Source organism: Populus euphratica, unplaced genomic scaffold, assembly GCF_000495115.2.
Source record: "Populus euphratica unplaced genomic scaffold, PopEup_1.0 scaffold5.1, whole genome shotgun sequence".
Classification (NCBI taxonomy): Eukaryota; Viridiplantae; Streptophyta; class Magnoliopsida; order Malpighiales; family Salicaceae; genus Populus; species Populus euphratica.
This window is the reverse complement of record NW_011499848.1, coordinates 3,733,735-3,799,479: the sequence shown is the minus strand read 5'-3', so window position 1 is coordinate 3,799,479 and position 65,745 is coordinate 3,733,735. Positions and strand designations below refer to the sequence as shown.

The window sequence follows — 65,745 nt, the reverse complement described above, 5'->3', positions numbered from 1 at the left end:
AAAGAGTGGCAACGTGTTTGTCAGTTTAGGCGTCTGGGAATTCGACACGTGGATACGATACTAGTTGCTGGCGTGGTACTTCTCACTCGTTAAAGATGCGGCCTTTATTTTCGTACTCTTGTCCTCTGGGGTTTGGTCTCTCTCGCGCTTGCAGAGGCTGTCAAGTAGAGGTTTTTTATGCCAGCTGTGCAAAGGATAAAAAAGAAACACGCAGACTGCAATTCCTTAAAGAAGATACAAGGAGTCATTTGATTTGCCTTTTTATTTTATTTTGACCCGATATTTTGCGCTTCGCAGTGTAATAAAATGTCGAGTCGATTTATCATAATTAATTATTTATTTTCTGTGGTATAAATATAATTAAAGTTTCCACTTAACAGATGCTGAGTATTTTTTTTAGATTAATGTGGGTGTCTGGACTAGCTTGCACATACCACGACTAATCTCATGGGTCCTAAAATTAACGATCATGTAAGTTTTCAGTAGCCAGATATGCTTGCTTCTTACCTACTCTCTTTTTCCTATTTTTTGAAAAATAAATAAATTCAATTAAAAAGATCGTGAGATTGGTGAAAGAACAAAATTGTAAATATATTAAAACTGTCGAGACGAAATGGTAATTTCCCGAACCATGAGGAATAATTAATAAAATCTGCTAAACTAATCTAGAATGCTCAGAGCATATGTTATCCTCGTTTTTGTACATTTGATTGCTTATCTTACACTCTTAACTTTCAAACATGCAGCCACGGTAAGAAAAGGAGAAGATCGATTTATTGCTAGATAATATATAATTTTAATTTGATCTATAATTTGAATAAAGCTTTTTTAATTTAGAAAAATAAATTAAGAATATATCTTGATATTGATTGAAGTTACACGATCCACTCGCCATTCCATGTTACTAACACAAATCAATGTGTCCATAATTTGAGCACTCAAGCTATAAATAAGTTTTCTGCTTTCATGATTTCTATCTCGTGGCTGAACACTCTTATCTTCGTGTTTGAAGGCCGGGGTAGTGGCCAAGTGGCAGCAATTGTTTTGTATATTACTGTTCGTGGCTTGAATTAAGCGAGAATTGTAAGAGAGGAATTTCTTATAGATCCAAAACATGTTTATAATCTTTTATTAAAATGATTTTTTTTTTTAACATCATAAACTGTATACAATGTCAAATTACAAGAGTTTATGCTTCAATTTATAAGTACAACAATAGGGATGAGATGAAAAATACTGTTAGAATTACAATACAATTAAAATAAAAAATTATAAATATGTTTGTGTTCAAAAAGTGCTTTTGAAATTTTCTATATTTTTTATTTTTTATTTTTAAATTATTTTTTATAATTTTATATTATTTTGATGGGGTGGTGTTAGAAATAATTTTTTTAAAAAAATCCTATTTTAATATATTTCTAAATAAAAAATAATTACTATACAATTCATACAATATGACAGAACAACCAATTTTATTTTGGTTAAGGCTAGTTTTATTTTTAAAGTGAAATACGTGTTACTTTTAAAAGATAATTGATTTGCTTTAAAATCAAATTAAGTTACGTTTTACTTTTAATAATACTTCCTGTTTTTTAAAGTGAAAATATAACGTTTAAAAAACACTGTCAATCAAATATTAAACATTACTTTTATTAATTGTATTTTTAATATATAAACACAACAGCACAATATTATCAAACAGCTGTTAAATTAGTACAACAGAATGGTCTAAACACGAGTACGAGAAGCCATATCATATAGATGCTCTAAAAAAATTAAGGTTTTTAATGATATTTTACTGTTTATATAAACAATGAAGTATTTTAATATATTTTTTAAATCAATTTTATAACAATTATGTGCTGTAACTCAATGGTTGAGATGCACGACATAAGTGTAATTTGCAAGTTTAAATGTTATTGGCAGCAGTATTTTTTTATGATTTTTATAAGTTTCTCTTTGCCTGGTCAATAAAGTTAAATAAAAAAAATTGATTTTTTTATTTTATTTTTCACATAATAAATTAACCTGAATTGAATTTCTTTTAGTCCTTCTATAATGAGGTCTTCTATTAGGAGGTTTAGAAGTGGTATTACTTCCCCGTCTTGTGATTGGTTCTTATTTGTATATTTTTTATATATATATTTTATCAAATTCCCATTTTATAATGGTGATGCAGTTTTTTATTTATGCGGAAGTTATAAATTTTTTAATTTTTAAAAAATTATAAAAACTTTTTTATAGTTTGATTTAAATCTTTTTTTTTCAATACTTTCATAAATTACATTTCATATTTTATATCATATAAAAAATTCAAATAAAATAAAGGTGTAAGCTGTTATTCAAAATATAAACTACATAATAAAAAATATAATTTATGAAAGTATAAAAAAATAAAATTCAGATAAAACTACGTAAAGATTCTCAATTTAAAAATTTAAGTTATTAAATAAAATTTTAAAATATAATTTATATTATTTTTTACTAAATTACACTATAATTTTAATTTATAATTATAATTATAATTATAATTATATTTGTTGTGATGTTAATGAATGGTTAGGAATATTACAGATATTTGAATCTTTGGATTTTTAGGAATGGTATTACTTCCCTAATTTGTACAAGTTTGTTTTTACTAATTACTGTTATTTCACATACAACATGATGTGGGATTATTTAGACTATAAAAGATTATATAGCAAGATTTTGTAAGTGATGGTTGGCAAATTGGGATTCATTTATATATTAAAAAAAAATCATTTGAATTCATTTCAATAATTCGTCTAGTTGCGCAATCCAAATCAGAATTTATTGTATGCTATCGCATCTATTTAAAGATTATTCTGGATCAATGACAGCTTGTTCGGCCTTAGCATTTTTCTCTGGGAAAAAAAAGAAGAAGTGGCGTTTTTTATTTGTCTGTTGACTATTAGAGATCGTGGGTATTGAGATGAAATTTTATTTTATTTTGATATCATATGCTCTTGGAAAACTAAATTGGTATGGGTATATGTTTGTTAATATGTGTGTGTTCGTCAAATACAGATATATATTGAATATGGAACCATCAGGTTAAGGTTACTTAAGTTAGATATAACTAGATAATTATCCTGCATTGCGCTGTTAATGAAATCAATTTTTTTAAACATGAAAAATGTTTAAGCATTGTTATTATTTTTCTAATATTTTTTTAATTATTAACTCAAAATATGATGAATTTCTTACAACATTGTTTTAAAAATAGTAATACATATGTATATTGAATGATTCTTTTATAAGATATTGAAATAATAATATATTGTATTAACCCAAATTATAAGGCCATTATAACTTTATAAAAAATAAATTAAAATATATCATAAAATTTAATTTTTAATTAACTCAAAGTTCAGAAATGAAAAAGAAAAAGAAAAAAAAATTACTCAAGTCAATTTATGTTAACATGTCAATCTCACAACCGAAATCATGATATTAAGATAATCCTATAAAAAATTTTTAAAAATAAAGTAATTTCAAACCAATATAATATTAAAAGATAAAATTTAAAAAAAAACAGTTCCAATAAACTCGAACTAACCTATTAAAATCTCGATGTAAATCATGAGATCATAATAAGTTCGCAAAAAAATTTATGAAACTTCATTTTTAATATATTTAATGTTAAATATTGACATCAAGAAAAAAAAATTAAACCCACGATACCAAGATAACTTAACATAAAGCAAATTAAAAAAAAATATGAAGTCTGATTTTCAAACAACTTAATATTGAATTAAAAAATTAAAAAAACTAAATAAAAAAAAAGAATATTGAGTTGTAGGAGGGTGAATTTTTTTTTAAAAAATAACATTCAATTAAAAAGGACCTTAAAAAATAAATTGAGTCAACATGTCAAACTCGTAATTAGGATCATGTGATAAAGATAACCGCGTAAAATGTACATAAAAAAACATAAAGCCTGGTTTAAAAAAATCAATTAAAAATAACAAGAAAATTGAACAAAAACAATTAGTGTTAACCCATCAAACCCACGACCTGGATAACAAGATCAAGATAATCCCATAAAAAAAACATGAAACCTAGTTTTTAAAAAATATAATATTGAATGATGAAATAAAAAATATTAAAAAATAAGAAAAAAATAACTAAGGCAGCTCAAGTGTTCTATTAAACTCGTGACATTTATCATAAAATCAATATAAATTCACAGAAAACAAATAAAAAAAACATGAAATCATATTCCAATAGACTTGATATTAAAAGTTGAAACCAAGAAAAACAAATCAAATCCATAAAATTAATATATAACCCAATAGAAAAAAAATCGAACATGAAGCTCAATCTTCAAAACAATTTATCAGTGAAAGATAAAATTAAAAAAAAAAACTAAAAAAAAAGCAAGTAAAAAAAAAGAAAACTATTTCAAAGAGCAGTATTTCGGTAGCATGTTTACCATAATTTTATCAAAAAATTATCTCAATTCAATAATTTAAATTGTTGAATTATATTTCAAAATATAATATACACTATTGGATTATATTTCAAAATATAATATACACTATTCTCTAAAAAATTTAATTTTTAAATATGCTATTAATAATTTACCAAGAACAACATTGTATGTTTGAAACAAAAATAATATGTGTTTTGTATTGTGATGCATGCTTTTTAAAAAAAAAAAAAAAAAATTAGCTTTACCTTAAAATTACATTATAACATGTTTTTTGTATTTTTTATGAATACATAAAATTATTAAAAAAATATTAATCTAATATTTTTTAAATAAAAAACATTTAAAATCAAACTAATGCATTCCACTCACTAATGAAATATTCCGCTTTAAAAACTATATTTTTCTATCTATATTTGGTATTGTGTGTTTCAATCGAGCGGGGTAAAATTTAAATTTTTTATTTTAACTTATTTTTTCATATTTAAAAATATTAATATTAAAAATTATTTTTAAAAAATAAAAAACTATTTTAATGTATTTTTAAAAACAGCCATGCCTCCACCATCAGCACGCGGAACTCAGCAGCTAAATTGCTTGGATGCACCAAGTCGTCCAGTGAACGAGGAATCCAATCGCAAAAATCGGCGAGGAAGGAGCATGACAAACGTGGCCAGACCAGGGAAGCCCGGTGCAATGGGGCTCGGTGTGGGGTCCACACTACCAAGTTGCAGGCTTTTCTTTTCTTAGTCAATTTAATTCCTTTGCGGGAAAAAAAGTAGAGTGAGGACCAAGGGATTGGTGTCGTTGTCGGAGCCACGTGTCTCGGTTACAAATATACACGTGTTGGAAAGGATGCTGGTCCCGTCTTTCGAGTGGATTCCCGATCATCGATCATCGATCAGATGAGAACGACCATACGAGGTCTCTTTCGGCCTTTTCGCTGACGTTAAAGTATAATACGGTCTTGAACTCTCTGAAAAAACGAGTCTACTCCCCTGAAACGCAAGCTAGCCAGAAGCTCCATCTAAATTCTCAGAAAAATAAAATATTAAACTAAATAATCGGAAAATGCTGCCTTGGACCATTGTAATTTGTTTCGTGTAAAATAATTTGTTATTTGAACATATTTTTATGTTTTTTCAAAAAACACACTGTTTTTTAATGTTTAATCATGTTAACAAAACCTGCTTAAAAATAATTGCCTGGTGCTTGTGTGAAAAAACAAGTGTTAAAGAATAAATAAAAACAGCTAATGGGGGTGGACCTTATGGTTTAATAATTTTAAATAATTTTATTTTAAAAAAATATAAAAAACCCCCTTTAAAATGCAATCCCACACTGTGCCTAAATAATCTGATGAGGTTGGCTTAGATGTTAAATTCAGTGTTCCCTTTTCTTCGTCAGCAGGGTTAAAATTCTGCACTGGTCTAGTTTTTACGCCAACAATTTATATTTAAACGTTAAAGTTCTTATTTTTAAAAAATTTAAAATAATAAAAATATGTTTTTTCTGCTTTTTTATTTTTTAAATGCAAATTGCACCACATCTCTAAACGGGTACTTATTTATGTTGAGTAGATAAATTTATTTTTGATGTATAAAATACGGTCTAAAAATTTATAAAAAAAAAAAACAAGGAGGCTAGTGATAGAGTTTGAATAAAAATTGGATAGCAAATTGTTTGTTCGTGCATCCATGATAGAATTTGAAATTATTTTCCAATAAGATTCTTTTTTTTTTCTATCAAACTAATTAGAAAGTGTAAAAGTGTCATGGGCGTAATTATTGCATTTAAAATATTTGTCAATTAAATCGCTTAATTTGGTTGGGACAGTCTACAAGGTGTTCTAATTAATGTACTTCTCTCCTCGAGTCCATGATTGGTTTCATTTGAGCATAAATCACTAGAGGATGATTTTATTGTTATCTTTTTATTTCATGTTTAGGTTATATTGTGCTGGTCAACTTTTATGCATTCAGGAGAAATTCATTTTCTCAGTGCAGTTATAAAATCATATTTATCATGTTATATCAAAGAAGTGCGTGCAAATCTTACCGCTCAAGGCAAGATGCGCACAAGTTAATTAGTCAATTTAATTATTTATTTATTTTTATATTTTAAAAATATTTTTTATTTTTTATTTAAATTAAAATTTTTATGGTATTTTTAAATCATTTTAATATACTGGTATCAAAAATAACTTTTAAAAAATAAAAAAATATTATTTTGATATATTTTTAAATAAAAAAACACTTTAAAAAAAACTACAACTACATTTCCAAACATGCGAACAAAGAAGTTATTTGTCCTAGAATTTCAAATAAGCTAGTGAAAAGGCTAGTTAGTGTATCTAAGGCACTGATAAAGTGAAATTTAAATATATTTATTACCTTTCATATTTTTATGAATTTTGCTATAAATAAAATAAAATACATGTTAAATTAGATTATGTGGTTATTTTCAATATGATGATATATCAAATAATTTAAGTAATCAAGGGCTTATATGTTAGATATTTAGTTAATTTTTCAATCCCAACTATTTTTATGGTATCTTTTCTTGCCTAAGATGGCTGACAATTGATATTTAATGTTTGGTAGATTAAAGTGACCAGTAATTAGTGCTTGTAATTTTTTTTGTATTTTTTTTTTTGTAGATTTAGAGACTTTATTTCCAATGCTTCAAGAGAAAAGATAATGATATTTTAGAAAAATAAATTATAAAAATATAATTACTACAAATATTTAGAATAAAGAGATTGTGAACCCACTTTCTTCGAAAGATTCATCATATTTTTATAGTCCACGAGTCTTGTTATTTTATGGAGAATAGGGACTAAAGTATTATTTTGTCATGATATTATCAAAGAAAGATAAATATTTTTCCCGAATAACTAACAAGGGATGAGTAATAAATCATTTTAAAGATTTTTATACATATAACGGTGTAGAGATATGAACATCTTTAACCTTGATAATTTATGTTAAGGGTCATGATAAAAAGCAACCGGGGTCATGTGGCACAATATGAAGCCTAAAATAATCATCATTTCTATGTTCATATGGGTTTGGTGAGATACTAAACTTAAAAATATTGGATCTGGTAGTGTGTTATATTCATATATATATGAGTTTAGCGCATAGTTGAATTTAGAGATATTAGGTGTGATAGCCTACAAGGTTTATATATATATGTGCTCAATACATAACTAAGTTTAGAAATATTAAGTTCAAAAACTTGCTAGTTTCACAAACACTTAGTCTCATAAATATTAAATATTAATTTTATTTTTGATCTTTTTAAAATGTTAATTTTAAATAAAATAAAATTAACATGTATAAAAATATGACGAGCAAATAAAATTAAATTAACATGTATAAAAATATGACGAGCCATCACAATCGATGAATACATTAAATGACTAATATAACTTCATCTAATCTTGCCTTATTTTATAACAAGTAAAATTACATGAAGTTAATCAATATAGTATTATGCAGATATAATTAGGTTTTAAAATGTCTTTTAGCTATAAATCAGCATGATGTAAAGTGATATTATCCCCACTCCATGCTCTTATGGAGCAATAGAATAAAACCTCGTTATATTTTTCTATATTTTTGAGTGAAATTAACAAATCTTTAGCCAGTGATATAATATCAATTAGATCTTTTTATTAAAATCCAAGTAATTTCCTTCTCGGAAAAAAAAATACAAGTGATTTGTTAAAGTCAATACAAGTCAACAAAAGTCTAAATGATATTCTCAATGTATCTTCTTCAAACAAAAACAATTCTGCATAGATAAGAAATTACCAGTTCTTAAAGGTGAGTGCTTACATAGATAATAATATAATTAGGTTTAAAAATTAATAATCCAAGTAGTAGTTTTACCAGTTCTTCAATCAAAATACGTAATTAGTTTTACCGATGCTAATATTTATCTTTTTTTCGAATGGTTTTAATTTTAACATCTATTTCATAAATAAATAAATAAATAAATAAAAAAGGAAGGGAAAAAGAAATTCTATACACGAATAATAGCTGTTTGACCAAAATAGGAAAACATCAAAGTGGTGTAGACCTGTCGTCGATGTGTTTTTTACTGTTAGGACATACGTGGTTTTAATGATAAGGCGAAAAAAAGACCGGCAACAAAAGAAGTGGGGCCAGGAGATCTTCGTAGGATGATTTGCCAGGACACGTCATTGATGCTGACGTGTAGTTTTTAAGATTCTCCGACACATCTGCACGTCACGTGTTGATCATGGTTAAGGTGAAAAGGACTAGCAGATGTTTTGAACGAGGGCAGAATCCTTGCGGGCCTTCGGAGGGTTGCTTGTTAATCTTTTGTTGTTGTTTTTTTTTTTTTTTTTTAAAAAATATTTTTAAAAAATATTAAATTATTAATATTTTTAATAATTTTATTACACTGATTTAAAAAATAAAAAATATAAAAAAATTACTTTAATATATTTACTAAGAAAAAAATTATTTTCAAAATTATTTTCACTACAATAAAAATAATCTCCTTTATCGAGAGTAACTATAATATTTTTTCATAGTTAATGTTTTGTTTAGAATTGAAATTAAATTTATATTTTTATTAAAATTTTAATTTTTTAAATTAATTTTCTTACTGTTTAATTTTTTTAATATAATGATATTGAAAATAAAAATTTTAAAAATTATTATTTTAATATATTTTTTAAAAAATATTTAAAAAATCAACCTTTATTATACTCTCAAAAATCTCTCAAAGTTAAAAAGAAATTTCCCTTAAGGTGTCCACAGAACAAGATTTTCATATTCCATTTATAGATTCTTCAATAAATTGGGCTATCTATCTATTTTTTTTTTTTAATCTTTAATAGCTTATAAACCATGGAATGTAACTATAATTGTTTTAAATAGTAAAGACAGCAGAAAATGACTAAATAAATTACGTGTGTATATATATGTATATAAACACGAAATATATATATATAAAGAAAAAAGGCCCCAGCGTATATATATGTATATAAACACGATATATATATATATATATATATATACCAAATCACCAATATTAATAAATTTGAGTGGAGGGACATGTGTTCGCATGCGCTTCCTCAGACGAAGGTAATCCTCACATCTGTTTGTGCATGTGAGGAGTCGGGCCATCCATTTATGAGGAAATAGTAAATACCCCCCCAGTAACTAAAATTAATTCGTTCCATTCAGCCAAATAAATCGCCAGATACCCGACTCTTGAATTTGATTGAACAATACCCTCAGAAGAGTCAAAAAATTCCATGATTACTGATTTAACAATGGAATCTTTTGACCAGGCCATTTAAGTAGAACATTATTATTGTTTTTTCGGGAATCCCCTGTTCATTGGCTCCACCCTTGTCCACTTGTGTCTTCAAATCCTTACAGTTGTTCTTTTTCCTCGCTCCCTTTTCTTCCATATCAGATTAGTTTGCCGATGAAACATACCGTCAAGACCCTTGGCAGCGATTGATTATATACAATAATGTCTTTCTTTTTAACAAATATTATATACGATAATCTTTGAAAAAAATGAGAGATAATAAATTAGGTTTATTTGGAAGAATAATACTAGATCAGAAGGGCATGTTAGAGGCTGTTTGACGAATTTCCAGAAATGCTATCAACCAGAGGGTCGATGTGGGGACAGGGACCAGATGACGTGGTTAATTCTCACCATTTATAGGAATCGTCATTTAATACTGGGAGCGACATTCTGGGTATAAACATATCGAGATTATTCTAGAGAGATCAACGACGTGTTTGACTGGACAAAAGAGCAAGGAACTGATGATAAATTAAAAAAGAAAAGGAAAAGTAATGGAAACGGCAGTATTCCAGAGAAAAATTCTTCATTTTAACTCGGGGAGACTGTCATTTGATAATCTTGACCTTGCCTTTCACAGTACTGAAAACCAACCGAGGATCGAGGGTTTAAACCCTTACTTTTCCTTCCCTGCCCCTCAAAACCCGTAAACAAACAAAGTGTCAAGTATGGCAGCTATTGGAAGACAGCTGCCTCTGACCAGTGGATTGAAAGCGCCTCGGGATAGACACCAGTACTTGTACGAACAAAGAGAAACTAGCAGGCTGCAGTTTCTCCGAGTACTACAGAAGGTAAAATAATACAGGAAGACGACGGAAACTCGATGGCACTAACAGAGATGGCATGAGCCTCCACACTTCTATTTCTACTTCACTGAGCTCGAAGCTCGAAGTAGTGGCATGCTTCCTTTCAGATAACATAGTGACATATTTTCCTCGGAGGCACAAAAGCTAAAAGGCATAGTGTAAAACCATATCATCAACACCAGAAAAATTCTTTGAAATAATTTCTTAAGAAATAATATCCCAAAGCATAAAAACCCCGCATTATATGTTTTCATGATACCTCGCAATTACTCAATTAACCTTTACCAAAATCTTAAGAGCATAAAACTAAAATGCCTTGATCTATTTGCTCTCATCTTTCCTACCTGGCTGTGAATCGGGAAAAAAAATTGCAATAAACAAAATTCTAGCGAAAGAGATTGTCTAGTTATTCCCAGCCCGAGCTTGACGGGGACCTCTAGCTTCCCCGTCCAGATAAACTTTCTTGTTAGCTTCTCCATGGCGTCCAGTGGTGCCCCAAGATTGACCAGAGACTCTACCCTGATTCTCAAAATCATTTCTGCCATAGCCATGGCCTCCATTCAAGTTTCCACGGCTCCTAAAATTGCCATTCCTAAAACCACCCTTTCTTGAAGGATACTTTTCACCACCATTTTTTGCTGCTAAAACATAATCAATAGTTATGCACTCCCCGACTGTTTGGACCAAACACGACAAATAATGGATTAATAATTCAACTTACCATTCTTTCTCTCAATATGCGCTGTTCGAGTGCCAATCATGACAGTAGAGACCTGAAAAAGCACACAATCTCAGACTCGTGCAGAACAACAATATTGTAACTTGAGTTAAAGTTTATATCTTGAAACAGGCAATCGAGCATGGAATAGCTGATAATGAGTGCCTACAATAAATCATAGAAAACGTGTTGCAACACCACCCCAAGATGGAGGGTTTCAAATTCAAAAAACCACTCGGGGGAGTCCTATAAATGTGGGCAGAGAAGAGAGAGAACTTTGCAGAATACAATAATGAACCAGACTTCAAACAAGTTGCCCATAAACACGTAGTGTTGGCAGATGAACATCACTTGAACAATTAGGTTTAATGACATTATTTGAATGTATCGACAAAAATTTTCCATCAACAGAGGAACGACAAAAGCATACAAGTGCTGAAAGTCAAAGGAATGAAGGTTTGTAGCCTATCCGAACACAGGCAAAGTTGTAGCGATGCAGGACAAGGGTAGAAATAAAAAGAAAAAGGTAAAATGAGGATAGGGACACATAGAATTCACTTGGCAACCCTTGAGACCGCAAGGGATGTTTCCTGAATCAAGATATCCACCTTAAAACAGAGATTCTCAACTTATATTCATCATTAAAAGGTGCCACATACAAGTGCTTTATCTAGCCCAGAAAAAGTTTAACTAAAATTGGAAATAAATGCTACTACCATAGAAGTTCCAAAGTGATAAAATCCTAATAATATAAATATTATAACAAGGGAACTAAATAACGATAAAATTATAGAATTAATGAAATTTAACTTGGAAATATTTCTTTTGAGTACACCACCATGCAATATTCAACTTTTAAGCAAACAACCAGGGAACAAAAAACCAATAACTTTCAGCCAAAAAAAAAGTAAAATAAACAACAATACCTCAAGGGCCTTCTCCACAGAATCAGCTGATTCAAATTCCACAAAACCAAAACAGTTCTTATCTTGCTGTATATAAATGAGCAACATAAACAAATAAATATAGTTTCAAAAAACAATTTTCAACACCAATTTTACAAGAATAAACACGAGACTAACCTTATAACTTCTGACTTGCACACCACTAGGTTTAATAGCCCCAAATCTTGTAAAAGTCTGCACAAGCTGGTCAACAGTAGCATCCAGAGGCAAATTTGCAACAAATATGGAGTAACCCTCAACTGAAACAGGAAAAATGAGAAAAGCGGATAGGTGGTGAAAGAAAAGCTACAAAGCTCACTCCAGGTAAAAACCCATATATACACTTTAAAAAGGATAAAAACCTGCAGCACTGTTGTTATTGATTTCCACAGAATTGTTGCTGGGAGGGCGATAACCTGTTTGTTGAGAAGAGACCACAGATGGTACAGCTGTATGTGACTGTTTCACAGGTTTCACGGGAGAAACCCTCTGTTGAAATGGTTGTGTTTTGAAATTCAATGCATTTGCCTGAAAAAAACCAATAAAAAAAAAACTCGATCATTTGAATAACGATTGTCCTGTAAACAAATGTAAATATACTCACCACTGATGCATAGGACTTCTTGGGGGCATCCTCCTCCTGGACACCAGAAGCAACTGCCTCAGAAACTGGGTGAGCATCATCCTGAGTGGTAACAACTTTCTCGACAACCACCTCTTTCTCACAAGTGGGAATCTCTCCATTGTCCAAAGGATGACCGGATTCTTTAGCTTGATCATCACCCTCCTCCAAAGTGGTAGACAAATCGGCAGAGACAGAGCGATTAGGAATGGAGGTTGGCTCTGTAATTACAATACTACTAGTAAATATTTATGCATTAAAGTAACAAAAGAAACAACGAAACCATACATGAACCCCTACCAGGACATGGGATAACAGGTGTAGCTGGAGCAATGTTGTCTTCATCACTAATTTTCTTATTCTCTGATTCTTCCATGTATCTAAAAATATCATTCAAAACATAATATCTCCTTCCATCATCTTGCGGGACCAAGAAAAATGCTTGTGTAAATTTTTGTCTGGTACTGTCCTTTCCAGCAAAGAAACCAGTAACCAACACCATTACCCCATTCTCATAAGATTCCTGAGAATCAATAGTCTGTATCTCGACTAAACAATTCTTATAGTCAAGAGAGAGGATCAATTTTTTAATCTCCTGCACCCAAAAAAGTCAAAGATAAACATTGGTGTAAGCAGGAAAACTTCAGCATCCAAGGTTCATGAACTCGAAACCAAAGTCCCAAATAAATCAAGATTTTAGTGATGAAGTGCATGACAATTCTAGTTCTAAATTTGTTTTTGGAGGAAAAAATAATGGCAGAAACTGGTAGAACCAACCTTTTCTCATAGCATCAGTACTGCATGAATTAATTTATATGCCATATTTGGATTGTATAGGATCGGGGATGAAAAGAGATTTCAATTCCTCTCTTCATGTAATGCCATTTGATTCACAAAGAAATGGGAGTACTTGTACTCTAAGCAAGTTAAATTTCAATTCATAGATAGTATCGAGCCCCCATGACAATGGAGTTTAAGACTACTGAAAAAAATTAAATGGGAATCTTATCGGGAATGGGAATCAAGATCGCATTCTCACACAGCACTCATTTCCAACCAAACAAAATATGAACTAAGGGATAAGCTAGTGGAATAAAATCAATGTGAAAAGACTAGCATTAGGGTGACTCAGTTTACAAGAATAATGCTGTTATTTCTTGCTGTGGAGTTATTTAACACAATAATAAACAATCTACACTCGTAAACAATAAACTTCTGTTACACAAAACTTACTTCTAAAGTTGAAATAGGAGACACTGATCCATCTGAGCCTGGCCTGCCAAGCAAGCTCGCATCATTGTAAAAGTTATGGAGCAGCTCAGGAGACTTGGACAAGGTGTTGTAGTAATGCTCTGCAAAAGCATTCCCCACCACTTTTGGATCAAGTTTGACGGTAGATTCATCCACCAGCGTTGCCATCTCTGTAGGAATAGAGATATGTTATTCACTGTAGGAATAAAGATAAATTATCCACTAATGAGGGTTTTATATTGAAGCCAGACTATATTTATATAAAGAGATAAATAAACAGAGAGTGATAAGTAAAGCAATTAACAAAAAGGAAACTGAACTTCAAAGAATATTAAGCATGATACTTGAAATCAGACATAAGGTCACCATTTAAAAAGAAAAAAGAAGATAGCACGAACATAGTGGCTTTGACTTCTTAATGGATGGAATTTGGATGAACATGTTTTATGCTAAAATCCATTTACTCAAAAGGTCCAGATAGAGAGGCCAAGAGAAGAATGACCCATTATAAAAGCTCAACAAACATCAAAACCTATTGAGATAGAATCTGGCAAAATATCAGGCTCAACTCTCTTGGGCTCAACCACACACGTTAGGCCTAAATATATGTGGGTCCGAAAAGATGTCAAACCCAACTTTCTTCAGCTCGGCAACACACTCAACCCAGGTGTCTCTGGACTAGAAGGATGCTAGACCCAACATTATTGGGTCTAGGATTGCTTTAGATCCAAGCATACGAAATGAGAATCTAGGGACATCATCTCCCTTTGCTAGATCCATTTTTCGTGGGCTCGACTACGTGTTAGACCCAAGCACACATGGGTCTCGCAAGATGACAAACTCAACTCTTATGGGCTCGACTACGTGTCAGGTCCAAGCTCACGTGGGTCTAGCAAGATGCCAAACCTAACTTCCTTGAGCTCAGCTACATGCTTCGCTCAGGTGCCTCTAGACCTAGAAGAACACTAGACTTGACATCCTTGGGTCTAGGATCGCTCTAGATCCAAAAATATGAAATGGAAATCTAGAGACATCATCTCTCTACTCACTAGCTATGTAAAAATCCTATAAGAGCTGGATACATGCCAATCAATATTAATATTGATTATAAAGGTTGATCCCATCGACATTAATGTTATGTACAAAATGGCTTAAGATCACCTTCTACAGGCACGTCGAATTTCCATCAACATTAGAGCCGTTTATGAAGACACTTACATCAACATTAATATTAATGAAAAAGACTTCATCCCAACTTAAATGTGAAAAGAAAAAAGGTTGCCGACCCCTCAAACAAAAAGAAGAAAGTTCAATACATGATCAAAAAATAAATATTCGCTGAACAACCCATGTAAAGGGTTCAAAATCTTCATTCTCTTACCATATATTCTTAGCATTTATCATACATGATCAAAAAATAAATATTCTTGTTCTTAGAAATTAATGCTCATTTATTACAACTCCTCACTATAAAATCATTGACTTAATCATCGGAGGGTCCCTAAAACCCAAAAAAAATAAAAAACTGTTTTGCAGAATCCAGACCTCTGTGCTAACACTCTGGGCCCTCGGTTCTAGTGAATAGAAAATTGGCATGAACGTGTGATCCTCCATAATCTAAAACGCTCAAAAACCCAGGTTTCCTAACATGCTGGATTCTAAAGCATGAGCATGAGCATCATCAACTAGCAAATAACAGATAATCTAAAAAAACAGATGAGGCTGCATAAGAGTATCAAACCCCATAACTAATGGTGAACCAATTTCATTATCTTGATATCTAACCGTAAACCATATGCTTTAAGAGTATAGGGGTTGAAAGCAGAAAAACCAGTTTATTAAAAAATTGGGTCGAAAACAAGACAGAAGAAACATGATAACAGCAACAGTAGCGTATGCGGTAACACCAATAAAAAAACACGCAATGTTTCTGCATCTTCCAATAAAAACCAATACTAACTTCTTCACAAACAAAGCTAAGATTTTACTACTTACGTTAGGCAAAAACAAAAACGTTATCAGTGACCGAAAAAACACAAAAGAATCAAACTTTACAGCTAAATCCAATCCGGCAACCAGAAAAACAGAAAAAACTAAAAATAACATACAAAAAAATAAAAACAGTGGATCACCTCAAACTCTAACCACTCGCATAAAAAAATCCCAGATCTAAATTAAAATAAAACAAAACTCAGATCTAAAACCAATTTAACAATGCACTCCCTTAATTTAACAATCCTTCGGATTCAATCAATCAATCAATCAATAGCAGATACTCCATGAACCAAAAAAACATCACAACAATCAAACAAAAGCAAGATTAAGTAATGTCGAACCTCGTTAAGTAGCAATAAACTCGCTCGCTCGCTCGCCGTCGAAAGGGATATTGAATGAATTTACTACTACACTAACCGTGCCCTTGCGGCGCTAAATACTTATTATTACCAGTACAGGGAGAAGGACAAAAAAGACGCAATGGCGCGATTGCTAGTGAAGGAAGGTGCGGCCGAAGATTTTTATACCACAACGAATAAGAGAAAATTTTGATTAATAAAGAAAAGTGCAGAACCGTACTTAGATTTCTCCCTCGACTTGTAATTCTCAATTTCTCTTCCTTCTCTTTTCTCCTGCGAACGAACTTGTGTGTGTGTGTGTGCGCGCGCGCGCGTGCGTGTTAACTATCAGCAATGACGGTGTACTGTCACTCTTGTGTCTTGCAAGTATTTTTGAAGCGGGTCGATAAAAGAGGGTGTCACGTGAGGCTGTTTTGTGGGGTACGGGGTGTTTTAATGCGCTGGATAGCGTAATTTGCCGGTGATGATTTTATTCGGCGGATATTCTAAGAGTGAGATTGCGTGGAAGTTCGGAGTGTGGTTTACACTTGCGGTTAGAGATTGATTGTTATTTTTTATTTTATTTTTTTCCCGGGAAGTGAATAAATAAGTAAAAAAACAATCTAGATTGCGGTGAAAAGCTGACATCCAGCATTTCCCTAGCCGTAACTGAGCACCCGTTTGCCAGAACAGAGGGAGGTTAAAATTTAATTTTTATTGTTATTTTGATGTACTAAAATTAACAATAAAATTTTAAAAAATAAAAAATATTATTTTTTATATATTTCAAAAAAAAAAATTAAAAAAAAAAGCCAGCTAACTTTCAAACCACCCGAAGCTGTCACCAACCGTTGTGCTGTCAGTTATGTCTGCGATGGAACTCTGAATACCTATTGAAACTCGCCACGTCACACCAGAAGGGAATGCATAGACCACTGTGCTACTTGGTGATTCATTCTAGGATGACGGCGACATGTCTTTTTTGAGAAAGACGGCCACATCAAATATTACGAAGGTGTTTTGTACGATGTAGTTATTGTCTTTTAAAATATATGTTTTACTTATAAATATATTAAAAAATATATTTTTAGTATCATTATATTAAAAAAATTAAAATTTAAAGAAATACAGTCACAGTTCTTAGATGACAGTGATTATATTTGTACGTGCACTTAAAATTTCCGCTCGGAAAAATAACATACACTTGCAATTCAAAACTATTGATTATTTAATTTAGCATTCTGCCTGTGTAATTGTCTCTGTGTTCGTAAAACTGACTTGATTGGACCAAATAATTAACCGTTGTTCAATTTGCTTCTTTAAATGGGCGCATTGTAAATAATATATCTTTACATATAATGAAAAATGGAATTTATATACCAGACGAAGGATGAAATTCAAGTTATTTCTTTTATTTTTAGATTTTTTTAAAAATATTATTTTCATATATTTTTAAATAAAAAATACTGGTTAACGAGGAGTTTTGGATGACTTCTATGGTACTAGTAATAAAGTTGACAGGGTTTATGGTGCTTTCGGAACATTGAAGCGCCTCGGTTTTTAAAAATAAAATTCTACGCTCTGGAAGAGTTGATAAAGTTGATAGTGTTTTGTTGTTGATTGTGTTGATAAAGTTTATGGTGATTCATTTTTTTTAAAAAAAAAACAAAATATTTTTTATTTTTAAAGAAAATTCAACCTAAATTTTTTTTTGCTTGAATTCATTCATTGACACCATGTTAATTTTAAATTATTTTTTTATATAATTATCACGATCTTAGATAATATGTTGGTGTTTGGTCTTCAAAAACATCTATTTTTTTAATTATATAATTGTATAAAAAAATATTTTAAAAAATATTTAAACCAAATAAAATTCATGATTTAAATCATAAATTTCATGATTTAAATCATGAAATTCAAATCAATTCTTAATATTAAAAACATCAAAGTCAAACCACATTTTAATTAATTGTCTAAGTTATCTTGGGACTCATTAAGTCAATCGGTTCGTGTAAAGTCAACTTCTATTCATGTTAGTTTTAATCACAGGCGAATTAGGGAGCCGGGTTGAGAGATTTTAAGATTGACCATCTAAGTCTGTGTTTAATAACGGTGCTATATGTTTTTTTTCTTTTTAATTTTGATTTTAACTTTTTTACGCAAGTTTTATTATACAAAATTTAATTGATTTTGAACTGGTTTTTATGGTTCATTTTAATCTATGTTTCATGAAATTATTCCAGTTTCATATGTCATTGAGATAGGTGAAAATAAATTAATGAGTTGGTGTTTAATCAGTAGTTAATTTTGCAAGCATCTCATGTAAAAAACAATTTAAAAAACAAAGTTATTAAATCTAATGAAATTTATAATCTGATAAGTAAGTTTGACATATTAAACCATAAAAATTAGATCGATATAATATATATCACCTTCTCGGTATTGAAAAGAATATCACAATAATTTTTTTTATAAGTCAACTAATAATTTTTAGCAATCGTCAGGGTTATCTTTTTACTTGTTAGGTTAACAAAGTCAAGTAAAGTTAACTTCATATATATTAATTTGAAATCCATGATAAGCAAGTAGACAATGATTTTTAAAGTTAACTATTGGGTCAAATTTAATAATAATACAATATAGTTTTTTTAAAAAACAAAAAAAAATATCTTTTTTTTTTAATTTAATCATTTTTTTTTTCTGATTTTATTATTCAATTTTTAGTTGATCTTGAATTAATTTTTATAATCTATTTTGATTTACTTTTCATGATTCATTGCTGTTTCAAATAAATATTTCAATTTTTTTGCCATTATTCACTTTTGCAAGCACATGCTTTTGTTATTATATGAGCATGTAGAAAATAGTTAATAAAATTTATGATCTAGGTTGCAAGTTTAGCTTTAAAGTCCATGTTAATCTACCATGTTGTATTTTTAATATTAAAAAAAATATCATATTGATTTTTTTAAAATCAAAAAATATTTTTTTAATAATTATTTATATATATTTTTGCTATGTATAATTTAATTTAAAACCTCTGATATATAAGAAGTTAAGTTGGATTTTTTTAAGGTCCTCTCTTTAAATTAAATTTAATAATAATAACAAATCAAATTCAATAATAATACTAAACAATTTTCCATGGCCCTGACATTCTTTTTTAAAACAAATTCCAACATGGAAGATAACATGAGCTAGAAAACTAACCTATTACCATAACAAAAAAACACACATGTATAAAAAAAATCATTACATGTTTTACAAATGTTTGTAATTTCAATGGAGCCAAAATAAGTAAAAATAAAAAATAAAAATAATTTTCCCGTTAAATATTTTTTTTAAAAGTTAACCACAATCCTAAAAAAATCGAAATAAAAATATCAAAATCGGAAGGATATTATCATCCGAGATTGATACGAAAAATGAAAAATAAATAAATATGAGAGCTCCCAGCGAGGATCGAACTCGCGTCCTTTCGCTTACGAAGCGAACGCACTACCACTATGCTATGGAAGCCTTCGGTGCTCAAAAACCGAACTTTTAAACTCGATCGCACTTAAAAAATTTACAAGAAAACTACGATATCTTAAAACCCTCCAAAACTCTATGTCTTCCGAAGAACACCACTTCAGGCCACAGCAAGAGCAAAGCAGCGAAAGAGAGAGATGTGTGGAATCGCCCTGATTGTCTCTGGGATTCGCATCGATGTATCATCATCCACCCTTCTCCAATCTCTTAATCCCGAGCCAGTAAGTAAAGTTCTCATAAATCTGTTTAATCCACAATACACACAATTAATTTTATCTATTTAATTTACCTTTTTTTTTTGGTGCACCAGTTGGTTACAGTTTCCGTAGATGATCTTAAAGCAGCTCTGCGGAGGCGAGGACCTGACAGCTTAGGAAGCAAGAAGATTATACTTCAGTATAATAAAAATTTGAGCTCTGTTGAGGACCGAGGATTGGTGTCTGTAGTAACCGACGACGCTGAAATAGAAAACGACCAGTCGTTTTTGCAGAATTGCTCCAACGGAAAAGCTGGTAATTATAATCATCTAGGGTATTCTGTTGGCGAACTGCAATTTATCGGTGCCACATTGCAGCTGAGGGGACTGAATCCTATAATTCAGCCATTTGTTGACTGCTACGGGAATGTACTAATTTATAACGGTAAACTTTCTGACTTGTATACTATATTTTTTCTCGATTTCTGTTATGTACGTTTTGTCTCGTAATGGTTTTAACCTCGTGTCTAATTTAGTGTTGTAATTTTGAAGGTGAAATATTTGGAGGAATTCATGTGGAGAGTGATAGAAATGATGGTGAAGTTCTAATGCAAACTCTAGGAAATTGCTGCTCTTGTGGTTCCAGTGGGCACACAGGCCCTTGCTCTGCTGCTGGACATGGGTGTAGTTCTGTTCCGAATGTTTTTTCAACTATCAAGGGGCCGTGGGCTATTATCTATTGGCAGGTAATTATGGGTATAGGCTTGGCTTTGTTTTGATCGAGATTAAAGGAGGTACTGGTATTTCTTAGATTTTTTTTTTTGTTAATATTGTTTGAGCTGAAGTTAGCTTTAATTACTTGTGTACAGGAGAGTTCAAGAACCTTGTGGTTTGGTCGAGATGCATTTGGCAGGCGGAGCCTGGTTGTTCATTGGCCTACTGTGAAGGATTCTCGGTTTCTGCTATCTTCTGTATCGCCATTTTCCTCTGTTGATCAGAGTTCTGGTACATATAGCTTGGTAGAGCTTTACTCGTTCCCTTGGCTACATTTTCTTTTACTCTGGTTGGTGACAAGGTTATTTGCATGATTGGAAACAATATTTGCCATTAAAATGAGCTTGTTTAGTTGATAAATTATCGTATGCAATATAGATGGAATGATGATATTTCCTTGTCATCAATAGAATCAATTTCTTGAATGCTTGTTGTTCCCTCCGCATTTTCCACATTTTTTTTTTAAACTAGTTTGGCACTGCTTTTGTTTTTTTATTGCTTGGTGATTTGCACTAATGCGGTAAAACATTAAAATTTCTCATTTGTGTGCAATAGGCATTACTACCATTCTAAGTTCTGGGTAGGTTGCAAAATGCCTCGGCAATTATGCAAGCTGCTTACTTGGGCTACCACGAATCATTTCAGGTTGTTATCTACATCTCGAGGGGCTGATTGTTGTTTACTTATGCAAGCAACAAGGCATATGTTTAATTAGGGCAACGCCTCCTCTGAGAGATTTTTTGCACCATTCTTGACCTCACGTGTTTAAACATTTGTATCTTATTAAGCCCTTGCTGGAATTCTTTTCTACCTCCTTTTTTGGCAATAAGTTGTTTCTGCCATTCACCCAATTTCCGTGACCATACTAAACTAATTAGCTATTTTAATAAGCGTCAATTGGTGCAGATTTTGAAGTTGAAAATGGAACTCACCACAATTTTTGGGAGGAGCTTTCATGTGGGATATACAGCTTATCAATGGATCCTTCAAAGCTGGATGGATATCTTGTTGGTGAAGTAAAAAACCATGAATGGGGTAATGCCATGCTATTGGAACTGATTAAATGGGAGAGAGTTTCTTTGAATCCAAAACCCAATGAGTTACATGGTTCACTTAACGGGACTCTAGAGGGGCAACATCACATGTATCCAGCTTCATCAGACATAATGACTTTTGAATCAGGTTATGATCCTACCACGATATGTAATATATTTGTGTAAAACTTCCAAACTTCAGTTGCTAAATATTTTTAGTTTGACTCATGAAGATGGATCTAATTTTAAACTTGATGGTTTTACTGTCATGAGACCCCTACTTATAATTTTTTTAACTGTGTAGGGCCAAATCAAACAATGATTTCATTGCCTGCTCATAATGTGTTAAGTGCTCTAAGAAAATCTGTGATGCTGCGCGCTTCACAACACAGAATCTTCAAGGTCAGAACTAAAATTGAATTGAATAGCTTTATTGCGGATTTATACTCTTGGAGAACTTACACTTTTATAGTGTTTACATATGATGGGTGTTGTTTTAAGCGATTAAATCTCACACAATTTTCTTTTCTTTTCTGTTATATTCTAAATTCAATCAATGCAGAATGTATTGAACAAGCTATTTCTGGCATTCACAAATCTTACAAGAAGTAATTTATTTATGTTTTATTTGATAGAATTTTTTGGGTTGAATGCGTAGGCAGGAAGATGTTATAGTAGAAGAGAAGAACATGTTCCAGTGGCAGTCTTGTTTTCTGGTGGGCTTGATTCTATGATACTTGCTGCATTGTTGGATGAGTGTCTAGATCCCAGCTGTAAGTTGTCGTACTAAGCTATTGCCCTCGCTCATTTTTGCTTTTATTTCTACATCTTCAATTTTTTCACTACTGTTAACCCTGGCAACACAGTTGACACTGGAACACTAAGAAAACCAGTGAAAATGTTGTCTTGCGGATTCTTTTGTTGAGCTGATTTTCCATTCCAATTCCCTGTGTGGCAGATGGGATTGACTTACTTAATGTGAGCTTTGATGGTCAGTCTGCTCCTGATAGAATCTCTGCCAAGGCAGGAGTGAAGGAACTGAGAAGAATTGCACCACTGAGAAGGTACAGTGTTACATGTTTCTCTTTTGATGTAATATTCCGTGTCTTGGTCTTGTAATGGGAAATTTTCTAGTTTTTTATAAAGATAGGTTAGAGCTACTGGAAATCCTAAACACATTCAGGTGCAGTTATTCAAAAGGCACTAGCACTTTTTTGATGCTGTTGTGGAGAGGATGATGCTATATTATGCATGGCAAATGGATAATAAAATTCAAGCACTTACTGGAAAGTTCCAGTGGAAGGAAAAAAACCTCCACAACTTGAATTGGAATCTTAAATAAGTTTGTGTTTCAATCTCCATTAAGGTTGAGTTTGGCTTGGGGCGAAAAAATTGGAGGGGAGTGTTAAGGGGTTAAGAGTTAAGGATGAAGCATCAAGGGTGAAAAAAGAAAACTTTAAATGGTGTTTGGCACGAGTCAAATTTCAAATCAAATATAGTGTTTAAAACATAAAATAGTAAATATTTGTGGATCCCAAGAGAGGGAACATGTATAACATCAACTTCCCCCCTAGAAAATCCCCCACCCCCCCCCCCCCCCCCCCCCCAAAAAAAAAAAAAAAAAACCTAGGTTAATTTGACCTGGCTATGAATGCATCCTCTTGCTGATTAAATAGTAGTGTATCCATTGATGACCGGGTCCAAGTTTGCTCACATGTTTTTGTTTTATTTTATTCAGAATGATTTTCCCTTTTTTTTTTTTTGGAATTCTTTCTATTATAGTCACTGTTGATGATGCAGGTGGAAGCTTGTAGAGATTGATTCAGACTTGTCGAAATTGACCTCGGAAATGAAGCACGTCATGTCACTTATTAACCCTGCAAACACGTATATGGTATCTGGTTTTATTTTACAAGTGCATGTTTATTAGAATTGGGTAATATGGTGCTCTGGTAGAATACATGGAGGCATTTAAATAGTTAGGCCTCTTTCTGTCAGTGATGCTACATTCTGTTAGTACGCATCCCTGTATATGTGAAGTTACACTGGCTTAATGCTTCAGGACCTGAACATAGGGGTTGCTTTGTGGTTGGCTGCAAGTGGTGATGGTTGGGTCTCTGAAAGAAGTAGCAATAACAGTGACGAGAATCAACAACGCCTCAGGTACAAGTCCGAGGCTAGGATTGTCCTAGTTGGTTCGGGTGCTGATGAGCAGTGTGCTGGTTATGGAAGGCATAGAACAAAATATAGATGTGGCGGGTATGGTTTTAACATGTACATGCTAACTTGTGGGTGCTGTCATTCCTCAAGATTGTGTCTGCTTGTTCCATGTTCATGTTTCAGCCTGTGTTGGTAGTTAGCACATTGTAATTTCATGTCCACATTGAAGTGTGTTGTGTTACTCTGAAGTCTGAAGTTACAATTTTGAACTCTGCATCCTGTGAAGTGTCTCGTTTCCTTTTGTAAATGCATTCAATTCTATCATATGAACAACTGCTAAGCTCAAGTTTCATGATGCTTTTTAGGCCATGATTAGAATAGGCGAGTTTTTACCGAAGTGATTTGTATAGTACTCCTTTGGATACACCTTTGGCTTGATGCACAAATACCTTTAATCAACCAAGTCTCTGTTTTAAGAGACTGTAAATCAATACAAAATCACCAATGTTCATGTGTGCATTTGTAGTCTCTCTTATAATTTGATGTGCTGTCAACAGTTGGCATGGGCTTAATGAGGAAATGAAGTTGGATATGCAGAGAATATGGAAACGAAATATGGGGAGAGATGACAGATGCATTGCTGATAATGGAAAGGAGGTACCACTAACATTTCGAGATGCATCACCCTTTGTCTGCTATGCTTGTTCTCACGTATTAACAAGCATCTAATTTCTTTCATCAGGCTAGATTTCCTTTCTTGGATGAAGATGTCATTAGGGTGCTTCTTGACATCCCTTTGTGGGAGGTTACTAACCTGGATCAACCTAGTGGAACAGGTGATAAGAAGATCCTCAGGGAGGTCAGTGCTATCTGTTATTAACTTGTTCTTTTGTTCTTTTTTCTCTCTCTAACTTTTCTTAAGAGTTAAGACAACCTCCTAGGTTTACCTGTTCTTGGAACTGTTAGTCGAACAATCCCTGCTCACCAGGGTTCATCAATTTGTTATTTTATGTGACCGATGCTGATCAGATGTTTATTGCTCCTCATGTGTGTCTTGAAGGTGGCACAAATGCTTGGTCTCCATGAGGCAGCTGTTCTCCCTAAAAGAGCAATCCAGGTTTGTGTTACTTCAAGTTGCTTCTATTTAAGTCAGCTTTGCATGCCTGATCCATGAATAGGATGGATTTTATGATAGGATTAAATGCATTTACAAAAGGAAAAAAGGAACACATGTCTGGAGACCATGGACTATCTTAACTACCTAGATGTAACTCACAGCTACCGTGTTTGTTACTGTTCATGTGAAGCTCTACTTCTATCCATCTAGTTTGATTATTAATCCAATATAATGTCTTGCAACTGCTTTAGTTTGGTTCGAGAATTGCAAGGGAATCAAATCGAAAAAACTTTGGAAGTAATCGTGCCGCAAACCAAGCATCTGCAGGAAGTGTAGTGATTAACAGGTCGTGATAATGTCCATCATACTTTGTACCTCTAACCTGGATGACTCACCCCAGGCTAGGTCTTCCTCTCTGGCCCTTAAATGCTGACCTCCATTTTTCTGGATACGGAATCTGGTCACACCAGATCTGACAATGGATGGCGTGTTGGTGAGCCAGAAACCATTTTTCCAGTATACATAGCTGCCACATAGCCCCAATGGCATCAGATCAGAGTGCATCAAAGTTTTATGAACATGTGCTGTTGATGCTCCAATGTAATCTATTTTTTAGAAGAATGGGCCAATGTAATCGATTTTCTTTTGTATTGTTTTAGGTATACATGTTTTTGGATATCATTTATTTTCACGGCGTCAGTAATGGGCTTCTGGATTTTGACATTGTAATCGTGGCAAGTAATTATAGGAAAGCTGTGACGAAGACTTATCTTCACCCGGACTCTGAAGTCATATCCTTTTCTTTAACTTGCTGAGGGTGTTTATGATTATAGTCCAGATGCTTTATAAAATAATTTCTTTTTTAAAAAAAATATTAAAAAATTTTTTTATATTAAAAGCATAAAAAATATTAAAAAATTAATTTAAAGTTTTTTCAACTAAAAAATACTTTTTGTAAAAATAATAATTCCAAACACACCCTTAAGTTATTGGGTACAAAGTTTTGGGTACAAAGTTTTGAACTCGAGGTTCATCAATTAACTCGAGGTTCATCAATTATGGTATGGTTGTAGGATATGTTTTTTTTAAATAATAGATTTGTATAAGTTATACTCACAGTGTCCTGGTGTGGCCTTGCGCTTAAATGAACAACTTTTCTTTTAATGAAGAATCTAGGTGGTGATCAAGTAGTAAGGACTTGGGATCAAGGGGTTTGCTTCCTCTGTGGTTTCAGGTTCGAGTCCTTGATTGCTCATATAATGGCCACTGGAGACTTACATGGTCATTAACTTTAGGACCTATGGAATTAGTCGTGGTGCGCACAAGCTGGTCCAGACAATCACGTTAATCTAAAAAAAAAAATAATTGTTCGATTGGTCTGCAATTAGGAGGCTAGAATAGTTTGGAAGTTCCGAGCAACTGATTGAATTCCTCCTTGCATCGTAGTTTTCACGCAGGAGCGTCCGATTGGCAAGCCATCTCTGTGGAGCCTTGAGCTCCGGTCATGTTGGTGGATTTCTGGTGAGAAATCAGACAACTAGCAAATGCTCCTTTAAGTTTATTTAAGAGGGTTTGGTGTCCTCCTCGTGGATGTTAGTCAGCCTGTATTATGCGAGTATTTTACTGGGTCGTGCATGCTTGATGGATTCTCGACGAATTTAATCGCTTACGTGAGCGGCTTACATGATCCTAAAGAAATATATCATGGGAAAATTATGTTTAGTTCCGTGTATTTAGTTTAAAAATATATTAAAAATAATATTTTTTAATATTTTTTAGATGATTTTAATATATTGATATATATATAAAATATTTTAATAGGTTTTTAGAGAGAGTATATAATGTGGTGACACTTACAGTCATTTCCTTCTCTAAACATGTCTAGGAAGTATCAATGTCATTTCCTTCGGGTAAAAAAGTTGAAATGGTCGCCCCTTTTCTAAACATGGACACCCTTTTAATTACAATAAGAAACAACGTGAGCTCAACTATAATGTAAACGTTATGTGCAGTAATTAGCTTGCATGCAAGGGCATGCCTTTCGTGCCTGTATATATCCGTGAGTAACTCATCCATGCTAAAAAGGTGAAATTGAAATACGAGAGGGGTGTAGTTACACTAATTAATAGCTTGATTGATTAAATTTTAAATTTAATTTTTTAAATTATTAAGTTAAATTTTTTAAATTTTAAAGTTATAATTATTAACTTTAGAATCTATAAAATTATTTAGGATTTATAAAATTAATCAAGATAGTGCAAGCTTATCTTAACACCTATATTAAGCATCTGTTCAGTTTTTACCATTTTTTGCCTTTGAATTCAAAACATCGTTCTAACAATAAAATCTAACTGGTCAATTCATACCGCGCTAATGAATCATGTTCTATATGATGTAGAATCACTGTTACTATTGTGAAAGCAGTTGGTTGGAATGAGTAGCTGACCACACTTCACACTTTTTAGCGATAAGATTACTGTAGACTTGGACTTTAAAATTTCAGTATCACTTTCTACTAATTGTACTGGCTGTTCATCTCTTACTTGGTAGGATCTTGAAACCTACCATGCTGTCCTTGTCCATGGAGGTGGTTTCGGTGCTTGGTGTTGGTATAAAACTATTTCCCTTCTGCAGGAAGCTGACTTTAAAGTTTCTGAAGAAGTCTTAACAGGTTCTAGCATCCATTATTCTGATACAAACAGCGTTAGAAATCCAGCCGAATATGTAAAGCCACTGTCTGATATTTCAGACATGCTTGGTGAAGGGGACAGGGTTTGTGCTCTCCCTTTTCAATAAAGATGATTGATAATACATTTGAGGTACTTCTATAATTAAGTTCTTCTCTCGAAAAATTCAGGTGATTCCGGCGGTGCCTGTATCTCATGTGTGATGGAGTTGTTTCCATCTAAAATTGCTAAAGCTGTTTTTATTGCTGCAATAATGCTGTCCAGTAGCAGAGTGCCCCTGGTATATTTTCTCAACAGGTTTGCCCACCATTTCCATCTTATACGTGATTTGGAAAAGGCAAAGCATAAAGGATGACATTAAACTAATCAAACCATGTAATCCTGGTCCATTGAAAATGGTGGCAGCATAATTCGCTCCTTTACATCCTCTGAGGTCTATAGATTTTCCTCCAAAGCGATATGCTTTTTGGGCCTTTCTTCTTTATTCGCTTGTCCTTGACTGCTCCATCTTGCTGTCTTACCGTGAACCTCTTTTGGACATGAAAATAAAAACGCAGCATTCCATCGTAATGTGCAACAATGGTGGAAGAAGCTGTCGAGAATATAAAGCTAGCAGTTAGTGCAAGCCAGAACTAGGACCCGTGTTCTCGAACGGTGTGTTGGCTGGTTCATTTATGTAAATGTGGTGAAGTTAACCAACCAAAAATGGTTCAAGAACATGAGCATGATGCATATGTCAAACCCTAAGAAAAATATCAATAAGGTCAAAGTTTGTATGAATTCAGAATTTAACATTTACTAGGTTTTGTTTTGTGTCTGATTCGGAATATTTTATATATATTATCATGAAACACAAAATTAATAAAGTGAATAAAAATTGAAAGACTGAGAATAGCACAAACCTTCATTTTTTTTTTTCATGTCTTTTTTTTCCATCATCAAAGAAATGTCTGTTTATAATATAATAATATTAAAAAAGAAAAACCATTTCCTTACATCTCGAGCTAAGTGCCTGCACGCAGCATTCTCGTATATAATTTAATAAATCCTTTGACAAATAATAAATATCTACAAAATGTTTTCTTAAAGTCTTTTTATAAATGACTGAAACTCCTGAGTTAATCAATCAAGCTTTTAGCATCAAATTTTTTTAAAATTAAAGAGTATTCCCACATCGGGGAAATTAAAAAAGAAAAATAAAAGTAAAAAAGCGGGCCATCAAATTCTTGCCATGTTATAGTCGTTCAAAAATGGAAAGCTCTATTACTATTTTTTCCCAGAAATAAAAATTTATCCAAAGTCTATAAATAGACAACGGTCACCTATCGCTTTCTTCACCTCACTTCCTCAGCAGTTACTATTACTATTTGAATTGAGCCGCGGCTCCTACATCTCTCTCTCTTCGTAGATCAGATCCAGATCCCTCAAAAGGTAGCTCTACGAAACCCCGAGTCTTTAGATCTCAGATTCACATTAAAAAACGATGCTGCCAATTTCTTCCTTCTAACCACTCGCTCTGTGATGCGACGTGACGTTTTTCTTCACTATTTTTTGCGATTCGATGATGATTGACTTGTTTTGTTAAGATCTGCTGTTCTTTTCTCCTTTTGATTCAGGCATTTCGCTTGTTTTTGCTGGCTTCTGTATCACTGTTTATACATATATATAAAATTAAAGTTAGGTGTTGTGGTATCTAGGTTGATATGATTGTAGTTGTGATATAAATCACCACGCATTTTTTTTGAGTTTCATAATGTGTTTATGAATTGTGTCTCTTGTATGTATGCATGTATTTGTGATCATGTTTGTTATGATGTGGGTGCTGGCGAGCTATCTAGGAATGGATTGAAAGGGGGTGCTATCCCTATTGTGTTGCCCAAGGATGCAAATAGAAAGCATAAATAAACTATTTTTTTTAAAACATGATGTTTGTTAAATAGAGTTATGGCGAGCTTGTTGATTTCAAATGGCTATTCAGAAATTGGTTGACGGTTATGTAGATCTTTTAAGTTGCCAAGACGTGATTAGAGTAGTTTGTGTGATTTCTGAGTGTTAAACGCAGGTAATTAATCATGGTTCTTTTCATCCTTATTGTGACTCATGCCATTTCATTTCCATAAATTTATTTCTTTGTCATCCTCATTCTTTCTTGGGTGACATGTTTTAATTTTTGTGCCAAGTAAAGTTCAGAATATGGGTCGTGGAGTTAGCGCTGGTGGAGGGCAGAGCTCGTTGGGCTATCTGTTTGGGAGTGGAGAGGCTCCAAAAGCTAGCACAAACAATGTCCAAGCTGCTCCAAGCGAGGTCCAGCCTGCAAGCAATCCACCTCCTCCTAAACCTGCCGCAGCCCCTCAGCCAGCTGAAATTAACAGGGAGTTTCCTGCTGGTATCAACAGTACTTCCACAAACAACTATATGAGGGCAGATGGTCAGAATGCTGGCAACTTCATCACGGTATGATTCTGGAAACCTCTGCTCTTGGAGCAGTTTTTATTAATTGTCCATGCTGATTTTAGGCGGATACAATTTGCTCAGATTCACGACATGCCACAATTCTTCTCTGTGACAAATTAGCATGCCTGTTTAGTTCTTTACAAGATTCACTTGTCTTTTGGAAATGGATATGCATTATCCAGCGAGTGATTACGAACTGCGTGGCAGAGGGATGTGCATAAATACATGTGGAAGAATGCCATTATCTTTGTAACTATCAAACTGCATTTTTGCTGCCTAGAAGTATGAAGTGCCATTGGTTGTTTTAGGGTTCCAGGTCTCATTCCAATAGGGTGAAAATTTTGTTTCTAGCGCTCTTCATATGCCTCTGGGAGCAGGAGTACCTCTCCAGTGATTGGAGATATGGCTCCTAATCTTAGCCCTAGGCTTATGAAAGCAGCTGTGTGTCTCAACATCTCCTTGAATGTACATGGGTTATGGTATAATGGGTAACTAGATACTGTTCATGGTTTATGATGGACTAGGCTTGGGAACTCTCTCATGCAAGCTGTCGCTGTGAAATGTGGGCCCAAGAAGCAGCTAGATGGATCTTATAGTGCCAGTTAGCCATTTGTTTTGAGGTGTGGGGGTAAATTCTTAGAGCCAAGGAGCTGGGCTGGAACTACTTTCATTTATGCTCTTGGCATTCTGTATTCTCAATTTACATGTTTCCAAGCGATGTCATCAGCATAGTATTCTCATGGTTTCATTTGAACTAGGTTCAATATATACATTATGAAAGTTGAAAGAAGGCGGACTTGGAACTACATGAATGTTATTTCTAAATCATTCACAGTGCTCTATAAACTGTTTCTGGAAGTTGCTTTAAACAGCCAACAAGCTACTTGTTTAATTGTTTTAACATAACCTGCTTAATTGTGTTTCATGAGTGACAAATGGTTGTTTGTTGAAGTTGTTTTTATCAACCTAACTTTGTCTCTTGGTTCAGGATCGACCTTCAACCAAGGTCCATGCTGCTCCTGGTGGTGGATCTTCTTTGGGATACCTCTTTGGTGGTGGTAGCAATTGACACATGCAATCATGTCTTCATACGGAGTTCTGTTTGTTGATCTTTGTGAACCTTAGTTTGAATGAAACCATGCTTTCATCTTCAATATGATCCATGACAATTTGTTGGATCATGTGGAGTAATATCTTCTGTGTTCTCTTTGTTGTTTCAACATTTCAATCACGATCGTGGGATTTAGATGCCTGGGCATCTGTTAAAAATCGGGTGGATATTTTCTGATACATAAAGCATCCGAACAATATGTCGTTTCTAATAGCATTGCCAATGCTTTTTTTTTCCCCTTCAATTATTCTTTCCTCGTGTCTTTCCTTGTCCCTTTTTATTCCTTGTTAATAGGGCAGTGTCAACGTGTTTGCTGTCTTTGGGTCTGTTTGTCTGGAATTTCCTTGAAAAGTTGACCCTGCGTGAATCATGCCAAACAAGAAAATTATTCCGTCCATCGCTTCTCATCCATTCCCCATCATCTGTCTTTCCTACCATTCCACCTAACAAAACTGATCCTTGGTGCTGGGAGGAGGTATGGATTTTGCAGTGAACTAGTGGAATGACTCTCAAGTAATTGTGCTTTTCTTGTGCCTATTGCTAATGCCCATATCGATTATAGATGAGAAGCAGAGCATTGAGTTGAGAGCAGGTGGCATTATTTAGCCCATTTTATGCAATGGAAGACTACCGCTGCTCGTGGACAAGGAGGAGAAAAGCCAAAGGTGTCAAAATGCTCACTGTTTGATTTTTGTTTGTTTTTTGTAACGACTGTTCGAGATTACAAGGCAAAAATTAGAAAATCTCGCTCCCCTCCCAGGTTCGCAGAGCTTATTGCCATTGACACAAGGTAAGATTACCCACTCCCTCATAAATAAAGTCATCAAAATTTTAAAATACTCGGCATCATCATCAAAATTTATCCTCGTAAATTTTAAACACTCGGCATCCCAGGTTCGCAGTGCTTATTCCCAGATCTCTTTTATTATTTTTTGACGATTCTTAAGGAAAAACACGATTTTCATATAATATTCAATAGCTAAATCTATCATAGTGGTTGTTAAACACCTTTCAGTTGGTGGGAGAAATCGGAAAAAATAAATAATTTGCATGCTGGGCTCATCAGAATTTTAAAATACAAACATGACCTCCAACGCAATAACTAACATGAGATAACCGATCCATGTTTGAACCCGATTTTTTTTCTATGGCTTGAAATCCATAAAAATCCAAGCATGAATTCAGTTGATAACACCCCTGTTCTCATATTATGTTGCAATTGTGTTTGATCAAGAAAAGGTGCTTTTCTATGGCTTTCACTTGCCTAAGAATGCTAGATCTTGATATAATCATAAACCCTGTTCTACGATGTTTAAAGGAGTGCTCTTCGAGCTTTTTGAACGAAGAAGAAAATGCAAGTTAGGGGAACAAAATGATGTTCACAAGCTTTTCGCCGTTGGAAGTTTGCAAGCGAAACTCGTTTTTACCATCCGAAAAAACTCCTTTTGTACATCTTCTCAAAGGCATATTTTGATTAGGGGCAGCAGGAGCAGGAGTTACCCCCCATTTTCTGCGGACATCTTCCAAATCCTCGTGAAAGTGCTTCTCATAATACACACACATGAGATCTGTGCTCTGCAAGCCAGCCCGAACGGCCCACGGGAAGTAGTGCTGGAAGAAAGATTTCCTCTGCTTCTCAGTAAATCTAGCTGTGCCTCCAACAACAGACATCAGGCACATTGGCAGGTACATTTGCTCGAATTCACCAATCAAGTTGGTGGGCAGACCAAAAAGGGTGTGCCAAAAATCATGACCTCGCGAGCCCGCATGGCAACATACGCCACTTCTTCCGTTTCCATGAATCGCACTGGTGGACGGTCATATGGGGGAAAGTTCCTAGATCCCATGACGCTTGCATAGGCAGCACCAAATGTATTGGCTGGCAAATCCCAAGCATGCCCCACTTGAGCAGATATGACACGAGGTCTCTCCATGAGAAGTGCCTATCAACACGATATAAAGGAAGAGTTGGTTTCTTTATAATGAATGACACGAATTTCAACCATCAGGTGTCTGTGTGTGAAGAGTCCATATGGAAGTAATCACAATTGTAGCCTAGAGATATATTAAAAAAATGAATTCCAAAGCTAGAATTATTTTTCACTCGTGACATGCTTCGCTTTAAGCTTGCTTTCAAAACGAATTCGCTTTGATATTGCATGATAAATTTGGAGCCCGCAGCGCCTGTCAAAATTTCAGTTTGTTGATATTATCTGGCGTTGCCATATCCCATCACGATATTAAAAATTAGTTTGAAAAAGATTGAATTTCTAGTATTTTATTATTTCACTGTTATTTAAATAGTATAATTATTAAAAATCCTAATAAAAATTCTATAATAAAAAACTGATTATACAAAAAAAAAAAGATATTATTACTTCTTAAATATCTTGTTTGAAACAGACTGCATTACTCATTTTTATTATAAATTGCTACTATTTTGTTAATTTATACTATAATAGTTTGCGTGTAATATTCTTGATTCTGGCGCCTGAATATTCTACTATAGATATTTCTAACTTTGATATTGGTAAATATTAATTAGCTATAAAATAAATTTAGATCAATATTTTTATTCCTAACTCTAGTATCAGTGCATAAACAAATAAAATAAATTTATTTTTACGCATGCACACATATTTTTTATTATATTTTAGCTAAATGAAATAAAATAAATTTAAATTAGTATTTTATTTCTGACTCTGACATCAGTAAATAAACCAATAAAATAAATTTATATTATTTTATTCATGTATACACATATTTTTTATTTTTTAATTGTTAAATTTTTTTGGGCTGGGTGGGCTAGACCCAGCCCAGCATATATATTTTGGGCTGGGCCCAGCTCAACTCATATGGGCTGGACTAGGCCCAGCCAGCCTGGCCTGGCCTGGCCACTGGCCCAAGCCGGTGGCCTGGCTGGGCTAAGCAACACGCGTGCGCTGATGCACGCGTGCTGCTACACTGTGCAAGTGAATTAAAATTCACTTGCACAGTGTAAATGCAAATTAACTGCTATAATGTGAGAAGACGAAGCCGCTTGCCTGGTCTGCTGGAGGCGAAGGCGCGCAGTTGCTGATCAACCAGCCTCTTTCTTGCTTTCCCTGCCTCTAGTCTTTTCTTTCTTGTTCTCTGGCTCTTCTCTGTGTTTGCTCGCCTGGCTTGCTATCTGATTCAGGAGACGGAGGCGTGATGGATCACCGGCCAAAGCTCTGCTTCGGTTCCTTTGTATGCTCCTGTGTATCCTCTTGTTCTTCCTCTGGTTTTTTGTTTTCGTTCGTTCCCCTGTTCTTCGTGAATTCACCTGTCAGCTGCTCGTTCCTCTCTGTCTCTTGTGTTTATTTTCCATCCCTCGGTCCTGCCTTTCTGTTCAGCCGGTTCAGGTGCTGCGGCGAAGACGATGATTGGCCAATGTTCCCTGCTTCTGTTTCTCGTTAGCCTAATCTCTCTATTTTTCTTCTCTGTTCTCTTGATCTCCGCTGCTTGCAAACGAAGACGACGGTGTGGAAGGGCCGTTCCACCAACACGGCTTCCTCTCCTCTGTTGTAGTTTTTCACCCCCCGGTTCTGCCCTTTTTCTTATCTGTGAATTTGCTCTCAGTCCCTCTCCAGCGTCGGTTTTTAACTCTGTCTTTCTACATTTTTCTTTCCGCGTGCATGGCCTTTCTCTGCCGGTTCCCTCCCATTTTTTTCCTCTTCTTTCGTTGCTCCTTCTCTGCCTTTTAAAAAGCCAAAGAGCTTCAACAACCATTACCCCTACGCACGGGATCATGGTCCACGATTTGCTGCAGATTTCCTGTTGAATCGGTTTCTCCGTGCGAAACGAAAGGGATGGGATTATAACGGCGTCATTTGGCATGAAAAATGACAGATTATGGATTGGTCCCTGATGTTTTGAAATGTATCAGGATCCTTTAATCAATAAATTTTAATTTTACCCTTTGAATTAATTTCAATTAAATTAAAATTTAATTAAATCGCAACATATTAATTCTTCAATTAAATCTCTAATTTTATTAATTAAACTAATCTAAAATTTAATTAAATTTCAAACTCCTTAATTCTTCAATTAAACCTTAATTAAATTAATTTCAAGTTTAATTAAGTCTTAAAACTTTATCAATTCTCTAATTAAACTCTTGATTTAATTAATTAAACTAGTTAAAAATTTAATTAAAATTTTAAACTTTTAGTCATGTTATCCTTAACCTAAATTTTAATTCATTTTTTATTTATTTTATTTTTACTTATTTTTCATTATTTTTTAGTAAATAAAATAATTAAAATAAAAATTTCAGGTTATGACAGGCATCATAAAAAATACCCAAGATTCATAATTCACAACGTAACAAGACTGGATAAGGACTGTTGCATATTATGTAATGCATTCAGGATGATAAATAATTCAGTCATACCAAACTACTACTACTGTTAGTACCACCACCCAGGAAATGGATGATGAATGAAATCAAAGGGAGATAGAGAGAGAGAGAGAGACCCACTCTTCTCTCCGGGCTCTTCTTCATTCTTTCGACAACTCTTTCAAAAGCATGTTTTCCGGTTGTTTCTCCAAGCGCCGCTATCAAATCCGCTCTTCGTGGATCTAACAACGCACCCACCGCGGAACCAACAGCAACGGCCGCCTGTTGCCATCCGTTCAGCTGGATTCCTCCTCCTCCTATCATTCCTTGCTCAACAACACAGCGTACCTATAATTAATGACAAAAGGGGAATTTTCTCCAAGTTTCTAGTCACAGTTGAATTGAATCTAGATTTATTTTAGAGTTACATACATGAAAGGAGAGCGGAAGAAGAAACGACAAAATAATAATAATAATAAAAATAAAAATAAAAAGAAGGGCTAGGGAAGGCGTGACCAAATATGAGGGAGAATGGGAGAGGGGGTTGGCCTGCTTGGATTTCTTTGAAGTGCAAAATAGACGAGAAATTTTCCGATGATAAGCTATAACCAGTGATATTTTATATTATTACAATATATGCCACATCAACTCTTGTAACCAGCCATTCTCTTCAATTCCTTCTCTTCTATCCTCTCTCTCTCAACGTTGCTTTCTCTCTCAACTTCACCATTCCAGAGCTACAAACCACTGTTTTTGCCTCCCTCTTGACTTCATCATCAAAGCCCACGATTTCAACTTCACGAGTGCCGTTGTCGGAGGAGCCTTTTTATTGCAAGTTCAATTGGTTTACACTTTGAATTTTCTGTAGTTGAATGTGAGGGTGAATGGGATTACAAGAGAAAATATTGATTCAACACCCCGAGTGCTGCTGAAAGAAAGAGGGGCCTTTTTTCAACAAGAAGTTTGAGATTCAAAAGACTGGAACACCGTGAAGTATTTATATGTATCGAAAAAATTCAGTTTTAAAGCTTTTGAATATTTATTTATCATAAAATTAGGAACTATCGAACAAATCCTATGGGCTCTAGATCAGACAATACCTGGATTCCTAAAATCAACCTCCATTGCATTGCCTTGTCCATGACATTAAAGCACGATGGGCTTCGGACTTGTGGGATGGGCTGAATTTATAAGCATATGGACCTCTCAATTAAGCTGAGATAGCCCAATAAGTCACCAACAAGCCCATCAAGACGCACCGTTTTTTTCGCTTTCCTCTTCAACGGTCATTCCTCTCTCTCTCTCTCTCTCTCACTCCGTTTCACACTCGATGTGGAGAATGGATCATCCATCCCCATCTCGCCGGACGCGCACCAGCAAAACCCCTAATAAATCGGAACTCTACTCTACTGTCGTAATTCACAACTCAGACTCCGACTCTGAACCCGAATCCAAATCCAAAACCGACGACAACAACATCTACGCTACAATGCTCTATAAAGGAGTGGGAGAAAACAACAGCAAAAACGACGACTTAGACGTAGAAGAAGAAGAAGACGAAGAATCTCTTCCTCCTCTCCTCAAACGCCTTCCAAAAGACTTTGGCGGTGGCGACGACGACGAAGACGAAGACGACGCTGATTTCGGCACTATGATCGTCAAGACCGGCCGCGGACGCCACCAGAAACAGTCATGGTCGTCATCATCCGCGGTTGCCCCTCCAAGGAAGCCTCATAGCGCTCCTTTCACGGAATTTGAAAGCCGAATCAATGATATTGGAGATAACAGTGACGGGGATGATGACGGGAGAGAGGAGTTTGGGACATTTTTGGTGAAATCGACGGTGGTGAGGAGGAGCGGGAGTGGTGATGGTGGGTCAACGATGGGGAAGGCGGTGGCAAGTATGCAGGCGTCCGGGGAGCTAGGGTTTGGAAAGGAGCGGAAAGGGAGTGGGTTGCTAGGAGAGGAGTGTAAACAACACCAGCAGAAGCAAAGCAAAATGTCTTCGAGTTCGATTCCAGAGAGTGTTACTAGAGAGGATCCTACTACTAAGTATGAATTGCTTAATGAACTCGGTGCGTGCACTTTTTGAACGCGTAATTTTTTGTGTTAATTATGCAGTTTGAGTTTGAATATAGATGTGTATGTAGAACAAGGGATGGTAAGTGAGCATTTTAGTCATTGTGGTAACTGGTGAGGTTTAAATGTTTAGTCGACAAGTTAATGGTGTGTTTTCGATAAGGTAATTATCTTGATTAAGCTTTGTCTCTGGTATTTGTTACTTACTTTAAAGTGAGTATGTTAAAGTGTTGTGTGCTGAGTTTGTTTCTTGGGTGTCAGGGAAGGGGTCTTACGGGGCTGTTTACAAGGCTAGGGATTTACGAAGTTCAGAGCTTGTTGCTATCAAAGTCATATCATTGACCGAAGGAGTGAGTGTGCTTCCTTGTTCTGCTTATAATTAAGTTCTTTAATTTGTTGGTCGAATGTATATTGGATGCGGGTCCAAATGCTGCTTGTATGCAGGAGGAGGGATATGAAGAAATTCGCGGTGAAATTGAGATGTTGCAACAATGCAGTCATCCAAATGTTGTTCGATATCTTGGGAGCTATCAAGGTGAAGAATATCTTTGGGTATGAACTCTTTTTGGTTACTTATTTGAGGATTAGCAATCAGTTTGATTCTATGGGTTTCACCCTGTCACAAGTTTATTTTTTGGTGCTCGATTCTTTTTACTGGGGTGTTTTTTGCAAGACTAGTTGTTGTTGTTGTTACTATTATTATTATTATTTGCAGATTGTTATGGAGTACTGTGGGGGTGGAAGTGTTTCTGACTTGATGAATGTGACTGAGGAACCTTTGGAAGAGTATCAAATAGCATACATATGTAGAGAAGCTTTGAAGGTATCCTTGATTTTAATTGGTTGGGACTTGTGAGAAGAAAATGTTGATACTTGTCTATTCCATTTTTATTTCTTTTTTCATTTTGCTCTACTTTTACATACTATGGTGGTTTGATTTGTACCCCTTTCTATTCTTCTATATATCATGCAGGGCCTTGCTTATCTGCATTCAATTTTCAAGGTCCATAGAGACATTAAGGGTGGTAATATTTTGTTAACTGAACAAGGTGAAGTCAAATTGGGTGAGTATTTTCTTTCAAAAATTATGTGGTAAATAATGGAACTCCAATTGTGCTTATAAGAAACAGAAAGGAATCACTTATTGTAGGGTTTTTTTTTTTTTTTTTTCCCTAAAATGCTTTTTGGTAGTCCTATTGTTTTTTTAAATGACATTGATAGCTTTCATGTTGCAAAGGACTGTCTGAATACCATGACGTGGACTTGCTCCTAACTTTCATTCTTCTTAACAGTTTTTCTTTTCACTCCCTGACTTGAATGCTTGTATTTCCATGATGTCTTGATTAATATAAAATAATGAAGTGGAAATGATTGCACTTGTTAATGCTGAGTTTATGACAGAACAGATTCAAAGTTTATGTACTACTGGGGATTCGTGGAGGATTAGGGCTTGGGATTTGAGAATTCTATGGGTTTAGACTAGAAGAAAGGGATTTAGGGCTTGCAATTTAAATTAGTGATGAAAGTTGAAGGGCTACCAACTTCACTCTCGTAGGTGTTTTAGGAGTCACATCTAGAAGATAGAAAATCTGAGTACCACATCTTAATTAAGGGCCAATAAGACACTATATAAAATAAAAGCCAGACCATGATAATTTGTGCAAGTCTGGAAATTACAGAAATACCATTGTCTTCCAAAATCACACTACAAACAAGAATTTTGCTTGTTTTGTTGCCTGCATCTGTGTTTTATAAGTCCCGTTAGCGAAGAAGCTACATGGGCTAGGCTACCTTTAAGTCCTGTTTGACAAATGGATTAGAGGTTGGTCTTCTGAAGGAAATCAAATTCATAAATTTGGTATTAACTTTTGATGATTGAGATTGAGTTTGCTTCCCTTGTAAATGTTTAAAACTGTATGGAAGAATTTCCATCGTATTGAGACATTCAAGACACAAAAAAATTTATAAACATGAATTGTTTCTGGCTGCTAACATTGTTGAAGAGGCAGACCATGATTTGGATCAAAATGTCATATTTTCAGGATTAGAATTTGTGCCTGTATTTAATGTCATACTTGACAGGTTATCTCAGAATTCATTCCATGCACCATGCCTTTTCTTGTGAAAGCCTACTGAAATATTACTGCCTTTTCTTCTGCTAAAGTTTAAAGCCCTTTACGTTCTATATTCTAACTTCTAGAGTGCAAAGTTAATGTCAAACTGATCCAGAATTTTGTGGTTATTGCAATGTCTGAGCAGGTGATTTTGGGGTTGCCGCGCAGCTTACAAGGACCATGTCAAAGCGTAATACGGTACAGTAATTGTTGAACTAATGTGCAGTTTTTATGAATTCATATTTTGTGAATTAGAATTGCTTGTAGCGTGCTCCAGCTTTTTCTAGATGATAGCATTCCTAGTATAGAATTGCATGCCTCAGAAAAAGCCTGATGTCTGGAAAGACAACTTTATGTTGAACTTTCTGCATGTCAGCCTGTGATGTATTTGAAAATGTACACTTCCAAGTTTATCTATGTACCTTCATCGAGGTGTCTTTCCTACATTATGGTAACCTCAAACCTATTTCTCATGATAAGTTACTTTTAATCTTTCTACCAAAATAGGGTTTATGACAACTTTTAAACAAGGAATTCTATACTGTATAGACTTCAAACCACATGATACGTCAGCATTTAATTTTTCTTTCTAAATTATGTACTAAAGATAAAAAAAAAAATAGAGAAAAACATACTTTATGCACTCTCCCTCACCTGTATCTGTTCCTTTCTTCCTGCACTTGAAATTTATTTAATGAACTCTTTTCTTTGTTTCAAGAATCCAGCTATTTTGAGTAACACTAGTTTTTGGTTCTCCATATAGTAAATAAATGTTCAATTAGAAACATCCCAAGACCTTCTCTAATAACAAATCCAAATGCAAAAGGAGCTCATTAAGCTACATGTATTTTGTTCTTGTGAAACTTTTGGAAAGCAATAAACATTTGATTCTTGGACGGTTGTTTGCCATCCACCTTCAATTGGAAATAGGAGTCACATCAAAGAGTGGATTTGAAGAAAAAAGGGAGGGAGGGAGAGGTTGGAGGATTTTAAAGGCAAAGCCTAATGGGTGATCAAGACCTATGGTAGCAGAAAAAGCCCAACCAAACAAAAAATTTTCCTTCTATAAAAGCAGTTGTTCAAAATTTTGCATATTGTACTCAACATGAGCTATAATATATATAGGAAAAGGCAAGTATAGACAAGAGAAAACTGGAAAATAATAATTTTATAAGTATTTGAACAAATTAAAAGCTGGTATGTTTGTTTAAATGTGAGGTGAGTGTAGATGGTAAATAAATTCTGGTAAATTTGGTTGAAATTGCTTTTTTAAATTTAAAAAAGAAAACAAAACTTGACTTCTTATTCTTGGTTCCATTTTTTCTTAAAGAAGATTGTCTAGTTTGCTCATTGAGTTAAAAAATTTAAAGGGTATTTCTATGAAGTCAAATGTTTTAGCTCGTGATTTTATATATAGTTAATGGACTACTGAGTTTTATTTTATGTGTAGTTTATTGGCACTATGAGCTATAATATATATAGGAAAAGGCAAGTATAGACAAGAGAAAACTAGAAAATAATAATTTTCTAAGTATTTGAACAAATTAAAAGCTGGTATGTTTGTTTAAATGTGAGGTGAGTGTAGATGGTATATTAATTCTGGTAAATTTGGTTGAAATTGCTTTTTTTAAATTTTTTTAAAAAACTCGACTTCTTATTCTTGGTTCATTTTTTCTTAAAGAAGATTGTCCAGTTTGCTCATTGAGTTAAAAAATTTAAAGGGTGTTTTTATTAAGTCAAATGTTTTAGCTCGTGATTTTATACATAGTTAATGGACTAGTGAGTTTTATTTTATGTGCAGTTTATTGGCACTCCACATTGGATGGCTCCAGAAGTTATCCAAGAAAGTCGATACGATGGGAAGGTATCATTTCCATTCTTTGTTAGTTTCCTTTTTCTTTCTACTGTCCAACTCTCTTCCCTTTTCATTGGGTAATAGGACTTGAAAGCATATTATGTGCATGGATATGGGTGTTCACATGACCTCATTTTGCCTTGGTTGTGGGTTCCAAGAGCTTTCTTGCATTCTATTCTATACTGTACTGACTGAACCACCAAAAAGTATCTCTCAAGTAGGTCTGGTAACCCGCTGACATAAATTGAATTTTTTTTAACAGAAACCTCCATTGTTCCTATTCTTTTCCTTCAAAAAAAATTTCAGTCTCAAATGTCTAGTGTGTGAATAATTGTCCAGTTCTTGGGGGCATCAATGTTTTGGAAGTATGGTGCACATTTGCTGTTCCACAAATCTCTGTACGACTAACTTCTTACTGTTACCATGTTTTTCTTTCAGGTGGATGTATGGGCTCTTGGTGTTTCTGCTATTGAAATGGCAGAGGTATATGCATTTATAATTATATCAAGGATTCCCCCAAAAATCTTGATAGTTTTCCAAGTTGCTTAGTTTCTTATAGCAGCTACTTGTGATTGTTCTTTTCCCAGTTAGCTGCTTCTTGGTATTTGCTGCTAAATTTGTCCCTGGTCCTAATAGTTCAAGTTGTCATCCACATACAGGCTTGGGATAAGATATAGCTAGTTAAAAAAAGAAAGCTAGTATTCTCTGATTTATTTGTTGTGTTTTTTTCCCCCGTCCATAGACCAAATAGTGACAAATAAAGAATATGGTATTAACTCTAGTGCTGGTGGAGAAAAGAACAGAAACAGAAAAATAAAAGAGTGAAAAATAAAAGAGTGAAAGTTTTCTTGTGCTGAATAATGAATGATGTGTTGCTCATAGATTATTTCAGTCTTTTTGTAATCGCTTTTGTCATCCTTTTCTTATCTAAAAAGAAAATTTTGACGACTTCTTAATTTTTTGTTTTTTTCTTCAGGGACTTCCCCCAAGATCCACAGTGCATCCTATGAGGGTTAGTGATTGCTCAAGCATTTGAACTTGTTCCTGTTACTGTATAGTTTTTGTTGGGAAGCTTGTGGGTAATACATGCACATCATTGACTACACATAAATTCTCATCCTATAAATATGATGCTCAGGGATTTTTTGAGCTTATTTGATCAACCTTTGTTCACTATTAAAATTTTTAAGTTTGGCATGTTTATCATCCGTGATAGGTTTTGTTCATGATATCCATTGAGCCAGCCCCGATGCTTGAGGATAAAGAAAAATGGTTCGCCTTTCAGTTCTTTTTACCCACAATCTTTTGCAACAATTCGCTAGTGGTTGCCTTTACATTTTTTTTGACACAGCAGCATATGTTGTGATGTTTAACCATTTGTTGTTTTATCTGCCAGGTCTCTTGTTTTCCATGATTTTGTGGCGAAGTGCCTTACAAAGGAACCACGCTCACGTCCAATGGCATCTGAGATGCTGAAGGTATGGAGACTTGTATGTCAACAGGGAAAATATGCATATTGGAAGGTGTACTGATTGTTTAGAACTCTGCTGCATGCATTTTAGGCTTGGACAGCTCTTTGTTTCGGGTTTGGTCATACTTCTGATGTTGTCATTTCTTTTTCATTGATCCTTTCAATGCTTCGTGACTGTTCTAGGTTTGCCTTGTGCCTATATCCTGTTCAACCTTGTAAACAGATTTTTGTGTAAATTAAACATTGGCAAAGCTTCAAATAATTGGCTTGAAGATTTTTGTCTTTGACAAACATTCATGGTTGGCTTGCCAGAATAATAAGGTTGTTCATTTATGACTTGAAGAAGATGAACTTAGAGCTTGGTGACACAAATAATGCATTACAACAACTAGTTTAGGCCATAATAGTTTAGAGACCAAAATAAAGGTAGCGTACCTAAATATTGGACTGTGACTTCGTTGACTTGAGTTGGTTTGTAGTGATGGCATTTTATTTTATCCAGGGATTGAAACATGTGCAGGATTCTTCTTTCTCTCTCTTGTATTATCTTTTACTCTGGAACTTCTTTATATATCATATTGTTATTTATTAATTCTGACTTGAGCTGTTTTTCCTGTATTTTGTTGGAACCTAGCACAAATTTATTGATAGATGCAAAGTTGGAGCCTCTGCAATGTTGCCAAAGATTGAAAAGGCCAGGCAAATTAGGACTGCAATGTCTCTGCAGGCGCAAAATCTTGCTCCAGCTGAATCAGAAGTTTGTTATTGTCAAATTTCTACCTTTTAGAAACTGAAGAAATCTCTTTCTAACTATTTCTGAGAAATCATCCAGTATTTCCTAACTTATCTCAATCTGAAACAGCCAACTGAAGGTCCAAAACTGAATGAGGTTTATGGAGACACTGTTCCGTCAAATCGACTTCCTATGGTAAATGAAGTGCATAGCTCTTCAGATGGTGTCGATATGGCTGGAGGTATGGTTTTGCTTGCATTCTATGCTGTGATAGGATGGAAAAAGTTCTTCTGAACTTAAGAGTTTACCACTACCATTCATCGTTTTTTTTTTTCTTTGGGGTTTTCTTTTTTTTCTTTGGGGGGGTGGGGGGGTGTGTTGCTGCAAAAACAATGTTCATATGAACTTCACCTGGAGAAATTAGGGAAGCTGATTTTTGTAGCATGGTATAAAGTGGACTTTGTTTACATGTCTCAAAAGGCCTGCTTAGAGCTTGATTGCTAGTAATCTTCACCAAACTTTATCTTATCTGGAAAGTTGAGAAAGGTTATTGCAGATAGTTGCTAATCTGCCATGTGATGGAGCTACCACCAGGCCTTGACTGCCACCCATGCCTTATGGAGTTTGTGGATAAAGTCTATTATGGAGACACCACTTATTGTTGGGACCTCAACCAACTTTATTGATCTTATTCAGCTGTGGTTGAATGGGATGGAACATTACTTTATAGCTCACCGATGAAACATACAGGACTCCTCTCATTCAATCTTACCTTCCATTCTAGTCCCTTTCAGCCATTGTAGTCCATTTCAGACTGATATAGTAATTTTGGCCAAATTAGGGGTGTTTCTGGTTTGTGCTTCATAGTAAGCATGTTAGGTTTGATTTTTGGTGACAAGGCCTGCTGCCTTCTAAAAAGGTACTCCTTGCCAACAACTTGGTGACTCATTGACACAGGAGAGAGAGAAATTGGCCTGGTTCAAAATGTGTTTAGACTAACATAAGATGATTTGATATGTTTTTAATCCCCTATTCATTAATGGTTCATATGCGTGCAGGTGACTATGGGACTTTTGTAGTTCATGGTGGAGAGGAAACAGATAAGACAGGCTTATATGATGCGGGGGGGATCTTTCAAGACCACCCAGGAAACACAGAAGGCCTTTCAGTTAGTGGCACAGGAGGCAAATCTGCTGACCCCTGGTACTCAATTCACCATTGAACTCTGATGTTTATTTGAGAGAATGATCCCAGTTTATTGGTTATAAGATTATTCCCAGTATAGGATTATACCTGTACATATTACCTTGCCCTTTAGTTGTTATTTTGAGTTTCCCTCCAAGCTGATAACCATTGCCTAGTGCCTGCGGATGTTATTTTACTTGCAAGTTAGAGTGCACCAATTAATTAGGACTTCTCTGTTAGGTTGGATAATGCAATGGGGGTTGCTGCAAACAATCGTTTGGTTGGAGAATCGCTTCCTGCATTGCAGACAATACAGACATCTACTCCTGAAGTTTCTGGCTATTCTGAGCAGAATCTCAAGAAAAATACCGTTTCTAAAGCACACGTTGGAGGTGGTGGCAGCATGGGCTGTTCCACTTTGAAGAATGAAACAGTCAGCAGAAAAGCTTTTGCATTGCAAGATAAGGTTATATTCATTCTGAACTCATCCAAGAGTTTAAATGATTTTGTTTCAAGTGGTGCACACTGAACATGTGTTTTCAGTATATGAATTTAGCGTTATTGAAATTGGATTTTCAGTTATGCTCAAGTGTTTTCTTCTGTATTTAAACTCTTTATTTTCTTTGTGTGGATAATTGTGACTGCTTACGTTGAAGTCATTTCTATGCAGCTTTGGTCCATATATGCAGCAGGTAATACTGTGCCCATTCCATTTTTGCGGGCAACAGACATATCCCCCATTGCTCTCTTATCAGACAATGTGCTTGGAGGCAGCCAGTGTGATAATAGTGGAACTGTAGCAGCAGAAGCACTTCAGGAGCTTTTTTCTGGTGATGGACCATCTAAAAAGGGCCGAAGGATACAAAACGAGGTTATTACCCCCAACCCTTCTCCCTCTCTCCCCCTCAAAGACATGTTTGTGCTTATGTGTTTATTTTATATGCTGCAGATGCCACTTCCTCCAGGTGTTTACCAAAGACTGACTTCAAGTTCTACGCTGCTGAATCTGGCGCAGGCTTTAGCCTACCACAAAATGTAAGGCCCGCTTATTAATCTTCTGTGAATGCTGGTATAAAATTTGGCGCATTGTTCCAATGCATTTATTTGATTAATGACGGCTCTGTAGAAATCATTTCTTGCTTTCCCAAGTTTCCTTTTGGGGTTCTGGGAAAACCTCACTTGCATAGATGGGCTGTTTTTCGTGCAAGGCACTATATTTATCCGCAGCTTATTTTGTTTACCTACATATACTTGCATTCATTGCAGGTGCTATGAAGAGATGCCACTCCAAGAGTTGCAAGCAACGCAAGAGAAACAAACCATTCAAAATCTTTGTGATACTCTTCGAACTATCCTCCGACTCTAGACAAGTCGCATGTTTGTAAATGAGAGCGCTTTTTCTTCCCCATTTATCTGCCCTTTACTCTTTTCAAGCAATGCTGTGATTTGTTTGTAATTGTCTTAAGAGGCAAAAATTCGGGTGTCAGAGGGGACAGTTTTGTGCTTTCATTTATTTTTTCTGCCGCCACTGTATATTACATGGTTAATAGGTAGAAAAATAAATTAGTATATTTTCTCACTCTGCATTCGTAGCTATTAACTTCTGATGTGGTTTTTCCTGGTCACTTTAATATGCCCTCTTCCTCGACGAAGTTGAACTTTGGATGATGGAGGAAAGGGGAAGACAAGAAAATATGATGGAATGGGCTTTCATGAATTTTTGCCTCTCCCAAGAAAAAAAAATAAAACAAACAGCAATATAGAAGATTTACTATGTTTATGAAGTAATTAGTAGTATTTAATTAGTTATTGTTAGAATATTAGCAAGCAACGCCTTACAAGTTGGATGATATAATTTTTTTAACTTAAAAAAATATTTAGGTTTGGCTAATTTTTTTTAATAGAAAAAAATTTAAATAATATGGAGATTGATTTAATCTGAATTGGTTATCTTGATGAGTTTAAATGTAATTTGATGAGTTTTAAAGGTAATTTGAATAACTAATAAAAATATAATTTGATTCAAAATAAATATTTAAAATAAATTGTTTTTTATATATATTGAGATAATAATATGTTATATTGATTTAGGCATATAAAGGTTAATTTCTCAATTTGTATGTTAAATTATAAGACTATAATAACTTTAATTTTAAATTTCTATTTAATTTAATATTCAAAGATAAAATTAAAAAAATAATATTTATTAAAAAAATTTATCAAAGTAAAAAAAATAAAAAAAGGATTAAATCCAATAAGAAAAAAAAAAGGAAAATGAAGGATAATGAAATAATTAAAGCATCAATTTTAAAAACCTTCTCAAATAAAACAAATTTTGCCTTAGCAATAGTGGATAAATTGAATAATATAAACTTAGCCTGAATCAATCTAGGTTAAGTCACAAAACCTACAATATATGAGATTAGAATAATTATGTAAAAGAATGGAATAAAAAAATCAATTGTGAAAAAAGACCTACAAATAAAAAAACATAGATCAAACCAAGTACACTTTTCAAACTTGTGATCCAGATTTTTTATAAAAAACAAACACAAAAAAATCATAAAATCAAATTTTTAATCAACAAAATGATGAAAAATAAAATTAAAAAAGAAAGTTTCAATAAAAAAAGGATTTAGAACAAAAAATACCAATCGAAATTATAAGGATCAAATTTAAAATAAATAAAAAAGATATTAAAAGATATAATTGAAAAAACAAGTTCAATTACGAAAATGATAAAATACTTACAATAAAAAGCGACGATCAATTTAAATAAAAAATTAAAATAAAATTTCAATTTCACTAATTATTTAAAATAAAAAAAAGGAATAAAAATCAAATTTAAACAAAAAATAAAAGACAACTTTAAAACTTTATAGTGCTAAGTGTAAAAATTAAGGAGGAAAGATAAAAAAAACAATCACCAACACCAAGTTACAAGGAAGTTAATCATATATACCACTTAGGAGCTGCTCACCTTGAAGATTCATGGATTATTGTTAAATGTTTGGGCATCAAAAAACTTTGCATACATCATTTGTAAAGCGTGGATCTAGCCATGTGTGACCATGCGAATGCACTAGTAACTTTTTAATAGCAAATGTATATATTATCTATACTAAAATATCACATTGTTCTTGATCCAACTTGATAACTACACAACATCTATAATAAAAGGATAAAAAAATCCTTGGCATAAGCTTTGAATCATTTGAAATCAAGGGCAATAAAGATCGTTTTATTGTGGTATAGAAAAAAAAAAGTCAAAATAAATCCTGCAATCTAGTTCAAAGTTTTTTTTTTTAAAGGTATTTTATTTATTTTATTACATAATATTAGATTTAGTCAATTTATTCTGGTCTTATAATTCAGGTTATAAATTTGATCGGTTAATTTAATTGATTTTTTATGTATCTTTTCAATTAAGTATTTTTTAATTTTATTTTTAAATATTATATTTGACTAAAAATTAAGTTTCATAATTTATTATTGATTTGTTCTATACGATGTTATCCTAATTTTATAGTTTATACATGACAGGTTAACTTAGGTTGATTCAATCTATTTTTTTTATTGAATTTTATTTTTAATTTTATTATTCAATATTAGATTATTAAAAATTAAATTTAATAATTTTTAATTTATTTTTTATAAAATTATTTACTAATCTAGATAATAAATTTACATATATTTACTTACAAACATGTTAAAATAATTTTATTACATTTAAAAAAAAAAAATCCGATCGGAGCGCGGACATTGGTTAAGTGAACTTCGAAAGAAAAAGGAAAAACTTATGCGAGATACATGGCACAACGAGCAGAACACAGAGACAGCCGGCAGCACCAGCCGACCGGTTTATTAGAAGCCAAATAGAGGGACGGCGAGAAGGGAGACACGAATAGCCATAGCGATAGCGGTCATCAACAATGAGAAGTGGGCGAATCATCCAGAATCTGCTACTACGACCCGGTTGTCGCCGTCTAGATTTCTTTTCTTCATCTTTATCAACTACTACTGCCATTAGAAGCCTCTCTTTCTTCACCCTCGCAACACACGAACATGAAATCAAAACCCTTCCAAACCCCGCCTCCTCTTCTCGTTTACTTGCTTTCTTTTCAAAACAACCCACTTATCTCCACTTCTCTCCTTCTTTAACCCCTCGGTTTTTAAGCACCACTATCTCCACTGAAGAGAATAGCAGCGAAGATGACCTTCTTTATTGTAATCCCCTGTTTCTTTCCTTTTTTTTTTTTTACCTATCAAACATAACGATGCTATTGGATTCTTAACTTTAAAGCTTATTCTAAAATACGTGCTACTTAAGTGTTTGATAAAAGTCCCCCTCTTTTTTCTTTTTCTTGTTGTGATGCTACAGATGAAACAACTGAAGATTTTGAATCGGATGGATGGGAAGAGGAGGAGGAAGTGGAGCCAAAGGTATTATTATTATTATTTTTTAATCTATAGAAAATTTTCGTGTTCATATACTATAGTTGATGGTGGCAATTTGATGATGCTAGTTGTTTTTCATGAATTAATATAGTTAGGTGATGGCGGGGATGGTGGTGGAGTTGTGTTGCAAGGCTTATCCTGGGGCGATCGAACTCTCTCCATTGCTCGTGAGGTGTTATTGTCATTTGGTGATGATATCGAACTCTTCGCTTTCAAGACTACTCCTCGCGGATACGTTTATGTCAGACTCGATAAACTGTCCCAACCGTAAGGTTTTCTCTTCCTGTGAATTTGGAAAGACAGATGAATGACTTCCTATTGCGTTTTATAATCGAGCAATTAAGATAGCTCATTAAGTACGAATTTAGAATTTAATTGACGAAGTCTAAGAAACCCTTGTCATTAACAAAATACTGCTGATTGCAAATGATTCTTAACATAAAATTCTTTAAAGAGGTGGGAGAAGTTTCTTCTCATTGAACCACACTTGTGTTGCCTTCCACAAAATCCATAATTTAGCTAATTGGAGGATACGACTCCATATATCTATGTCAGTTTGTTTGTGGAAGATAGTCTATTTTCTTGTATATGGACATTTAACATCCATAATCGTCGATCATCAGATATGGATGTCCCAGCATTGAGGAGCTCGAAAGCTACTGTCAAGAATATAGGAAAAGATTGGAGGAAGTCGGGGCACTTGGAGAAATACCTAACAATTTGGCTGTTGAGGTAGTTTGTGGTTGGCTGCTCTTCTCTATTTTTCCTCACACAAGTTTCTTTTATCTTTCAATGTCTAGCGTAATTCCATAAGGACACATAAGGATAGCAGTGTTCTTGTCTTGAAGGTGTCGACTCCTGGCGCAGAGAGGATACTCAAGGTACCAGATGATTTGTCTCGGTTTAAAGACATGCCCATGAGAGTATGCTATACAGAAGGCAATGACCCAGAAAAGAATGGAGTCTTCTTTCTGGAGTCCGTGGAAATGGAATCAGAGAACTGTGTATGGAAGTTGGCAGATGTGAAGGAAAACAGGGACCCTGAGAGCAAGGGTAGACCATTAAACCGCAAAAGGAGGGACTGGAGATTAACGTTGCCATTCAAGATGCATGGAATGGTATCCTTGTATCTTGACTGCTGACATACCAATTCCTTGTCATCATTTCTGCTCAAAAGTTTGATGATTACGTCTCTCTTTCAAATTGCGGTGTAGCTATTTTTTAGAAAATATTTGAAGTTTTTTTAATTTTTAATTAATTTATTTTTGAATTGTTTTAATATTTTACGTTAAAAATTAATTTTAAAATAAATAAAAATATTATTTAAATATATTTTTGAATAAAAAAACATTTAAAAAAACAAAATATGTTATACTTACAAAAACATTTTAAAAAACAAAATATGTTATACTTACAAAAATACAATTATTCTAGGGCACCCTGTACGCATGTGCGCTCGCACACAAACTGTTAGGAGGCCAGTAAGAAGTAGTTTTCTTGTCTTTTAAAAAAAGTTGCAGGCCTACCGTCCGGGACGGCCTAAATGATAGGTAGCTGCCCGTTCAGCCTATCTTTTCCTGTCCTATGGGCCCTCAATAAACTGGGCCTAGTCCGAAGGCCCAATCCATTTAAGTTCACCCTCCAAGGCCCGGCCCGGCCCCACACTCTCGTCAATCACCCACCCATCTGCAGACACAATAATTAACAACATTTTTTTTTTAAGTCAAGAAGAGTTATTTTTTTTATTATTATTTTTTTTATGATTGCTCTAAATTCATATAATTAAAAAGTATCATTATATCGAATTATTAGATAGTCCCCCAAAATCACAAACCACAAGTTAAATAAAAAAATATATTAAATAACATAATCTCTGGACAAACTATTGGCATCCATCTTGTAAAAAAATATAGGGCAAACTATTGTATACAAAAAGGTTTATAAACAACATGTATTGTAGTATATTACAAAGGAAGGAGCCCTTTCGTCTCCAATACCATGCAAGGAAGGGGCCAGAAAGGAAGGAGTCGTTTGTCTCCAATACTATTAAGGAAGGATACGTTTGTTCTTTTATAGTGCACACCTAGATCATTGATTTAGGTTATACTGCGAGTACAGTAGGGTCAATTTTTCTTTTTAAATATAAAAAAATACTTAGATGTTGTTAAGGTTTTTTTAGTTGAAAAAAAATTTAAATAATGTAAGAGCGAGCTCGATGTGACTCAATTAATTTTACAAGTTTAAAAATAATTCGGATAATTTGTAAAAACATAGTTTGATTTAAAAAACTTCAAGATGATATATTTTTTTAATATTAAAATAATAACATATTGGATTTACTTGGGTTGGTTAACATGTCAAATCTGTTACACTATTTTTGAGACTATGATAACTTTATAAAAAATAAATTATAAAATCTAATTTCAAAAAATCAAATATTGAATGATAAAATTTTAAAAAAATAAATTCAAAAAATACAAAAAAAACATGAGTTGACCTGTCAAATTCGTGACATGGATCATAAGACCGAGATAACCTCGTAAAAAAATTAAAACAAATTATGAAGTTCAATTCTCAATCAATATAACATTGAAAGATGAGACTAAAAAAAATTAATTATAAAAAAAACATGAAAAACAATCCAAGTCAATTTGCCAAACTCATGATCTAGATTATGAGACTGAGATAATCTCATTGAAAGAAAATAAAAAAACAACAACTTTATTTAACCCGAATTAACATACTAAATCCACAACTCTAGTCATGAGACCAATATATTCTTATAAAAAACAACTCAAAATAGAATATGAAACTCAATTCTCAACCAATCCAATATTAAATAATAAAATTAAATTTTTTTAATTAAAACATACTAAAAATAACCCTAGTAAGCTTGAGTTGACTTGAACCCTAGTCAACTTGAGTTGACTTGTTAAATACTATTTATAGGTCATGAGATTGGAATAATTTAACAAAAAACAAATAAAATAAATCATGAAACTTAATTTCCAATTAACTTAATATTAAAAAATAAAATTAAATAAAAAATTCTAATCAACTAGATTAATTTCTATTTATATCATAAGAGTGAGATAATCAAATAAAAAATAAAATTTATATTAACAAATAAGATTTTAAAAAATAAAAAATATGTTTTTAGATACATAATAAAACAGAAAGTAGTAATATTCTGTACATGTTTTAATATATTATTAAAATAAAAATAAAATAAAATCTGCAGCGATCAGGGAGCAAATATTATAGCAACACATAAATCACTCTTGACAGAAAATAATAAATTAATTAACACTAGTTTATAAATTACAAATTGTTATTGAGCCATTGCTGTTTTGTTTTCTTTCATTCCTTTTTTTTTTTTTAAAAAAATTCCATTCTCGATTGACATGGCTGCGCATCATGTTTAGTTACGAGTGAATAAGTTTTATTATTACGGGAGAGCTTCCTTTCCCTTTCCTCGATGGAAAAAAAATTTAAATAATGTAATAGCGAGCTCAATGTGACTCAATTAATTTTATAAGTTTAAAAATAATCTGGATAATTTATAAAAACATAGTTTGATTTAAAAAATTTTAAGATGATATATTTTTTTAATATTAAAATAATAATATATTGGATTTACTTGGGTTGGTTCCCATGTCAAATCTGTTATACTATTTTTGAGACTATGATAACTTTATAAAAAATAAATTATAAAGTCTAATTTCCAATCAATCAAATATTGAATGATAAAATTTTAAAAAAATAAATTCAAAAAATACAAAAAAAACATGAGTTGACCTGTCAAATTCGTGACATGGATCATAAGACCGAGATAACCTCAACCAAAAATTAAAACAAATTATAAAGTTCAATTCTCAATCAATATAACATTGAAAGATGAGACTAAAAAAAATAATTATAAAAAAAAACATGAAAAACAATCCAAGTTAATTTGCCAAACTCATGACTTAGATTATGAGACTAAGATAACCTTATTGAAAGAAAATAAAAAAACAACAACTTTATTTAACCCGAATTAACATACTAAATCCACAACTCTAGTCATGAGACCAATATATTCTTATAAAAAACAACTCAAAATAGAATATGAAACTCAATTCTCAACCGATCCAATATTAAATAATAAAATTAAAAAATTTCAATTAAAACATACTAAAAATAACCCTAGTAAGCTTGAGTTGACTTGTTAAATACTATTTACAGGTCATGAGATTGAAATAATTTAACAAAAAACAAATAAAATAAATCATGAAACTTAATCTCCAATTAACTTAATATTAAAAAATAAAATTAAATAAAAAACTCTAATCAACTAGGTTAATTCTCTATTTATATAATAAGAGTGAGATAATCAAATAAAACATAAAATTTATATTAACAAATAAAATTTTAAAAAATAAAAAATATTTTTTTAGATGCATAATAAAACAGAAAGTAGTAATATTCTGTACATGTTTTAATATATTATTAAAATAAAAATAAAATAAAATCTGCAGCGATCAGGGAGCAAATATTATAGCAACACATAAATCACTCTTGACAGAAAATAATAAATTAATTAACACTAGTTTATAAATTACAAATTGTTATTGAGCCATTGCTGTTTTGTTTTCTTTCATTCATTTTTTTTTTTAAAAAATTCCATTGTCGATTGACATGGCTGCACATCATGTTTAGTTACGAGTAAATAAGTTTTATTATCACGGGAGAGCTTCCTTTCCCTTTCCTCGAAACAGAAACGGTCAATTGGTAATCATTTAAGTGGTGGCCAAGTGGTAAGGACTTGAAATCAAGGAGTTTGCTCTCTCTGTGGTCTCAGATTCGAGTTCTTGGTTGTTTATATGATGGTCACTGGAGGCTTACATGGTCGTTAACTTCAGGGCCCGTGAGATTAGTTGTGGTGCGCGCAAGCTGATCCGGACACCCACATTAATCTAAAAAAAAAACGGTCAATTGGTTGGTCTGGGAGCATATCTTGTACGAGGATATAATTCTAGACAAGATCACATGCAAGATAATATTTCTTTTTTTTTTTCTTTTTTTGGGGTATAAATGTAAATTAATGACTTGAGAAGAATTTAATCTTAATGCATAAATAAAACAGGACACGAGAGATATTGTCTGTAGTGTATATAGCAAGAATACTGAATACTGAATACTGTTGCCCCCACAAAGATGATGCAAAATAAAACAAACTCTAGGCCGGTTAAGTTGCCTTCAGAGAGAGATGGCATTTATATATATTTCCAGAAGTTGATAAACAACAAGCAAGGTCCGGTCCCCGGTATTGACAAACAACGATCCCGCTTAATCACTTAATTAGTTCAACTAATTAAGAAATGGGACGAAAATTGATAAGTGTTCTTGGCAGATATTTGATATTTCTTGAAAATCTTATATAATACATGTTATATCATGTTATAACCCTCGAGGAATGCCGAATGGTAACATGATGGGGCAGGCTATATGTTGACTACCCCTAATTTTTCTTTAAAAAAAAGATAAATCGTACTATAAATTTTTTGATTTTATCTTGATTTTAATTATTGTGATGATCAAGAAATTAGAGTTGAAAGTTTTTATTTTTTATCTAAATATTTATTTTTGATGTATTTTTTATTCAAAATAACTAAAAAACACTCAAAACACCTTGATAAATTCATTTATAACCTAGAAAAAAAAAACACTTAAATCCAAAGATTAACCTGAAACCAAAAATCTTCTCGAACTTATATATATTTTTAGGTATTTTCAAAGTAAAAAAAACACTTATGTTGAATCACTCTCATCAAATGAAATTATTTAACATAAATATCATTTGTTTTAATAGTTGAAATTGGTATTAACGATTTTTTTTAATGCTGAAATCTTGTGAATTTTCTCTCTTTTCTCTCAAATAAAAGATTAAAAAATAACAAAAATAAATTTTTATATCAAATTTAAATTGAAAAAATATCGAGAAATAAAAAATATATACTATGTGAAGTTGAGGATTAACGTAAACTTTTTGTGAAAATTTTAAAATCTTTGCTCATTTATGATGTCTTTTCCACTTTAATTTCTTATCTTTTAATTTTGATTTATAATTGTTCTTTAATTTGACTTAGAAAGGATAAAATCATGCCAAAAAAAAATTAAGGATCAAAATTAAAAATTTAAAAAATTTAAACCACAAGTTTGTAATAAAATGAGAGACAGTGAATATTACATGCATGTACATTAAAAAAAAACCTGCATCTTTATGTGTTTTTTATAATGAGTTTAAGGTAGCTTAATTTTTCATAATTGATATTTTTCCATGCATAAATTTTTTTATGAGTTAATTCCCTTCACCACCCTCTATTCTAGTATCCTTATGCCCAGCTCTCTCTATTTTGAAAACTTTGCACTTTCTACCTCTTATTTTTCTCGTGATAACACTTTCGACCCTCCGTTAGAAGTTTATTATGCTAAACATTCGAATCACTTAACCCCATTCGACTTTGATGTGATCAGTGGAACAAATCAAGCAAAATGTGTTTCTTCCTTTCGTAACTAAGCATGTTTTTTGTTTTAATTTATTTCATGATTTATTACAAAAAAACATTGATGAATTAATGACATGGATTATTTTTTTAAATGCTTTTCGTTTTAAAAAGGGTGTTTAATTTATTAAATAAGAGTGCAATATTTGCCTATAGCTTCTTTTGAAACATTAGTGTTTTTGGATTTTTTTCTAAAAAAATAGATGAAAAAATTATCTCTGTGATGTTCAAAATAGAAGGTGATGGGGTAACATATATATAAAGATAGTATGTATGTCACTCACACGTGAGCATGGATTGTAGAATGTAGTTTTGATTGGGTTTTTGTGAGGTGGTTCTCCTTGTAGTTGATAAGGTGGAGCTGACAAGGATCAATAACTCAGATTAATATACAAAATAATTGTGGGCAAGCTAATATGCTTAATTAGTGTGACAACAGACACGGCAACGTGTATATATATATATATAGTTAGTCTAAGCCTTCAAGAGCAACGCGAATTATAGAATTTTTTATGAATCATGGAGCCATCATCATTATCAGAAACATCTAATTAATTAATCACTAATTAATAAATAAATTATTTAATTAGTGCTTTAGACTAATCAATCTATTTCCAAGACAAGCTCCTCGCTAGCTAGATTGGACTTTAAGAAGAGATTACCTTTTGAAGATCCATCTGGCAATCTTTAATTTATCCTCCATTTTCTTTTCTAGTTTCACCTAATTTAATTGACCGTGTGTATACCAACCACACTTTGGAGCAATTATATACTGTATTTCTATGTACATTGCCATAAAACTAGGGGTAGGTAAGAATATGGCGGGTTAGCATGTATAGATTTGGAGTACAAGGAATGGAAACAACTTGAAGAAGGAATCTCTACTTTGTCTAGGAAGAAATTAGCGTCAACTTTTCTAATCTACGTTCGTTCTAACTTTAGTGATGATGGCTGAGTGGATTAGTTTATGTCAAAGGCATCGTGTTTGATTTTGAAAACTTACTTTACTAGTTGAAAGTGTAGAATTTAGCTGAAGTTAGATCCCAATATGCTTGTCTTGCTTTAACTTTAATTATTCCAAATGGACGCATCGGAAGTGCTCATCAATGGTGAGTACTGATACTCATTTTTACGTTTAATGTTGTTTTCAGCCGTAAATTCTCCCTTGACCAATCCTTGTTGGCCTCCATTAATAAGAGATCAAGTTTTTCAATCAATGCTTTTGACGGTAAATTCATTTAGTTCTAGAAACAACAACGACCCTTTGAATTCAAACTCTTTGTTGAAAATGATGAGCGGATAACTGTGAAACCGGTTTGAATTGTTACTGCTGGTGCTGCATATATGGTTTTGTTTTTGTTTTATATGAACATTATTTCCCAGGACACTTATAGAACTACCCTCGTAAATATTATCAATAATAACTCGAGAAGGAGCTGCCGGGAAATGGAACAGAGAATCATTGCTAGAAACAAGTGCACATAGTGTTTATTCTGTTGAGCAAGATGATAATTTCCTCTTTTTTAATCAGAGTCATAATTGTATTAGACCACTAAACATGCCACCAAACCACCATGGAATTAATGATTGACAATTACTGAGGGTCCTCCAGGATATATAGTGGATCAGAAGTTACTTTCACTGCTGAAGTTCTTATTCTTTCCATTACTCGCCCAAAATCTCCATTCCTCTCATGCTTGAAAAGACAGTATGGTGATATGGTCTTCTTTTCTACATCATCTAAGCCTGCCGTTACTTCTTGATGAAAAGCATCTGTTACCATATATATATGCATTTCTATGCAGATAATTACGTTAAGGTAAAATGTAATAATAATCAGATTAAATTGAGATATCTCTCTATCCCAGTAGAATAGATGGATTGATTAAAAATTAAAAATTAAAAATTAAAAATTCTCTTATTGTAAGGTGCTTTGGATAATGAGAATTGTTGATCAGGGATGGCAAACAGCCCAAGTCGGGGAAAAAGATCCCAGAAATCTTATATTAGATATTATATCAATTCACACACATTGTTCTTTGAGCAGAAAAATATATGAACTTAATTGTTTTTTTAAAAAAAGATATAGTAGTAAAAATATATACTCAAATCTTTTGATAAAACATATATATTTTAAGGTATCTAATTAAGAAAAAAAAACTATTTTTTGGAATAAAGGGAATAGGATTTAGCAGTTACCAGGCGCATATCATATACATGTTGGGAAGTTGGGAGGCACGAAATCTCGCTCCAAACTTGATAGATTTGTCTTAAGAAGCAAATTCTAGATTGGTTTTAAAAGAATATAAAAACCATGGTTCCTTTGCTTATTAATGGGGTCATGACACCTCAATGAATTCTAATCTCTCAACTCAAATTTTCCAACCAATCAGCCCATGGCTTCCTCTCTTCGCAACCATGATGAACAATAACATGGAACCTCCTAACTTTTCCCTTGAGTGAATTCAAAATGTTCTTTGCCAAGTACTTCATTATAAAATTTGAAGTGCTTGTTATTAAGAGGGAAACAAATTTAGATTCTAGCCAAGACCAGGGGAGAAGAAGATCCAAAAATAAAAATGTGAACTAGTGTTCGCATTATATGAGGATAATCACCCCCCCCTTTAATTACCACAGCATAGTTGTTTTTTTTTTAATTTTTTATTAACATCATTATCCTTGAATTGTATAAAAAAAGGTTTAATAAATTTGTATTTTCCTTCTTGCCATTTTCTTTCTCCTGCAAAAAAAAACAAGTGCTAAAGATGAGTTGTTCTCCTCGAAGAAGGTAGCCAGTTGACAGGGCGTGGTCGGAGGTTCTTATTTTCTTGGTCAAGGTTGTAATCGAAAGGGTAAGATATCAGGCAAGGAAGACATTATTTCATGGTTCCTCTGCTACTCCCTCAAAGCGGTAAACAATGTTATGACTCCATCAGGATGTAGTCCATTTTGATAATGCGATAGATTCCTGAAATGGACTCCTTATATTAACCAATTCTTTTAACCAATTCTTTTATTTTTAAATTAATGTGGGTATTCGGGTCAGTTTGCGTATACTACAACTAATCATACAAGTCTTGAAATTAACAATCATGTAACCCTCTAGTAACCATTATATAAACAATTAAGGATTCAAATATAAAATTATAGAAAAAACAAATTTTTTAATTCTAAATTTTTACCATTTAGCCATAATGGTTATATTAACCAAGAATGGTTATATTAACCAATTCTTGATTTGTCATCATGTGGGGTTTTGATTTATTGGTGTTTTTTTTATGAAAAGAACTTTTACTTCCAAGACCCCTTCCATTTCTCTCCGTTGTGCACCTATTGCTTGATATTGATAGCATGAGATTCCAAACTTCTCTTGATATGTTCATCATTAATTTCTTCTCTCTCTCTTTTATTCTATGGTGGTGGAGGAAGTTGGAGAAACTAAAGAAAATGATGGCTGACATGATATATCTTTAATACAAACACCATGAAAGATGACATAAAGTTTGTTTATGCCAAATAAATAATTGCTACAAAAGATTATGATGGCATAGTTAAAACACTTTCAACTACGATATAAAAAAGTTTAGAAATACATTGCTTTGGAGACTACAAATTAGTATAGTAATATAAAGTAAATAATATAATCATGCTACCCACTAAAACTATATTATATGTGTGTGTGTGTATATACATGGCTTGTAAATGTGTGTAAAATTTTAAATTCTGGAAATCATTCTGGCCGCCCATTGTAAATCGATAGCTAGCATAAAGCACTGTACGTGCATCATGATTCAATGTGCAAGATTATACATTGCACGATCCTAGCTGGTGCAGGAATACATGGGGATCAAGGTTCAAGAATTTGAGAGAGGTCAAGTGTGAGACAGACGCACAAATACATTTGGAAACTTAAAAAATTAGCTGGTTTTTGGGGGAGAAGCGAAAAGAAACCGAAAAAAATAAAAAGGAAAGAGAGGATTTTCTAAAGAGAACAAAAAACTAACATAGAACTGGGAAGGAAAAGTGATTGCTTGTACATGATAAAGATCAAAGAGACTGAAGAAAGAAGTAAGGAGAAAAAGAGAAAGGAAGAAAATCCCTGAAAAACAGAAAGGGGTAAGTTTTAGCTATCAGTGAAAGAAGACGGAAGTCTCTATTGGTACATTTGTCATGAAATGATCAGGACAGGTTTTTGGTGCCATGAGACTCTCTTTCTGTCACAAACTCTGTGAGCTCCTCCTGATTTATCCATTTATTTATTATTTCCAGAAAAAACAAGATAGACCAATCAATACCAATTAGTACGTGCGCACAACAAAACTCAGTGGTTTTTATATTACATGTATCATTGGTAATTAATAATCTTGTTATTTTTTAAAAAATAAAACAAAAACATTTTGGGATAGATTAGATGTAATGGAATGGAAGTACGGAGGAGAGACAGGAGAGGATCTAGCATTTGAGAGATTCTCTCATTTATATAAAATATATAAAGGAGAATAGCAGACGCAGAAGAGGAAGAAGAAGAAGTTGTAACAGACAAAATTTCTTTTGTTTTTTCTGTCTAAAGTTATCCGTTTACGTTGTGTACGTGTGTTTTGTCACGATCATTACATACACGTGGAAACCCACAAGGTAATATTGGTTCTCTTCTAGTTCTTTTCTACTTCAGCTACAACTTCTTCTTCTTGTGCGTCTACAGCTCTTCTTTTTATTATTATATATATGTATACACAGAGAGAGAATAGAGGCTGACATGCATATTAATAATCTCGTGTTTGTGTCGATATATACCCGTCATCATCACCATCTTCCATTTTCGTTTCTTTCTCTCTTTCTCCTTCTTCCTTGTAAGCACTTGTTTCCATGTATTATTGCGGAAGTCCTTTTCTTTTTCTTTTTCCTTTCCTTTCTTTTCATTTATTTTGAGAAATCCGTATGCGTGTTTGTGTTGCTTTGGTTTATTGGTGTAATGGGGCGTGATATAATTTTTTAATGGTTTTTCCGATCTGGGTTTGGTTAATTTTTTAGAAATCTCTCTGTTTAACGTATCTTCCTTTTATTTTTCTGGCACTGTTTTTGAATTATAATGATCTTGCCATTTATAGTTGGATTTCCATTTTATAGTTGTCAATTTGGACTGAATGTATCAAGTGATTTTTCTTGCTTGCTGTTTATATGAGAATTTTTCTGTTTCATGAATTTCGTATTGGATGAGTTGCCAATAAACTGCGACACTTGGTAGATATTTGACGTTATGGTTCTCTCTCTGTTTTTGCTTTAATTGTTGCCACTATGCTGTTTATGTTTTGTTGCTCCTTTGACCATAAATTTGTTTCCTGGTGTTCATTTGTTAAATATGTTGATGATAGAGTTGTTAAACTTGTTGTGTAGGATGGCTTATTCTAGGGTTCATAAAGATAGAGGAGAGTTGAGGATTCATGAGAATTTGGATGAGCTTGGCACTGATTTGGCAGAATATATTGCTGAATTATCAGAGGCATCGGTGAAGGAGAGGGGTGTCTTTGCCATTGCCATATCTGGTGGTTCTCTCATTGGCTTGATGGGGTATTTATGCAATTTCATTTCATGTTTCCTCATTTTTTGGTTTTATGATGTTTGTGTGTTTGTTTAAATTTCTGGTGGATAACAGGAAACTTCGTGAAGCTCCTTATCACAAGACTGTAGACTGGGCTAAATGGTATATATTTTGGGCGGATGAACGTGTGGTGGGGAAAACTCATGCTGATAGCAATTATAAGCTTGCGAAGGATGGTCTTTTGTCCAAGGTTTGTGCCGTTGTTAGTTTCTTATATATACATATATAACTTTCCTTTTTCTACAAGCATGCTGTTATCACTTACCAGTTTCCAAAAAGACGGAAGGAAATTGAACTGAAGTATTTTAAAGTGGCTGCCTTGGTCAAGCATTTGCTGCATCTTGATTTCTTTTTGTTCACCAAATAATCAAGTACCAATTCTTCTGTTTTCGTGTTAAATCGGCAAATGCATTGGTTTTAACGTGATGCCATTGTTAGTATATCCACCTCCCAAATCTTGTCTTGATTCCATGCAATGCTTAGGTTTTCCTGTTTTGGGTGGGTAATTGGCATTTATAATTGATGCCAAGTCTCTCACGAAACCACCTCATCTAGTGATTAGCTGACTGTAGACTTCTGGTGTTGTGATATTGCATTGAATAAAGAGTACTATGAGCTTCATGTTTCCATTTTGTGTTGTTGCATGCATTTTCATTTTTGAGTCTATTTTAATTCTTCTACAATGTCTGTCTTCTTTTCAAAATCTGTGGCAAACCACTGCTATCATCCAATATCAACATTTTTGCAGTTCAATGAATTTTGCAGCTAAAAAAGATGTCTTAGGAATTGGGCTTCTATATTGCTGATTCTTTTGTCCATTTCTACTACAAACACCTTAAATAACGGGATAATTTTGAGTTTCACATGGCACTAACCTCTGTCAAAGGCAGTTTCTGTGTATTTGTTGTTCATCTGCTCATTCGTTCATGATCTTCTCTTTTGTTATAAATGGACTATTTTTATACACTTCTACTCTGCACAACTCAATATAGCTGAAAATGCCACCTACTTTGGATTGGCTTTTTAAAATCGATCTTTTTTTTCCTTTTGTACTATGTAGACCAATATTCCAGAGTAGATCTTTGACAATCATCTTCCATTTCCACCCCAGCCACTCTTCTTTCTGTCTATTTCAATCCACCTTCTTAAGCAGCTTCTTTCATCTTGTATTTCAACAGATTCTGTTCAATGTAGTTGACATGGCAGAAATATTGATAATTTTAGAACAAAGGCCTTATTCAAGGTGTTCTCTTTGTGAACACCACTGCAGGCTTTTTCGGGCTTCACATTCCTTGTTGCGAAGGGTGGTTGTGAAAATTACCCTACTGGTACTAATATGAAATAAGAGTTGCATGAATATGAGCATTAAATAAAAATGAGATCAGAAAGTTGATGTTTGTCTCTATATTGTGTGGTTATGCTTTGACATCACATACGTTCTTATCATCGCATGTATGTTATGCTAGCAGGTGCCCGTGGTACCCAGTCATGTGAATTCTATCAACGATTCAGTGTCAGCAGAGGAGGCTGCTGATGACTATGAGTTTCATATTCGACAGTTGGTGAAAACACGGACAATTAATGTGTCTGATAATAGTGACTGCCCCAAGTTTGACCTCATCCTTCTTGGAATGGGTCCTGATGGTCATGTTGCTTCGCTATTCCCTGACCACCCTATGCTTGACGAGAAATCTGAGTGGGTAACTTTTATTACCGACTCCCCCAAACCCCCACCGGAGAGGATCACATTCACTTTGCCTGTCATCAACTCAGCATCCAATGTGGCCGTGGTTGTGACAGGTGAGACCAAAGCAGAGGCTGTACACTTGGCAATTGATGATGTAGGGTCAGACTACCTGTCATTGCCTGCACGGTTGGTACAGCCAACAAAAGGGAAGCTGGTGTGGTTTTTGGACAAGCCAGCTGCCTCAAAACTTGACGGTTCTCAATTTTCTGAGTAGAGCCAAGCTGTTACTGCCGATATGTATGTTTGTGTGTGCAGTGGACGGACTCAACACCCGTGGATCCTTTTCTTTCTGTTAGCGGCCCCCCGCGTTCTCCCTCTTCTTTTCCCTTTTCTCTCGTTTGCTTTGGGTTAGATTCTCCATTTTATCCCCTCTTCTTTAGAGGAGTTGGAGAAGTGTGATATCCTTTTTGTATGAAGAATAAAGTTGGGGCCTCGGTGCAAAGACTTCTCCTGGTTCTGTTTCTTCTAGGATGGATTATGAAGGCGGGATAATAGCTCACGGGAGAGCTAGCCCAACGGGATGTTAAAAGAGATTCTGTCTTTTGCTTTACAGAGAGATTACAAGTTCCATGACATTCTGTAGGGCTACCTTTGCTCTCTCTCTCTCTCTCTCTCTCTCGCTCTCAGTTTTTTTTTTTTTCTCAGATATAATTTGACTCTGGCATTTAGTCCCTACAGGTTGCATGCAAGCGAGCATTGACAGCAAGTCAAAAGGTTTACAGCTCACACCGAAATTCTCTGGCACCCTTGGGGCTTAAATCTATGGAACTGAAATGCTCAAATGCAGCATCATGTCCTATGCTATCTGATATTATTGTTGTTCTTTTTTCCCTGTTTCCGTCGGGTATTGCTCTAGTTCTTCACAATACCGGAATCAGCAGGTTCAACCAGGCATGCATAAATTTTAAGTTTGTTAACTGAAACAAACAAACAACCGACATCGTACCATTTGCTTTTACATTCCTGTTGGACTTGATGATTAAGCCGTTGAAGGGAAAGTAAGCAGGAAAATGAAAAAGGAAAGATTGAACAGAAACCTAATCCTGCCTTAAACGTGACATCGCTTTCCATGGAAATCATGGTTAGCTTCTTCTCATACTCTCAATAATCATGAACTTAACCATCTAGATGGTGGCTAAGTGGTAAGAACTTGGAATTAAGAGATTTGCTCCCTCTGTGGTCTCAAGCTCGAGTCCTTGGTTGTTCATATGATGGCCACTTGGAGGCTTACATGGTCGTTAACTTCAGGGCCCGTGGGATTAGTCGTGGTGCGCGCAAGCTGGCCCGGACACCCACATTAATCTAAAAAATAATCATGAACTTAAATAATGGTGAGAGCATCTCTCAACTCTTTCAAGAAAAGTGACGGTACTTTTTTTCTCGATAAGTAACCATGGATGCTTCTGCTCGAAATTTATTTAAACAGGAAGTGATATATATAACATATCATCAAACTATACGTAACTTGGGTGGTATACCGGTATAATATAACTCAGAAGAAGAAATTGTAATAAAACATCATGTTAATATACAAGTCCACACATGATAAACTTGCATAAAAAGGTTTTTAAAAAAAATTGTTGAAACTTCACAGATCTGAGCTTGGATCTACAAATATTATGCAAGATCTGAAGGGATAAGAGGCTTAAGAGACGATATCCTTGAATGCTCTGTTAACTTCAACGACATTGTTTAAACCAGTTTTGTTATTATGGCAGAAGTTTGAGAAGCGTTGAGATTTCTGCCGACAATAAGTATATGGGAACCAGTATAAGCTTGTCTCTTTAGATGATTCCTCGGCTTGCTGATACACTGAGATGCAGGAACAGATGATATCGTGGTGTTTGTTTTTATGTTTAAAAGTGTTAAAAAAAAAAAAATTATTTTTTATTTGAATTTAATATTTTTTTAATGTTTTTAAATCATTTTAATATATTGATTTTAAAAATAAAAAAATATTATTTTAATATATTTTCAAGAAAAAATACTTTAAAATATAATTATTATCACTCTCTCAAATATTTCTAGAGATTATTTTAATATA

The 65,745-nt window shown here is 33.5% G+C and overlaps 7 protein-coding genes and 1 non-coding gene across 17 annotated transcripts; 5 read left to right on the top strand and 3 right to left on the bottom strand.

Annotated features, from left to right (window-relative positions):
* Positions 1 to 10,791: 10,791 nt before the first annotated feature.
* On the bottom strand, positions 10,792 to 16,841 carry LOC105116245 (ras GTPase-activating protein-binding protein 1-like). 5 transcript variants are annotated; one of them, XM_011013492.1, is made up of 9 exons: positions 16,492 to 16,841; positions 14,138 to 14,325; positions 13,199 to 13,499; positions 12,887 to 13,125; positions 12,645 to 12,810; positions 12,421 to 12,542; positions 12,265 to 12,330; positions 11,342 to 11,393; positions 10,792 to 11,261 (listed from the first exon to the last, which is right to left on the bottom strand). In XM_011013492.1, exons 2-9 carry the CDS (start codon positions 14,321 to 14,323, stop codon positions 11,023 to 11,025), a joined length of 1,371 nt encoding a protein of 456 aa, XP_011011794.1. In that variant the 5' UTR covers positions 14,324 to 14,325; positions 16,492 to 16,841; the 3' UTR covers positions 10,792 to 11,022. The 5 variants fall into 5 exon arrangements, with proteins under 5 accessions (XP_011011794.1, XP_011011803.1, XP_011011813.1 ...); XM_011013501.1 differs by having other exon boundaries at positions 16,730 to 16,841; XM_011013511.1 differs by having other exon boundaries at positions 10,792 to 11,258; positions 16,492 to 16,839.
* A 3,097-nt stretch (positions 16,842 to 19,938) lies between these two features.
* Positions 19,939 to 20,010, bottom strand: TRNAT-CGU (transfer RNA threonine (anticodon CGU)). The gene has a single exon. It is a non-coding gene; the product is annotated as a tRNA-Thr (tRNA).
* A 49-nt stretch (positions 20,011 to 20,059) lies between these two features.
* Positions 20,060 to 26,076, top strand: LOC105116264 (Asparagine synthase family protein). The gene is made up of 14 exons (XM_011013542.1): positions 20,060 to 20,243; positions 20,333 to 20,663; positions 20,771 to 20,964; positions 21,088 to 21,223; positions 21,899 to 22,174; positions 22,331 to 22,428; positions 22,685 to 22,799; positions 22,985 to 23,090; positions 23,827 to 23,920; positions 24,089 to 24,285; positions 24,744 to 24,843; positions 24,929 to 25,045; positions 25,247 to 25,303; positions 25,555 to 26,076. The coding sequence occupies exons 1-14, from the start codon at positions 20,160 to 20,162 to the stop codon at positions 25,654 to 25,656; spliced, it is 2,007 nt and encodes a 668-aa protein (XP_011011844.1). The 5' UTR covers positions 20,060 to 20,159; the 3' UTR covers positions 25,657 to 26,076.
* A 3,235-nt stretch (positions 26,077 to 29,311) lies between these two features.
* On the top strand, positions 29,312 to 31,799 carry LOC105116270 (protein SPIRAL1-like 1). 2 transcript variants are annotated; one of them, XM_011013550.1, is made up of 3 exons: positions 29,312 to 29,421; positions 30,176 to 30,444; positions 31,433 to 31,799. In XM_011013550.1, the coding sequence occupies exons 2-3, from the start codon at positions 30,184 to 30,186 to the stop codon at positions 31,511 to 31,513; spliced, it is 342 nt and encodes a 113-aa protein (XP_011011852.1). In that variant the 5' UTR covers positions 29,312 to 29,421; positions 30,176 to 30,183; the 3' UTR covers positions 31,514 to 31,799. The 2 variants fall into 2 exon arrangements, with proteins under 2 accessions (XP_011011852.1, XP_011011857.1); XM_011013555.1 differs by having other exon boundaries at positions 29,321 to 29,421; positions 30,181 to 30,444.
* A 786-nt stretch (positions 31,800 to 32,585) lies between these two features.
* Positions 32,586 to 36,859, bottom strand: LOC105116239 (ubiquinone biosynthesis protein COQ4 homolog, mitochondrial). Its single transcript, XM_011013477.1, is given in 3 exon segments — positions 32,586 to 33,309; positions 33,312 to 33,498; positions 36,057 to 36,859. Coding segments are annotated over 3 exon segments (765 nt in total). The 5' UTR covers positions 36,240 to 36,859; the 3' UTR covers positions 32,586 to 32,914.
* A 331-nt stretch (positions 36,860 to 37,190) lies between these two features.
* On the top strand, positions 37,191 to 46,934 carry LOC105116231 (serine/threonine-protein kinase pakH). Its single transcript, XM_011013468.1, has 18 exons — positions 37,191 to 37,990; positions 38,256 to 38,344; positions 38,439 to 38,546; positions 38,710 to 38,817; positions 38,968 to 39,058; positions 40,254 to 40,306; positions 41,910 to 41,972; positions 42,402 to 42,446; positions 42,940 to 42,975; positions 43,180 to 43,235; positions 43,360 to 43,441; positions 44,069 to 44,191; positions 44,297 to 44,408; positions 45,226 to 45,370; positions 45,593 to 45,818; positions 46,023 to 46,223; positions 46,302 to 46,387; positions 46,619 to 46,934. The coding sequence occupies exons 1-18, from the start codon at positions 37,246 to 37,248 to the stop codon at positions 46,716 to 46,718; spliced, it is 2,469 nt and encodes an 822-aa protein (XP_011011770.1). The 5' UTR covers positions 37,191 to 37,245; the 3' UTR covers positions 46,719 to 46,934.
* A 2,186-nt stretch (positions 46,935 to 49,120) lies between these two features.
* LOC105116221 (uncharacterized) lies at positions 49,121 to 51,057 on the top strand. The gene is made up of 5 exons (XM_011013458.1): positions 49,121 to 49,579; positions 49,734 to 49,795; positions 49,902 to 50,077; positions 50,434 to 50,542; positions 50,659 to 51,057. The coding sequence occupies exons 1-5, from the start codon at positions 49,285 to 49,287 to the stop codon at positions 50,950 to 50,952; spliced, it is 936 nt and encodes a 311-aa protein (XP_011011760.1). The 5' UTR covers positions 49,121 to 49,284; the 3' UTR covers positions 50,953 to 51,057.
* A 9,405-nt stretch (positions 51,058 to 60,462) lies between these two features.
* Positions 60,463 to 64,515, top strand: LOC105116199 (probable 6-phosphogluconolactonase 1). Of its 5 annotated transcripts, none has more exons than XR_840489.1 (5): positions 61,042 to 61,205; positions 61,750 to 61,923; positions 62,009 to 62,144; positions 63,424 to 64,280; positions 64,380 to 64,515. XR_840489.1 is itself a non-coding variant. In XM_011013443.1 (4 exons), the coding sequence occupies exons 2-4, from the start codon at positions 61,751 to 61,753 to the stop codon at positions 63,913 to 63,915; spliced, it is 801 nt and encodes a 266-aa protein (XP_011011745.1). In that variant the 5' UTR covers positions 60,463 to 60,471; position 61,750; the 3' UTR covers positions 63,916 to 64,512. The 5 variants fall into 5 exon arrangements, 3 of the variants coding, with proteins under 3 accessions (XP_011011745.1, XP_011011737.1, XP_011011731.1); XR_840487.1 differs by having other exon boundaries at positions 64,371 to 64,515; XM_011013443.1 differs by lacking the exon at positions 61,042 to 61,205 and adding an exon at positions 60,463 to 60,471 and having other exon boundaries at positions 63,424 to 64,512.
* The last annotated feature ends 1,230 nt before the right edge of the window (positions 64,516 to 65,745 follow it).

Bases quoted from the DNA above. Each gene is read 5' to 3' on its own strand.
- LOC105116264 (XM_011013542.1), top strand. From the start codon at position 20,160: ATGTGTGGAATCGCCCTGATTGTCTCTGGGATTCGCATCGATGTATCA. The intron at 23,921-24,088 runs GTATCTGGTTTT...TTAATGCTTCAG, and splicing joins ACCCTGCAAACACGTATATG to GACCTGAACATAGGGGTTGC. The intron at 25,046-25,246 runs GTCAGTGCTATC...TGTGTCTTGAAG, and splicing joins ATAAGAAGATCCTCAGGGAG to GTGGCACAAATGCTTGGTCT.
- LOC105116199 (XM_011013443.1), top strand. From the start codon at position 61,751: ATGGCTTATTCTAGGGTTCATAAAGATAGAGGAGAGTTGAGGATTCAT. The intron at 61,924-62,008 runs GTATTTATGCAA...GGTGGATAACAG, and splicing joins TCTCTCATTGGCTTGATGGG to GAAACTTCGTGAAGCTCCTT. The intron at 62,145-63,423 runs GTTTGTGCCGTT...TTATGCTAGCAG, and splicing joins AGGATGGTCTTTTGTCCAAG to GTGCCCGTGGTACCCAGTCA.
- LOC105116231 (XM_011013468.1), top strand. From the start codon at position 37,246: ATGTGGAGAATGGATCATCCATCCCCATCTCGCCGGACGCGCACCAGC. The intron at 45,371-45,592 runs GTACTCAATTCA...CTTCTCTGTTAG, and splicing joins GGCAAATCTGCTGACCCCTG to GTTGGATAATGCAATGGGGG. The intron at 46,388-46,618 runs GTAAGGCCCGCT...CATTCATTGCAG, and splicing joins GCTTTAGCCTACCACAAAAT to GTGCTATGAAGAGATGCCAC.
- LOC105116221 (XM_011013458.1), top strand. From the start codon at position 49,285: ATGAGAAGTGGGCGAATCATCCAGAATCTGCTACTACGACCCGGTTGT. The intron at 50,078-50,433 runs GTAAGGTTTTCT...GTCGATCATCAG, and splicing joins CTCGATAAACTGTCCCAACC to ATATGGATGTCCCAGCATTG. The intron at 50,543-50,658 runs GTAGTTTGTGGT...CTTGTCTTGAAG, and splicing joins CTAACAATTTGGCTGTTGAG to GTGTCGACTCCTGGCGCAGA.
- LOC105116245 (XM_011013492.1), bottom strand. From the start codon at position 14,323: ATGGCAACGCTGGTGGATGAATCTACCGTCAAACTTGATCCAAAAGTG. The intron at 13,500-14,137 runs GTAAGTTTTGTG...TTTTGGGTGCAG, and splicing joins CTCCTATTTCAACTTTAGAA to GAGATTAAAAAATTGATCCT. The intron at 12,811-12,886 runs GTGAGTATATTT...GGTTTTTTTCAG, and splicing joins AGAAGTCCTATGCATCAGTG to GCAAATGCATTGAATTTCAA.
- LOC105116270 (XM_011013550.1), top strand. From the start codon at position 30,184: ATGGGTCGTGGAGTTAGCGCTGGTGGAGGGCAGAGCTCGTTGGGCTAT. The intron at 30,445-31,432 runs GTATGATTCTGG...CTCTTGGTTCAG, and splicing joins ATGCTGGCAACTTCATCACG to GATCGACCTTCAACCAAGGT.